This window comes from Taudactylus pleione, unplaced genomic scaffold (genome assembly GCF_031769625.1).
Source record: "Taudactylus pleione unplaced genomic scaffold, aTauple2 ptg000032l, whole genome shotgun sequence".
Taxonomy (NCBI): Eukaryota; Metazoa; Chordata; class Amphibia; order Anura; family Myobatrachidae; genus Taudactylus; species Taudactylus pleione.
Window position 1 is genome coordinate 17,059,743 of NW_028284434.1, and position 72,089 is coordinate 17,131,831.

Consider the following 72,089-nt stretch of genomic DNA (forward strand, 5'->3'; position numbering starts at 1 on the left):
CTGCTATGTCGGTAATATGTAATCAATGTGGAAATATATAATATGATTATTGTTCACATGGATTAAGTTTATAAGGTAGTGTCTATTTAGTCTCAGTGTGATCCACCTAATGCAAGCTGTAGGGTGGGTGTTCTTATAATGACAATTTTAGTGTTTGGTCAATAGTAATCAATTGCTGGTTTGCAATAACTTGGGGCAGGAAAGTTCATCTGTGTCTCAAAGAATAAGTAAGGATGATGCTCATTAGTGATGGCAAGTTGTTGAAAACTTCTCTCCTCTCCAGCTGGTAACTGTATCAGTATGTTGCCACTCCACCTAAGTGTTCACACAAAAAAAAAAAAACAAAGGTGTCAGGTACTTGTAGACACTATTGTACAGAAACGCTGGGTAAGATGTGCAACTTACCCAGGTTCTGATGTTTTCCTGCTGGTCCACCTGACGTATTCCTGTGGCTCAGTTGATGTGTGTGGGTGAGGGAGGGAGGAGGGGGAAAAAAGGCAGCAGACTCTGTGGTCCAATTGGTACACATAACACTATGTGCAAGGAGGAGATAAAAAGGTTTTGTTTGTTTCTCTGCCCTCGTGCCTGTCTCGGTTTGTGTGTTTGCAGGGAGTATAAAAACACTAATAGTCAACACTACTCCAATGCATGTGTCACAATGAATAGAACATACATATAGGTCAGGATTTGGGATGGTAAAAATATCACACACATCCACCGAGCCACAGGAATATGTCAGATGGACCAGCAGGAAAACATCAGAACCTGGGTAAGTCTGCACATCTTACCCACCATTTCTGTACAATAGTGTCCACAAGTACCTGACACCTTGGTTTGTTTGTTTGTTTTTTTGTGTGAACCCTTAGGTGGAGTGGCAACATACTGATACAGTTACCAGCTGGAGAGGAGAGAAGTTTTCCACAACACGCCATCACTAATGAGCATCATCCTTACTTATTCATTGAGACACAGACGAACTTACCTGCCCCAAGTTATTGCAAACCAGTGATTGATTACTATTGACAAAACACTAAAATTGTCTTTATAAGAACACCCACCCTACAGCTTGCATTAGGTGGATCAAACTGAGACTAAATAGACATTACCTTATAAACTTAATCCATGTGAAGAATAATAATTTTATATATTTCCACAATTATTACATATTGCCAACATAGCAGGAACTCTAAGCGCTGACACTGTACTCCATTCCATACCATTACACAGGAAGGTTGGGATACCCTTCAAGTGTCTAGCAGATAGAGGCTCTAATTCCTTAGCAAAACCTTTGAGTGCAGACTTTTACATTAATCCTCTAAGGGGTTCTGTAGCACTGCTGTACAAGGATATGTAAATAGCAAACAGGCAAAGATGTTCTATCACACTGCTGCACAAGGATATGGCACTTTGTAAATAATCACAGGAAAAGGCACTTAAATTAGCACACACAGGCAAGGGGTTATGTAGCACTGCTGTACAAGGATATGTAAAGAACAAACAGGCAAAGATGTTCTATCACACTGCTGCACAATGATATGGCACTTTGCAAATAATCACAGGAAAAGGCACTTGAGTTAGCACACACAGGCAAGGGGTTCTGTAGCACTGATGTACAAGGATATGTAAATAGCAAACAGACATAGATGTTCTATCACACTGCTCTACAAGGATAGGACACTTTGTAAATAATCACTAGGACTCAGTACATAGGAGATGTACTGAGAATATACTGGAAATACCATGGGGAAGAGTCTCTTGAAGATTGCATGTGAAGCCTGGATGAAGCAAACAGCAACCATCTGGGAATAACGAAGTTGATCAGGAAATTTCCTGTTCACCTGGAGTCCTGTTTATATCCCCAGGTAGCTGTCCATTGGAAGAGCAAGTCAGCTGAGAACTGACACAGATACCACTGGATAAAGATATATCAGGTGATTCAGCCAAGATGGCTGCACCTATGACCATCACCGCAGGAACTCCAATATGGAGAATTGCGTGATAGTCATCTGGGCCCCAGGAGAATACTCAGCAAGTCACCTACTGCTGCACCTGATGTCTCACTGCTCACGCTAGTGAGGGGAAGCCGGCACTGTGCCAATCCCAGGCAGAATCCTGACAGTACCCCCTCCTTTTAGGCTTGACTCTGGACACCAATAAAGGTTCGGCTGGAACTTCACAGAAAAACATGATCAGCTATCCACCAGAAAAAGTGAATATCTTCTAGATGTAATCCTCTTGAACTCAAAACTTCCAAAAACCTTGAAAGATCTTCACTAGGAGTAGAAGGAAAACACAAATCTTGAAAAAATTTATTACTTGAAAACACAAGAAAATCAAAGAATCTTGCTTGAAGACATAAAAAGAATTGGGTTCCACAAGACTTGAAAACTAATTTTCAGATATCTTCCCAACTCTCGTATCCCAAAAAATTATTCTCATCTTCATGATCTGTAGACCATTCATCTTCACTATAGATGGAACTTTCATCATCCACAAAGTATTTATTAATGCCTAAAAAAGGAGTATTTTTAATAACTAAAGCACACAAAGATTTAGCATGAGGAACTGTGGAGCTCCCAATTTTCAGATCGTGTTTAGTACGGAAAGAAGAACTTTTCTTTTGCAGTGTAGTAGCTCTTACTGGTAATTCTTGGGAAAACACATAACTAGGAAGAATAGGATCAAATATCAAATGGTCCTCAGGAAAAGGTGTATTGTCATGTACAGGATTGAATTTGGATTTGAAATCTATATCCAAAAGAAGAACAGAAGAGCTAATATGTTTTGTAGCCCCAAAGGGTTCTGGAGATGGGCTGAGGTAAGCCTAACCAATACTGATGGTATCAGGTTGTTGGCCCCTAATAGGTTTTTTAGTCTTTTTCCCTTCCATATAGAATAATGTGGATAGCATACCCTACCTTAGCACCTGTATGAAATACACACACAAAATGTACTTAACTTGGTGTGTCACACGAAGTCTTATTTTTCAAAGCTCACTTCCAAATGGTGTTGCAGAATAACACATACATGTTGAGACATGTAAGAGAGGAATATAGAAAAATCTAGTGCAGATTGTAATGTGATTTTTCGCACAATCTCTTACAACAAAATTCTTAAGTGTAAGGCAAAATAGATCATCTCCTATAAGTGTTTATATTAAAAAGACACATTTATTTGAACAAACAGCAAAACACATAGAAATAATGAAAATAAAGGAAGTTCTCAAAAGCGTTGTATCTTCCTTAAATGTACAACTGGTACATAATTTATCACAGGTGAAGTTGGTCTCCTATCAGAATCCAGAGTAACAGATGCGTATAACCACTGAAAAGATGTTGTTTAACCCGGGTCAATTCTCAGCTATCAATCCTCATCTGTCCCGCAATGATTCTGGATGGGTCCTGTGGTATCCCTCCTCTGCCGCTGTTACTCTGGATTCTGGTAAGCTGCCGTTTGGGCGCAAGGAGTATAATACTTCTTTTTCTATTATTTTTTCCCTTCCAGACAGATTGAATTTGCTCTGTATATGTCACGACCAGGGGAGACAAGCTGCCGAGATGACAGCGCTTACCGCTCCGGGTGCTGTGTCATGGCATTTCCAGCAGAGGTGCAGGTTCCTGGAGAACAGCGCTGGGTGCTGTGTGTCTCCACAGACCAAGGGCTTCCATCTGGAGGCAGGTGAGAGGGGCTGAGACCGGCAGCGCTTCCGCGCGGTGACCACTGGGCGTGGCCATCTTGGATTTGTGTCACATGTTGTTTCTGGCCAATCAGGTTCAGTCTCGGCTGGGGAGGCTAGCAGCCAATCCTGCATTACCTGAGGGTACTAAATGGCTGTCAAGAGGTATTAAAAGGGCTGTTAAGAGGCAAGTGCAACGTCTATCACAGCATATGCTGTGAGCTAGTTCTCTGTGCTCCCTTGCTCATTTAAAGTGCCATTACCAGTGTGTTTCTGCAGACTCACCTCTCAGCCTTGGTGTGGTTTGCTCCTGTTACTACTGGTCTCCTGACCCAGACTACCTGCTATTACCCAGCCTACCCCGGGTTTCTGAGTTCAGCCAGTGTCTCGCAGCCTAGTTCTCATCCCATCGTGTGCCACTCCTTTGTCAAAACCGGATAATTGGCAAAGACAGAATCTGTTTGCAATTGGAATCTGCGCAATGCTGTCTTGTAAAGGGCCAAGACTCCATCTTAGAAATAAAATCTCACAGCACTATTTTGTAAACAAAAGGTACATAGTCAGCCTTCCTCAAACACAGGCAGACTAGACAGGGAGGCTCCAAAAGCACAGCTGGAAGCCTCCTTCCTGTATGAGAATTAAATTCACTGTATAAACAGGTAAGTGAAAGTATCTTGATTGTCTTTCACCGGTTTAAATTTTTATTGAAAAGCGTAGGAGTTGTCTCAGAATGGGAGCCACGCAAACAGTAGAAATGTTAGGCAATGATGTGCTGCTAATGGAGGCGCCGATCAGATCGGCCCGTCGTATCATGCATAACTAAGTACGGTACTTATGCAATAAGGTATTGTGATATATGGTTTAATATGACGAGAATGAGTGTTAGTCCGTTCCCCAGACTTGGTAATTTTGATAAAAATGTGTTAGATAATGTCCAGGATCACATCAGTATGGTGCGATCCCGAGAGCAAAAAGATTAAGTATTTTGATTGTTTAGAAAAAATATGGCAGCATGAAGGGGATGCGTGGCTTAACAATGTGCAAACGACGCAAACTAGCGTCGTGAGCACATTACCATAGAATAAAACCCGCAGCGCTGAATTGCAATGCGTACGAGCTGCGAAATAGCGCGCACGTGCGGTACGGTAGCATTGTGGAAGGTAGTATAGATGGTTCACGCGCACCACCACCGTCATATGCGGATGGGGGTGTAGGTACAGTCAATGTGAAAACCCATAAAAATGTAAGAGATCCAGAGTAAGGTAGCTTAACTATTGTTTATTTTCTCCCTCCCATACCCCAATTACCAGTGCCCTCTTGCTTCCATATAAGGGAGAGGTACACTGCACATAGACACGAAAGCCTCAGGGTCCCAGGGACTAACCCAGTATTGTTTGTCAAAGCTTTATAGAACTGTTTAAAATCTTTTCAGCCCGTATGTTTAAATGATATTAAACTGTTTTGCTTTATCTCTCATATACCGGACGCAAGGCTGCCAAAGACATACGACAGCCACACCCGGCTAAGGTTAAATATTTGAAGTACTGCCCTACCCAGGGGACAAGGAAACAATAGAACCGTAGACATTTATAACAGAATTTTTTTATTGCAGGAATTTTTGTATCAATACAGTATCCTTAGAATTAGTGATAGAAGGGATACTCATTTCACAAGTAATATCTTTTACAACATGTGAAATGTGATAGGTACTAGTATCAGGATCATCCCAGACCACCTGTCTGTCTCCCGTTGAGATACTGTTTGCCAGGTAGCCTCATGTGAAAATATTATGAGGTTACTGTGCAGGTTCTCATGACAATGTGCAAGAACAACAGGAATTGAAGTGTTATTTACTAACATGCCTGAAGCAAACTGTAATGATTTTAAACCTGGAGAAAAATTCATTTGATCTAATAATTTCTTGTGTTCAGATTGCCTGATTGATCGGGGGATAGAACCATATCCGATGTGTTAACGAAATTCTACATCCTCAAAGGGTGGCCGACTAAGATGCCAGAGTCCATTCCACCAAATACAGGGATGATTAATCTACCGGAGGAGATACTAGGCAGAGACGAGGCCGATAGCATGGACCTGTCGATCGTGAGCTTGTGCCGGGAAGATTAAATGGTGACTGTGAGCTATCTGAGCTATAGAAATTGCAGATCAGTGTTGCAGCAATGGACCAGTCCGCTGTGTTCATTTTTGTATTCTTTTTCAGAGTTTTCACCATCCTGGGTTGCTCGGGGATTCCTGGTTTCGGTGATGGGGTACTGATACAGACAATGGGAGTTGATGTCGGCATTGATGCAGAGGAGTCGAAAGGAGGAGTGCTATACCAAACCAGGGGAGTGCCGGTCCAATATGTAGTGTATAATAATGTAGCCTGAGTTTGAGTGGTCATGCATGGATATAACGTTTATGTTGTTTTAAGACATCTTATGTAATGCAGTCCCAACCCCTTCCAATGCTCTCTTTATAGGATAGGTGCATCCCAACATCTTTCCCATGATCCCTTAAGGATCCGCGGTGTGCGTATAAGGACAGTTTCATGTCCCTCCCGGAGACGCATTATCTGAATGGTTCAAATGACCATACTGTGTCATACCATAATAACATTGAACGGTATATTCTCATGCATGGCTAAACAGATTCAGAACAGGTTGTGATAGCGCTTGATTGGCTATCAAAGGGTGGACTGTGAAAACCAGATAATTGGCGAAGACAGAATCTGTTTGCAATTGGAATCTGCGCAATGCTGTCTTGTAAAGGGCCAAGACTCCATCTTATAAATAAAATCTCACAGCACTATTTTGTAAACAAAAGGTACATAGTCAGCCTTCCTCAAACACAGGCAGACTAGACAGGGAGGCTCCGACAGCACAGCTGGAAGCCTCCTTCCTGTATGAGAATTAAATTCACTGTATAAACACATTTTGCAATTTGCAGTTTAAGAACATCAGAAAAATACATGTGTGCTTGTGTGTGTGTATATGTATATATATATATATATATATATATATATATGTGTGGGTGTGTACATGTGGCCCATCATGCGTGGACTTTATAATATCACACAGACTTATAGTGATCCTTCCCAAAATCATACTGGCATGGCCACACACACACATAGATGCCCTTCCAGCTTAGTGCTGCTCGCTGAGTGCCCCACCGACCCTCAGACGCACAATGCAATTCAGTGGTGTTTTCCCCGCATACATACATTTAAAAGCAATGGTCCCGTAACGCAAAAAGGATAATTAAGAAATGATTGTTTTCTGTAACTATGGCTTAGTAAATGACAATTGGACTGTGTGTGGAGCCGTACTGATCTACTCTGTTTCCGCAGCATTCCAGTGACATCAATATGAAGATCAGAACATGCGGCTACGAAATATGAATGTTAGAGAGAATATCTATTTGAAATGTTGTTTTCCATAGCAGCTTAGATTTGCATGTGAGGGATACAAAAGGAAGTTGGAGACCTTTTGTATCCATTTGGAATTGTCCATTAAATGCCCTGTAACAGATTTCTAACTTTTACCAAAAGACTATAACATGGTGTAGGCCTGTTTACATTTTTGTCCAAAGGACTGGTTATTCCAGTCAAATCAATAGAGCTAGCTAGCTGAGAGTAGAATCTAATTAACAGTAGTCTCAGGTAACCCAAAAGGATACTCCCTTTCTGATGACCTCACAGGTGAAAGGTGGTGGGAACCATAGCATGCACACACTTGGAGAAACAGACTGGGACACACTTGCAGATTTTAGAAGGAAGAGTGAGGTACACTCCCTGACCAGACAACGGAATAAAGGGTCTCAGTTCCTCTGGGTTATAGCTGAGTATAAAATGTGCAATATTTAGCCTATTTGGGTGTCTGTAGCTATGTTTGGTGTTAATCTGTTATTAGCTTAGCATGGTGTGTGGTTTGTAGTTTTCTAAGGATAATCATGGGTCTGTGTTGGCATGCAGTGGATGATGTGTTGTCTGGTCTGTGCTTTTCATCTGCACTGTAGGGTACAGTTTTCTGTTGTCAGCATGCAGGAAAGGGATTGATTGTGGAGTTGTCGTGATATTTGAGGATGATTGATGCTGGTTGATTGAGACCCTCTAGTGTGTTCTGTGTTGGGGCCTTGCCATGTGTTCTGTGTTGGGGCCTTGCCATGTGTTCTGTGTTGCGGCCTTGTCATGTGTTCTGTGTTGCAGCCTTGCCATGTGTTCTGTGTTGGGGCCTTGCCATGTGTTCTGTGTTGGGGCCTTGCCATGTGTTCTGTGTTGCAGCCTTGCCATGTGTTCTGTGTTGGGGCCTTGCCATGTGTTCTGTGTTGGGGCCTTGCCATGTGCTTGAACGGTATCTCTGCTTGGGAGAGATGGGCTTGGTGTGTGTTGTATACTCATGAATGTGATCATAGGGATGTGTCAGTGTTGTATCGTGGAGGTTGAATTGATGGCAGCTTTGAATGGTCGTGGGTGGTTGCCGTGTGGTGTTGTGTGAGTCAGATGGGTATGTTGTCTGCGGTTTGTTGGAAATGGCTTGCCTCCATGTGGGGTGAACAAGGGAAATTGTGATTCTGCCCAGTTGTGGTGTTGTGTGGGTCAGATAGGTATATTGTCTTTGTTGTGGTTGTGGTCATTGATGGATGATTTGCAGAGTTGCAGCTTGGTGCAGGATTGAGTTTGCCTAGGGTTCATGAGGCTTGCAAACAAAGGAAAAACATGTGCTTTGGCCCTTCCCCCTCCCCACGGTCTAGTGACTACTGGATGAGGTCTGTAGTAGGATGGTATTGTTGTATATTGGAATCAGCTTGTGTGGTACATGTTGGAATATTAAATGGTGCAGTGTTTGCCTGATGTGTTGGCATATGATATCCAGCGTGCATATTTAATTAACTATGGCATTATGGGAGATTTCAATGAGGTAGCTTCATATTGGAGTTTGTTTGTAGACCATGCGGTTTGAACAATAGGGCAGGAAGCATTCCCAACCCCCCCTCACACACAAACACACACACACTCCATCACAAGCCATCTTGAACATGTGCTCTCAGCAGACATTGATATAGCTCTCATTGTATTTTAATGTGTCTCTTTTTCTCTCTCTCTCTCTCTTTCTCTCTCTCTCTCTGTCTCTCTGTCTCATATTGTTCATTGTATTTTGATCTTTAATAACCGTTTCATGTATTTTAACTGTACCTTATGACCTAATGTTTGTACAATTTATTTGCGCTCATTATTAGATCATAGCGTTGTAACATCTGTACTTTTACCTGAATAATAATCTTTAGCGCTTCAAACTGCTATTCAACTGTCTTGGTATTTCATTAATGGTATAATCAAAATAGCGACATCTTGTGGTTTTAGAAGGTACAGGCAGGTTTTGTCTTAGAGGTTCTAGGCAGGTGAACCTTAGAGGTTTATAGGCAGGAATGTATTAAAAAGGTTTATTTACGAATTTAACACCTTCATGAGTCATACTCCCCTAAGGCCGGTTGCTTTCAAGTACCAGCAAACGAATCCTCATTCATCAACCGACTCCACTCCGTGTCCAAGTGGATGCCAAGCCAAGTTTGCACTGGCCAAATGGATTCGACCAGTGGACAGGATCTGAGGGCTGACTTGCTCCAGGGTATCGCCAGTTGCCTAGAGGGACTAGAGGCATCTCAGCATCAAATGGCACCGTTCCTGCAGGAAATGTCTCTTCGTCAGGATACGCTGCAAGCTTCCCTGGTTACTGTTAATAAGCCTGCTGCCACCAACCAGCCAGCAGCTCCAGCTGTCCCTGTTCCACCTGCACCATCTCAATTGCACCTTCCAACTTCCAATAAGTTTGACAGGATCCCCAAGTTGTGCCGTGGGTTTCTCGACCAGTGTGACGTCCACTTCACACTTCAGCCTGCGAACTTCCCTTCTCCAAAATCCAAAGTGGCTTATATAGTGTCTCTACTGACCGGTTCTTCCCTGGACTGGGTTTCACCTCTCTGGGAGAGGTCCGACCCATTACTAGACAACTACTCTGAATTCCTCACATCCTTCCGAAGGATTTTCGACGTGCCCGGCAGAACAACCTCTGCAGCAATGGAGATCCTGCGACTTCACCAAGGGAACCGACCAGTCAGTCAATATATCATTCAATTTCAAACGCTGGCTTCGGAACTAAAATGGAATGAAGAAGCCCTGACTTCCACCTTTTGGAATGGATTGACAGATCGCATAAAAGATGACCTCGCGCTCTCGAGATCCACCGGCTACCCTCAACGAGCTTATCTCTCTTTGCAATAAAGTGGATTTGCGGTACAGAGAACGGCAGAGTGAGAAAACTAGGGGAGATCGCTGTAGGTTCCGGCCGACCTTTACTCCAACCCTTCCTCCGTCTGAACCTGCTGGTGATGAACCCATGCAGATTATCCGGGCTTGCCTCACGGTAGAAGAGCAGCAAAGGCGCCAATGAGAAAGTCTATGCATGTACTGCGGGGAGACCGGTCATATGGTTGCAGCCTGCCAACATCGTCCAGGAAACTCCCAAGCCTAATTATGTGCCGGAGACACCAGGTTAGGAGTGATGTCCCTGTCTCCATCAAAAAATGAATCTACCCTCTCCATTACTTTTGAGATCTCCGTTGGTTCTAAAACTGTTCTTTCTCTCCTCGATTCAGGGGCTGCTGAAAATTTTATCACTGCTGAACTTGTCCAGAGGTTTCGGCTTCCTGTCTCCTCTCTTGACCACACCATCACTCTATCTGCAGTAGTGCCAGTGCCAGTTCATGTCGGAGCTCTCCACACTGAAACTATCTGATTCCTAGTAATTCCCAAAGACTCCCATGAAGTCATCCTTGGATACCCCTGGTTACGCAAGCAATCCCCCAATATTGATTGGGGCACCATGCAGATCTAGTCCTGGTGAAAAACTTGTCAAGTATCCTGCCTTCCTCAAATCAAACCCGCCAAAGGTAGTTACATTGCAACCACTACTCCAATTCCCTACCAGTATCGCTCCTTCTCTGATGTCTTCTGTAAAACCGGAGCGGATATTCTGCCTTCTCACCGGGAGTGGGACTGTCCCATTGAGTTGATTCCTGGCAAAACTCCTCCGCGAGGTCGTACTTACCCACTCTACCTACCCGAGACTAAGGCCATGTCAGCATACATCCAGGAGAACCTGCAAAAGGGGTTCATTCGACCATCCTCCTCACCGGCAGGGGCAGGATTCTTTTTTGTGTCTAAGAAGGATGGAGGCCTGCGTCCTTGCATCGATTACAGGGGCTTAAACGATATAACTATCAAAAATCGCTACCCGATAGCCCTCATTACCAAACTTTTTGATTGAGTAAAAGGCGCTACTATTTTTATCAAGCTGAATTTAAGAGGGGCCTACAATCTCATTAGGATATGAGCCGGAGACGAGTGAAAATCAGCATTCAATACTTAAGACGGGCATTTTGAATACCTGGTAATGCCTTTTGGTCTCTGTAACACTCCTGCTGTGTTCCAGAACTTTGTGAATGAGATCTTTTGGGACTAACTATATATCTCTGTGGTAGTATACTTCGATGATATTCTGATATTCTCCTCCAATATTGACAGACATCGATCCCAAGTCAAGGAAGTGTTAACTCGCCTACAAAAGAACCACCTGTACTGCAAAGCTGAAAAATGCGTATTTGAAGTTCCCTCAGTTCCCTTTCTAGGTTACATCATTTCAGGTGCCGGCCTTGAAATGGATCCCCAGAAAGTTCTGGCAATATTGGATGGGTCTTGTCCGAATTCTTTGAAGGCAGTACAAAGATTTTTGGGCTTCGCAAATTATTATCGATGGTTTATCAAAGGATTCTCCACTCTCATGGCACCCATTTCCGCCCTAACTTGCAAGGGGGCAAATCCCTCCCGATGGCCTCCAGAGGCTGAAACTGCCTTTCAACTCTTAAAGCAAGCCTTCATTTCCGCCCCTGTGCTGAGACAACCCAACATTAACTACCCATTCATTCTTGAGGTAGATGCCTCTTCTGAAGCAGTAGGGGCAGTACTATCCCAGAAACTCGAGGATAGCAAGTTTCATCCCTGTGGCTTCTTCTCAAAGAAATTTTCCCAAGCAGAAAAGAATTATCCCATCGGAGAGCAGGAATTATTGGCTGTGAAACTAGCTTTTGAAGAATGGCGTTATCTTCTAGAGGGCGCGATGTATCCCATCACCGTTTATACAGATCATTGGAATCTCCTATACCTAAAGAATATTCAGTGCCTCAGTTCCCGCCTGGCTCGATGGTCAATATTCTTTTCTCGTTTCAATTTTACTTTAACTTTTCGCCCAGGCTCACTAAATCAAAAAGCAGATGCTCTCTCTCGATCACTCTCCTCCGATGCATCTTCCGAAGGTCATAAGGAAACTCCAGTTCTAGACTCCAGAGTATTTGCTGCCACTCGCATTCAACCCCCTCCCGGGAAGACCTTTGTGGCCTCAGACATGCGCAAGCAGCTTTTGAAGTGGGCTCATACCTCTCGTTTTGCCGGACACCCGGGCATACGCAAGACCTTGGAATTCCTACAACGATCATACCGGTGGCCTGCTATGAAGTTGGAAATTGAAGCTTTTATCGCCTCCTGTCCACAGTGTGCTCAACATAAAACTTCCAGACAGGCTCCTGCCGGCACACTCCTACCTCTGTCAGTACCAACCCATCCTTGGACACACCTTTCCATGGACTTTGTAAGGGATCTACCTGTTTCTAATGGGTTTACCACCATCTGGGTTGTAGTGGATCATTTCTCCAAAATGGTTAATTTCGTTCCCCTCAAGAATTTGCCATCTGCTCCAGAGTTGGCTCAGTTATTCATCGACAACATATTCCATCTCCATGAACTTCCAACTGAGATTGTTTCTGATAGAGGGGTACAGTTCGTAGCAAGATTTTGGAGAGCTTTATGTTCTATCTTTCAAATCAAACTGAATTTTTCAACAGCTTACCATCCTCAGTCTAACATGTCTACAGAGAGGGTCAATCAAGACCTTGAGACTTTCCTACAAATTTACATGTCTTCATCACAAGACAACTGGGTGGATAGCTTACCCTGGGCCGAATTTGCCCATAACAGCTACTATCATTCATCCATTGGGCAAACCCCATTCTTTGTAGTTTTTGGACTGTATCCCAGAGTACCAGAGTTTCAGGAATTTCCAGTCTTCGATGTACCAGCAGTAACCTCCACTCTACAGAAATTCTCTCAGATTTGGACTCAGGTCCATTCCTCCTTATGAAAAGCCTCTCTTTGATATAAATTAACAGCGGCCAAAAAAGGAGAGCGGTGCCTGACCTAAAAACGGGTGACTTAGTATGGCTATCCATTCGTAATGTTTGCCTTAAAGTGCCGTCCATGAAATTTGCTCCTCGTTTCATCGGTCCATTTCCCATCATTCAAGTGATCAATCCAGTAGCCTATAAATTAAAACTTCCGTCCTACCTAAAAATACCAACTTCTTTTCATATTTCCCTGCTGAAACCTCTCATCCTGAATCGCTTTCGCAAGACTTTGCCATGCTCCTCCAAAGTCATGACTGAGAGAGGTGTAGAGTTTGAGATCAAACAAGTCCTGGACTCTCATTTTCGTTATGGGCAGCTTCTATATCTACTGGATTGGAAAGGTTACGGTCCCGAAGAACATTGTTGGGTGAAAGCTGAGGATGTCTACTCTCCTCACCTAGTGCTTAAGTTTCACTCTGAGAATCCTGGTAAACCCAAGAAGTGTCCAGAGGCCACCCCTAAAGGAGGGGGTACTGTCACGACCAGGGATGACAGGCTGCTGAGATATCAGCGCTTACCGCTCTGGGTGCTGAGGCATGGCGTTTCCAGCAGAGGTGTAGGTTCCTGGAGAACAGCACTGGGTGCTGTGAGTCTCCGCAGACCAAGGGCTTCCATCTGGAGGCAGGTGAGAGGGGGCTGAGACTGGCAGCGCTTCCGCGTGGTGACCACTGGGCGTGGACATCTTGGATTTGGGTCACATGTCATTTCTGGCCAATCAGGTTCAGTCTGGGCTGGGGAGGCTAGCAACCAATCATGCACTACCTGAGGGTACTAAAGGGCTGTCAAGAGGCTCTTTAGTTACCAGTGCAACATCTATCACAGCGTATGCTGTGAGCTAGTTCTCTGTGCTCCCTTGCTAATTTAAAGTGCCATTACCAGTGTGTTTCTGCAGACTCACCTCTCAGCCTTGGTGTGGTTTGCTCCTGTTACTACCTGTCTCCTGACCCCAACTACCTGCTATTACCCAGCCTACCCCGGGTCTCTGAGTTCCACCAGTGTCTCGCAGCCTAGTTCTGATCCCGTCATGTACCACTCCTTCATGAGTCATACTCCTCTAAGGCTGGCTGCTTTCAAGTACCAGCAAATGAATCCTCATTCATCATCCGACTCCACTCTGGGTCAAAGTGCACGCCAAGCCATGACTGTATAATTATGAGAAGGAATTAAAGCAGTGTACCTAAGTTTTATGTCTGTAGATGGTAAACTCGAACTAGAGGCTTTAACAGTGAAGGTGTCAGTAGGTGAAACCTGGTGGGCATTAGAATGGGTAGAACCCAATGACAAGGTCAAATCATTGTAAAACAATCCATTGTTTTCAAGGGAGATTGTCTCGGAAAATGATTTCTCCCTGGTCGAAGAGTAGATTAATTCAAACAACCCATCCACATCAATAATCTTGATCCCAAGACTTTCTGCCATCTTACATTAGGATTCATCATTGTCACCATTCATGATGAGGTAGTTGGTTTCCTTTCTAATGTTTTCCATAACTTTGCCCCCAATAGCCTCTATTAATGACTTGAGTTCCTTTTTTCCGAAGAGTCCTGAAACTTCTAAATTCACAAACATCAGACCCTCTCTGTAACTATTAACTCCTTGGGGAGTCTTCTCGACATCAAGAGCTTGTGAAGTACATTCGAGAATAGAAAAGGAAGAGTTCCCCACTGGGATGGCTTGGTCACTTAAAGCTTTCTCCTGAGACAATATTGGAAACTTCCTCTTGGGACATGAAACTCAAAACCCCCTACTGGGTTATGACACTTGAAAACCCCTCCTTGGGAAGGATACTTGAAATCCCCTCCTGGGGTATAACACTTGGAACCCCCTCCTGGGGCAGGACACTTGAAAACCCCTCCTGGGTTATGGCACTTGATTCTCCCTCTTTGAGAGAGGGACTTGAGACACCCTCCTGGGGCTTGAAACTTGTAACCCCCTTGTGGGGCATGAAACTCCCTCTTGGGGTGAGAAACTTGAGAACCCCTCCTAGGGTATAATACTTGGAAACCCCTCCTGGGGTATAACACTTGAAATGGAGACCCCCTCCTGGGGTACAAGTCTTGAAACCCCCTACTGGATTGCAAGACTTTAAACCCCACCTTGGGGTGAGAGACTTAAAACCCCTTCTTGGGGTGTGAAACTTGACACCCCCTCCAGGGGTGCAAGACTTGAAACCCCATCTTAAAAAGATAAACTTGAGATCCCTCCTCGGGTATTAGACTATAATCCCCTTCTTGGGGTAGAGAACTTGAGATGCCCTCCAGGGGTATGAAACTTGAAACCCACTCTTGGAGCAAAAAGTTTGAAATCCTCTCTAGGAGTGTGACAGTTGTAACTCCATTTTTGGGAGAGAGACTTGAAACTTCCTGTTGAGGTGAAAAACTTATGACCCCCTCCTGGGGTAAGAAACTTGAAGCTGAGACCCCTCCAGAGGTATGCGACTCTAATATTTCTCCTGCAACTGGTGAAACAAGTGTGTCACTTGAAGCTGGCAAGTCCAGTGTCTCACTGGCTGTAGATGGGTTAGACCTCATTCCTTGGTTCCCAGATCTGGAGTAAGAGTATCTTGTTATAGGACCCCAGTCAAAATGTTGAACCTTCTTTAGAATAGTAGATTTTGACCCTTTGCCCGAGACTGAGGGAACTGTGACTGCAGATGATGAATGAGAAAAACTAGAAACATGAACACTGAAATGCAGACCTTTGGTATCAGAATTAGGCTGGTGGATGGTACAGTCTTTTATAAAATGAACGGAGTTCCCACAATACAAACACAGAAAAAACACAGAAAAAATCCCTACGCTGCTGGCGTTCTGCCTCAGAAAGCTTAGGACATGGGAAACTCTGATGTTTTACTTTATTCTATGCAGAGGAGGATTTAGAAGATTCAGAGGTAACACCAAGAAACTCAGGAATGAACTGAAAACATTTTGTGAGGGAGTATTGTACTTGTTCCAGTAATCGCTGGAAGGTAGTCAGATGTCCGGAGTTATAGATATTAGAGTACTGGAGGGGTTTAATGGTAGCAAATTGGTTTCAACACCCAGAGAACCCTCAACTTCCATATTTGGCCTGATCAAACTGTCATGTTTAGCGTCCTGGAGTCCTCTACTGAGGGGCTGGAAGTTGTGGTCCCGGGTCAATGAAGGAGTCTGGAGTGGGGGTGTCCTAATCCACAAGCATCGGATGTTGGCGAGACCTGACCTAGGGTGCGGAGTCTAACCTGCCAGGAGGTGTTCACCAGTGACCCCTCCAAGCAGTATATGGGTTTCAGCTGCACCCAGCAAGCAGGTTGCGGTCCCCAGGTCAGGGATCTGATACAAGTGGGAATAGGGAAAGACACACCGCTTTGGCCCTCTGGAAATATAATCTCTGTACCACTAGTACAGAGAGGCACAATAGAGATGTTTCCTGAAGAGGTGCTGTGGCAGACCAGAGAAAGGAAATTCACTGAATAGTACATTCTGCAGATAACACTGGAGAATGAGGATATGCTGCTGACTCGAGGAGAGGAGGATCTGCACTTTGTACACCAGGCAAGGTGTTCTGTAGAACTGCTGTACAAGGATATGTTAATAGCAAACAGGCAAATATGTTCTATCACACTGCTGCACAAGGATATGGCACTTTGTAAATAATCACAGGAAAAGGCACTTAAATTAGCACACACTGGCAAGGTGTTTTGTAGCACTGCTGTACAATGATATATAAATAGCAAACATGCATAGATGTTCTATCACACTGCTGCACAAGGATATGGCACTTTGTAAATAATCACTAGGACTTAGTACATACAATAGGAGATGTACATAGAACATACTTCCCTACTTTTGAAAAAGCATTTCAGGGAGATTGTGAAAGCAGCACCTATGAGTGTGGTAAAGTGGGAGTTTCCTGCTACATCTGAGAGGCGTGTCATAAAATTGATTTACATCCACATGTAAATTATCCCAAAGCAGTTAGTAAGATCTACTTGTTGATGTAAACTCAGTGATATGTCTCAGAAAATACATGTAACCATAGGGATAATTGTGCCTTATAACCAATGTAGGGAAATTATACTAATGATCACATTTTAATGTATATATCTCTGTTTTTTCTTTTATATAACAGTGTCATAATGGGGGTAAGGTGAAATGAGGGAGATTGGTAGACTCTTCAGGGAGACAGGTAGATTGCTACTATTTCAGGGAGTCTCCCTTACAATGAGGGAGAGTTGGCAAGTATGACATAGAATATACTGGAAATACCATGGGGAAGAGTCTCTGGAAGATTGCATGTGAAGCCTGGACAAAGCAAACATCCACCATCTGGGAATAATGAAGTTAATTTCCTGTTCACCTGGAGTCCTGTTTATACTAGGGATGAGTGGGTTCAGATTTCCATAATTTGAACCCCCTCCGAGCCCCCTGATCCGAGCTGGGAACCGAGTCAGGCTTGGGGTTTCCCACCTGGCTCAGATCTGAAATCGAGGCAAAACATCATCATCCCGCTATCGGATTCTCATGGGTTTTGGATTCTATAAAGGTCCCGTGATCGCCGCCATTTTTCTTTCCAGCTGTGGAGTGTGCAGAGTTAGGAGGGAGCTGGGAGCTCAGTGTTGTGTGTTAGACTGTTAGTTATAAAAATAAAAAATAATAAAGTGCTGGCTGGCTACTGTGAAGAGGGAGGGAGGGAGCTGTTGCTGATGCTGACCATAGGGGCTGGCTGGCTACTGTTGTCCATATACAATACATAGGGGCGGGCTGGCTACTGTTGTTGTTGTCCATATAGGGGCTAGCTGTTGTCCTGTCTATAGGGGCTGGCTGGCTGTTGTGCTGTGTTGTCCAAGGGGTGCTCTCTTCACCCACCCCCAGTGTGAAAAGCTGGGCTGGCTGGCTACTGTTGTACACAATAATATATACATAGGGGCTGGCTAGCTACTTTTGTCCTTGTCCATATATTGGCTGGTTGTTGTCCTGTCCATAGGGGCTGGCTGTAGTGCTGTGTCGTCCACGGGGTGCACTGTCTGCTGTAGGGGTACGCTCAAACAAATAATTTTTACAGGGGCTGCCCTGTCTGCTGTAGGGGTATGCTAAATCAAATAATTTTTACAGGGGCTGCCCTGTCTGCAGTAGGCATAGTCTCTAACAAATAATTATTACAGGGGCTGCCCTGTCTGCTGTAGGGTTACGCTCATACAAATTATTTTTTACATGGGCTGCCCTGTTTGCTGTAGGGTTACGCTCATACAAACTATTTTTTACATGGGCTGCCCTGTTTGCTGTAGGGGTACACTCATACAAATTATTTTTTACATGGGCTGTCCTGTTTGTTGTAGGGATAAGCTCTTACAAATAATTTTTACAGGGGCTGCCCTGTCTGCTGTAGGGTATGCTCATACAATTACAGGAACTGCCCTGTCTGCTGTAGGAATATGCTCATACAAATAATTTTTACAGGGGCTGTCCTGTGTGTTGTACGCTGCCCTTCATCAAAATAATTTTTACAGGGGCTGTCCTATGTGGTATAGGGGTACACTCCCTTGTGCCTTGTGTGCCACCCACTTGTGTCACTTAGCATAGTCATCTAGCTATCTCAGTGCAACCTTTTGGCCTAAAAACAATATTGTGATGTGTTCAGAATAGACTGATAATGAATGTTATTGAGGTTAATAATAGTTTAGGAACAAAAAAAAAATTCTGTTATTTTAGCTGTTTTTATGCTTTTTTAAAAAAAAAATACAGATCCAAAACACAAAACACAGAAGGGTGGTTTTGGCAAAACCAATTTAGATCCAAAACATGAAGAAAGATCCAGATCCAAAACCAAAACACAAAACACAAAAAGTGGTCGGTGTACACCCCTGGTTTATACTCCCAGGTAGCTGTCCATTGGAAGAATGATTCACTGAATATGGCTGTGCCCAAGACCATCGCCACAGGAACTCCGATATGGAGGATTGTGTGACAGTCACCTGAGCCCCGGGGAGAATACTCAGCAAGTCAGCTACTGCTGCACCAGACATCTCACTGCTCACGCTAGTGAGAGGAAGCTGGTGCTGCATTAAGCAACAGCCGATCTCAGGCAGAATCCTGACACTAAGATTTTGTGACCATGTTTAAGCTCTCTATTTGATTTGAATATAGAAACAGTTATTTTTGTGTTCTTAATATTATTATTATTATTATTATTATTATTATTATTATTATTATTATTATTATTATTATTATTATTATTATTATTATCCTTACACAGTATATAAATGAGCACACAACAAAAAACAGTTAATAGTAATATAAAACAATACAGGACAAGGATATGGTTTATGCACATAGCTGCATAACACAAGCAGCAGGGCCTCAGCAACCAAGTGTTAGGTACCAATTGGGGAGCTGGGAGTAAATGATACTATAAGTAGGGGGAGGAGAAGCACATGAGGAATGAGGGCCCTACTCATGAGAGCTTCCATTCTAAAGGGGAGGGGCAGACAGATATGGGTAACACATATGGGGTAGATTGTGAGGAAGGAGCATGGAGCAGTGGGTGAGGATATGAGCTGCAGAATGTGCGTGTATAAGATGACCTGATGTTATGTCAAACTTAATTTCTTCATACATCTATCGTTATGACAGAAAATAGATTTTGTTTAGTAACTTGAGAGATGTAGCGCTTTAATTTTTGTGTGTTCCATTTTAGCATCTACATACATCTTGCTAAAAATGCAGCTATTATGGGACTGTCCCACCATCCTAATATAGTAGTGAATACTTTAGTCCCAGCTGCTGAATGCTATCCATGCTCCTGTGAGTGGGTGCATCTCACATGCCAGACCCACCCACAAATGAGTGCAGCCATGGCCAACATGCTGTGGTCCCACAGGATGTTGCTGTATCTGGGCCCAGAATTTATTTTCCCAGCCCTAAAGGTGACAGGCAGAACCATGAGGGAATGAGGCTTAGTGGTGGGGTAGCAAGGCCATGAAAGGAGGGAGGTGGTTGAGAGTGGAAGGAACAGGAAAGGCAGGGGAAAGGAGCAAAGGGTTGGAAATCAGACTGATAAAAGGAGAAAAAAGGGGGAACAGCAAGTGGGGAAACAAGAGGGGGAGGATAGGGATGGATAAAGTAGAGGATTATGTGGGCACTGAATAAGGTGCTATTTGAAGTAAGGGTGTTCATGCTGTGGAAGAGGTAATAAGTAAAATGAAAACTGGACTGGAGGCTGTGTTATGTAGAGACAGTGTGGATAAAAGTTGTTAAATGTTCAAAAATACGGGTAAAATAATAGTGCTGTTAATGTATGAGCGCAGCTCAAAAAGTGAAATATAAAAAGAGTATGTGAGTAGTGGGTGCAGGAATTAGTTATTAAAATAAAGAATGTTTAAAGTGGACAGATGAAATGCAATGGAAAAAGGCAATACAATACAAACAGGATTTTCTATGGTATGGAGGAAAAAATTACAATGTATAGAGCTGATCCAGTCAGAAGTGTTTTGAACAACAAAGATCCATCAACAAGAGCAGCACGCAGCTAGGGGAGCTATGCATACAGCAGCTAATGGTGAATTTGGTAATTCACATAAGAATGTTGATTGTTGTCATTCAAAAAGTGGTCTGGTTAGAGGATGTTTTCCCTCAGTTTTCCTCCAGTTTAACTCTGGCGTAACTCCATCATAGTTATCAATTTGTAATTACACTTTTCATCTAACACAGACTAATGCAGCCACAGGCTATGCAGCCTTATGGATCACAAATAACTAAAGTTACAAATATGTCTCTGTGTGCTCACTGTTTGGGACCCACCCCCTGTTCTCAACACACACTAAATTGGGATGCAATAAAGTCTAAGATAAACAATTTGTGAGAAGGGGGTAGAACACAGTAAATTCCAAACTTCCTTTATAGAAAATGCTACTAGTATAAAACTGGAGACAATTTACCTAAATAATTATTCAAAGCAGTGAATATGCATTCAATATAACAGCATCTGATGGGAGCAGTGGTGCAATTTACCTAAGTAATTTTTCAAAGCTGTGAATATGCATTCATTATAACAGCATCTGAAGGAAGCAGTTGTGCAATTAACCTGCAATGAAGAGACAGAAGTCACATCAGTCTTTGCATGGTGTGCATATGGCTAATAAGATTTCCGGCGTAACTCCATCATAGTTATTAAATTGTAATTACACTTCTAATCTAACACTTTTCATCTAACACAGACTAATGCAGCCAAAAGCTAAGCAGCCTTATGGATCACTAATGTGATCATATATGTGTGTCATATTTTTCCATTATAGATATGTAAACAGCTATGATTGAAAAATTACTTTTCAACAATTCATTTCATGTATGATATTATTCACTAATGTCTAATATTATTTTTAGAAACAACGTTACATTTTCTCACTGGATTTTAAATAAAATAGTTTTCTCTATACAGAAAAATACATGAGACGTGTTAATATTGAGAAATTGTTTTATTGTATATACCCTCCATTCACAAAATCTTTTTTTTTCTTACCACTAATAAAAGTTAAGTTTTAATTAATTAATTAATTAATCAATCTATCAATCAGTCAATCCCTTCTTCCAATGTTCAACTGTGCCCCTAACAAAGAGTCTTCTTTTCTTGTCATTTCTGGAATTTAATATTCTGACTATAGGGAACACCACCAACTACTTTATTTAGTATTTACTGGGCATTTCTTATAATTATACATTCAATAGTTGTTTAGACCAAGAGGATTTTGTAGACAGAGTGCATTGAATGGAGTTAGCATGCTGTAGACAAGTGGTGTAAAACTCTGGCCCTCCAGCTGCCATGAGACTACAAATCACAGCATGCCCTTTCCCAGTTTTAGCATGCCCTAATAGCAAAACTGTGGCAGTGAATGCTGGGATGTGTAGTTCCACTGCAGCTGGAGGGGCCCAAGTTTGACAGCACTGCTGTAGACTAATACCCTTTTTACACCAGAGCTAAAACCCAGCTTATTGCAGGGTTAACCCTGATAGCTTATTGGTGCAAAAGGGGACAGGGTTGTATTCCCAGGTTAATTGACACTGCAGGGTTTAACACGGGAATGACCCATGAAACCCTGCAGTGTTATCAGCGTGATCTGAGTCATGATGACCTGGAGTGCGCTGCAGGCCTGCCGATTAGCCAGCTCCAGGGCCTCTTGGAGGAGATGTAATTTCCAAGCATGCACTTCAGTCCCGTAAGAGCCAGGTCACTGCACACCAGCACTGATTTGTGAATATCCTGGTTAGGTGCCAGGGAAATTCTGGGTTTGAGCCAGATAGGGACTCTATTTCAACCTCCAGGTCAGACCCAGAATTTAGGTATAAAAGTGGTATAATTGAAACAGAGGCGAATATATGAAATGTCTGTTGTGAAAGGGATTTTTTGATCAGAGGTTCTATGTCAGCTGTGAGTGAGGTAAGTGATGCAGGTGATAACTCTATTGGACCAAAGTGCAGCACAATCCCAGCTTTTACCAAGGAAGAAACAAGGATTTGCAGATACAGTATGTGTGTAATAGGAGAGAAAGGAGTAGAGAGGTTGAATTTAGCTGCATGTGTGTCCTGCAAGTTTAGTGTATACTGCAAGTTTAGTGCAAACCTGGGAATGGGCAAAAAGGTGACATACAGTACTGTATGCACAATGTTCTGGAAGGCTCCACATTGAAATAAAGGAGAAGGTTACAGATATATGATGAGTTGGGATAAGTAGTACCAGCTATTCAGGAGCACTGGGATTTGCAATGCCAGTTATGCAAAAACAATGGCGGTATGTTGTCAGTTTGACAGCGGACGGGATGATGGCTGTTGATAAACCTGGTGTCGAATGCGCCAACCCGGGACTAAATATAGGTGTCAATCCCAATGCCAGTTTAGATCCCGATGCTGGAATCCTGACATCCGCCTTCCCAATTGTAAGTATAGTGGTGTGCCTTAGTTGTTAGCTGTGGGGGGAGGGTTATTTTTAGGCACCATAGGGGTATTAAGGTTAGGCTTTGGGGGGTTAGGTGTTAGGCACCACTGGGGGAGTAAGGCACCACTAAGGGGTGTTAGGGTTAGGCACTAAGTGGGGATGGTTAATTTTAGGCATCAAGGGGAAAGGATTAGGTTTAGGCACTAACTGGGAAGGTTAGGGTTAGGGTGCAAGAAGGGAGGGTTAGGGGGAGAAGGTTGGAAGAATAGTAAACTTATCCGACACCTGTAGGGATAACGAGAATGGGAGGGGTGAGTGAGCACCCAGCAGAGAAATGCAGCATGCACCCATTTTGTAACAGTCAACTGAGACAATTCCAGCTCACCAGGAGTAGGACTGCTCTATTGACTTGGGAAAATGCTCCTTTGTGGAAGAATGTCCCCCCTCTCGCTTCCTGAGATCCATTGGGGTCTGAACGCCATTACCATTAAGGACTGGTTCCCCTTTCTTCTGATTTTGGAGCTCTCTGATTGAATAAAAAGGGCAAAGATTTTTACCAAATTAGACCTTCGCAGGGACTATAATCTGTTCAGGATCTGATCTGGAGACAAGTGGAAGATGATCTTCAACACTGGCCCTTGTGAACTCTTAGTCATGCCATTTGGATTAAGCTATGGTCCTGCTGTTTTCCAAAAATATATGAATCATATCTTGCAAAGACCAGTTATATAAGTGCGTGGTGGTATATCTGGATGACATCCTGATATTTTGTGAAGAAGTAGTCAGCCATTGTCAACATGTATGTGAAGTACTGTAAAGTACTCTGGACTAATCAGCTCTTCTGAAAGCTACAGTAGAGAGAAATTCTCCTTCAAGTAAAAGTAGCTGACATTCCTGGGTTACTACATTTCAGGCTCTTGCCTTTGGATGGATCCAGAGAAAGTCACTGCCATTGTCAACTGGCCTTGTCCAATTGGGTTAAAAGTAATATGACACTTCCTGTGTTTCTGCATCTTCTATCAACAGTTCACCTGGAACTACTGAAAATACTCATCTATTGCAGCTCCTATCACTGCTCTTAGCAATAAGGTTCAAGACACTTGAGGAAGTTTTTTCGTGCTTCTAAAACAGTGTTTTTTTTCAGCACCATTTCTAAGACAACCTTATTGTGACCAACCTATTTTCTGGAGGTGGATGTTTCCATTGTTGGAGTTAGGGCTGTCCTTTTGCAGACATATGAAGAGGGCAAGTAGTAATCCTGTGGATTATGTTCCATAAATTCTCTGCTCCAGACAAGAATTATACCATTGTGGATAAAGAACTATTAGCCATCAAGTTGGCCCTTTAGGAATGGTAATACTTGTTGGAGGGTGCAACATTTTTGAGTCAGTTTATACAGATCACAATAACCTGATATCTCAAAACAGCTAACTGCCTAAATTACCGTCAGTCTAGATGGTCATTATTATTTGATCGGTTCAATCTGGTGAATACCTACCATACAGGTAACAAAAACACTAAAGCTAATGTTTTTTCCCGAGCACTCTGTTCGGCATATTATACCCAACCTGGACAATTTTTGCAATAAACATATTCAACTATTAATAAGGGAGAAACATTTCATGCACCCTTTATTTATGCATCAACAAAATGTGTTGCTGCCATAAATAATAATTGGAAATTTCTGATTTATACTCATTATATAATTGGTTGCATAAAACTGCTATAATTGTAAATGTATTATGAGCAACTGTTAACAAGGGAAAATTCCTGCACAATTTATTTTGCATCATTTGAAATGCTTCTCTGCCATGAGAAATGATTTGGAAGCTTGGCCCTCACTCATAAGTATTTTATTTCAGCATCGACGTCTGGCATCCCCTCTGGCAGCATTTAAACCGCATCCCTTGGGAACAAGTAGTGATTCATTCATTGGGAATCCTATACCAGTGGCTCCCAATCTTTTTTGAATCAATGTGCGCTAAATTTTCAGCATTTTTGTCATGGCTCCCCTAGGCCAAAAGTTTTCTTTGTTAAGAAATTCAGCAATAATTATTAAATTAAGTAAATTGTGCTTAACTGTCATCCTTAGGTTCAGTTACTGTATGTTGTGGTAGACAAGGTTGCACTTCTGTTTGGCCATGTATTTTATGATTGGCGGTCACCAACCCGTGGAACTCCTGCAAGTGCATCCAGTTTGGGATCCAGTGGTCTATATTCATTATAAAACTGGTTTTATAAAACTGCTGTAAATGTGAAAAATCCATGCACAATTTATTTAGCATCATTCAAAATGTATGTCTGTCATGATAATTGATTGGGAACCTTTTCCTTCACTCATAAATATAATATGTTGCAATAAACCATTAAATATATCTAAGTAGTTAATTACTTAATTAACTAACCTGAATATCGGCTCTCTGAAGTGGGACCCTCCTTTTTTGTTGCTCAATACAGTGGTATTACTTTCAAGGATCGTACTGTACATCTTTATATGCTCTGTAGATTTCAATATAGTACTGGCTATATTTCCAATAAATATTCTGGTCTGAAGTGGAACCCTCATTACGCATAGATATAGAAAGTGGAACGAAACTGACTTCTACTTGTGTATGATTGCTATGATTTTGTGACAATGTTTAAGCTCTCTATTTGATTTGAATGTAGAAACACTTATTTTTGTGTTCCATTTAAATGTGTCATATTTTTCTATTATAGATATTTATACAGCTATGATAGAAAAATTACTTTTCCACAATTCATTTGATGTATGAAATTTTTCACTAATTATTGTCTAAAAAATTTTTTGTAAACAGCGTTATATTTTTACACTGGATTTAAAATAATATAATTTTCTCTGTACAAAAAACTACATGAGACGTGTTAATATTGAGAAATTATACCCTCCATTCACAAAACCTTTTTTTTTCTAACCACTAATAAAAGTTAAGTTTTAATTGATTAATTAATTAATTAATTAATTAATCAGTCAATCCCTTCTTCCAATGTACAACTGTGCCTAAACAGTCTTCTTTTCTCACCATTTCTCGAATTTCATATTCTGACTCTAGGGAACACCACCAACTACTTTAATATTTACTGGGCTTTTCTTATAATTATACATTCAATAGTTGTTTAGACCATGAGGATTTTGAAGTCCTGGGAATGGGCAAAAAGGTGACATACTGTATGCACAAGGTTCTGCAAGGCTCTACATTGAAAAACAGGATAAAGATATAGATATATGATGAGTTGGGATAAGCAGTACCAGCTTTTCTTGAGCACTGGGATTTGCAGTACCAGTTATGCAGAAGCATTGGTGGGATGTAGTAAGCTCGCTGGCGGACGGGATGCTGGCTATTGAAATCCTGGAATTGAAAGCCCAACCCGATAAAAAATCCCGGCATCAATCCCGATGCCGGAATCCTGACATCTGCCATCCCTATCATAAGTACAGCAGTGCTGCTTAGTTGTTAGCCATGGGAAGAGGGTTATGTTTAGGCAACATGGGGGGGTAGTGTTGGGATTTGGGGGTGGTGGTTAGGCACCACTAAGGGGGTGTTAGGGTTAGATACTAAGGGAAGATGGTTAAGTTTGAGCATCAAAGGGGGAAGGGTTAGGTTTGGGGACTAATGGGGATGGTTAGGGTGCAAGAAGGGAGGGTTATGGGGAGAAGGAGTGAGGTTTGGTAGACTTACCCAGCCCCTGTCAGGATACTGAGCATCAGGATGCCTCTGTCAGCATTTTGACAGCAGGCATCCCGACTGACGGTATTTCATGCCCAACCCACACTGAGATTTTCCTTACCAGTTATGCAGCATTGCTGGGATCAGTAGTACCAGCTATTCAGGAGCACTTGGATTTGCAGTACCAGTTATGCAAGAACACTGGGATTTGCATTACCAGTTTTCCCGGATTACTGGTTTGAGCCAGCAATTGCTGGTGGTAACAATAGCACTGAAGTCTATAGGCAGACAATTTGCTGGATAGTTTCCTAGAGCATGATACAGCATGTCTGAAGACAACAAAGCACTGGCAATCAGGAAGTGCAGTTGGACTTACTTTATACCCCTGGGTTTCTAGTGATTGGCTGTCCCTTACTTCCTGCCTCTGGTCTCTCACTATACTGTGATCATATGAATCAGGACTAAGATGTCGGCACCCAGGTATGGCTCCGTGCGGGACTCCGATCACTGCGGCTGCTGAGAGAAGAAATGACCCGCAGACAGTGGGAGCCAGTGGAGATGTGCTGGGGTGCACTTACAGAATGGGAGAAGTGAGGGAGCGCCCTGCAGGGAAGTGCAGCACACACCAATTTTTGGGAGTGGGACTGCTCTATTGTTTTGTTGCCTCGGAAAATGCTCCCTTGTAGAAAGGCTCCTTCTCTCATTTAAAGAGGCCCAGGAAGTGTCCGAGTACATCAACGGGAATCTTGAGCCGGAGTTCATCAGAGGGTCCAAATCTCCAGCTAGAACTGGCCTATTCTTTATTAAGACAAAAGATGGAGGTCTGATTATCAGAGCCTGCTTGCCATTACCATTAAGGACTGGTTCCCCTTTCTTCTGATTTCGGAGCTATTCGATCGAATAAAAGGAGCAAAGATTTTTACCAAATTAAAGCTTTGCAGGGCCCATAGTGTAATCAGGATCCTTTCTAGAGATGAGTAGAAGATGGCCTTTAACACTCGCGATGGCCCTTATGAGTACTTAGTCATGCTGTTTGGATTAAGCAACTCCTGTTGTTTTCCAAATATACATGAATCATATCTTCCAAGACCTGTTGTATGTGGTGGTATATTTGGATGACATCCTAATATTTCTGAAGAAGTAGTCAGCCATTGTCAACACGTTTGTGAAGTACTTTAAAGTTCTCTGACTAACTATCTCTTCTGCAAGCTAGAGAAAACATTCCTGGGTTACTACATTTCAGGCTTATGCCTTTGGATGGATCCAAAGAAACTTTCTGCTATTGTTAACTGTAAACTATTGTTAACAGCCCTGTCTGATTGGGTTTAAAGTAATTCATTGCTTCCTGGGTTACTGCAACTTCAACTCATCTAATGCAACTCCCATCACTGCTCTTACCAAGAAGGTTCAATACACTCAAGCAGAGGAAGCTTTTTGTCCTTCTAAAACAGTGTTTTATTTCAGCACCCATTCTAAGACATCCTTATAGTAACCAACCTTTTTCCTGGAGGTGGACGTGACCATGGTTGGAGTTTGGGCATTCCTTTTGCAGACAGATGAAGAGGGCAAGTGGTATTCATGTGGGTTTTCCTTAAGTTCTCTGCTACAGAGAAAAATGATGTTGTTGTGGATAACAAACTTTTAGCCATCAAGTTGGCCCTTCAGGATTGGTGATACTTGTTGGAGGGTGCAAAATTTCCTGTGACAGTTTATACAGATTACAATAACCTGACGTATCTCAAAACAGATCACTGCCATAATTACCATCAGCCTAAATGGTCATTATTATTTGATCGGTTCAATCTGGCAAATACCTACCATCCAGGTAACAAAAACACTAAAGCCAATGGTTTGTCCCTGTTACAATTTCCTAGGAACACAGTGTAAACCTACTGGAACCTAACATGATGAGGTTTTCAGCCAATAACAGCCACACTATGTTTCCTTAGTACTGAATATGGTCACTGGTACTTAGATGACTGCCTGGACTTAAACTCAGAGTAGTAGTGGTTTTAAAAGATCTCCTAGGAAGACCAGAGGTGAACGTAATACTAAAGAGCAGGTGGAATAAATTTGGCACGGTACAACTGCGATGGGCCTGATTGGCCATAGAGCAAATAGTTCAGCTGGAGGAATTGATGCAGCTTGTTCATCCTGTGGAATTGATTCAGCTAGTTTAGCTGGAGGAATTGATTTGGCCTATACAGCATGTAGAATTGATGCAGCTGGTTTAGCTGGAGGAATTGAAGTGGCCTGTATGGCCTGTGGAATCAATGCAGCTAGTATAGCTGGAGGAATTGTGGTGGCTTGTACAGCTTGTAGAATTGATGCAGCTAGTTTAGCTGGAGGAATTGTTGTGGCCTACATGGCCTGTGGAATCAATGCAGCTAGTGTATCTGGAGAAATTGATGTGGCTTGAAGTGTGGCTAAATTTGCCATAGACCAGCAAATGCTGCCGGAGGACTAGATGCTGTCTTGGTACACTGTGTTGCAGCTTGGTTCACCATGATGTGGCTAATATAGCCAGGGAACTTGATGCAGTCTTGGTACACCATGGTGCGGCTTGTTTTGCCATGACATGGCTAATACAGCCAGAGGACTGGATGCGTTCTTGGTACACCATGGTGGAGCTTGGTTTGCCATGGCATGGCTAATATAGCCAGAGGACTTGATGTGGCCTGGAGCAATCGAGGTGTGGTTAGGATTGTCGAGATGCTGAAAAAGAATGATGCAGCAGGAACCAGAAGGGCACGTACATAGACGCTACAGCAGGCAAAGGCCATGAGGACGTTGCCAGGTATAAAAATGGTGAAGCAAAGGAAGATCATCCCGAACTCCCACTAATGCGAGATATCATCCGGCATCCAGATCGCCTAGCAACCGTGATGCAGTTCCTACAAGACCAGCGGAAGTAGTGGGAGCGGCCTCCGAAGAGTAGGAAAGTGAAAAGTTGTACTGGTGATTTATAACAGTCCTGAGCATTCAGCTCTGCTAAAGTTGGAAAGGAATGGGATGACAAGCCCATTCTGAACCCTGCAAACACCAGCAACGTCAAGATTCCGCTAGGGAAAACATTCATAGTAGCCGAACTTAGGCCTAAACTTCTTCAGTGGGAACATTCTTCACTGGTCAGGCAGGTGTGAGAAGAACTCTGGTACTAATTCTCAGGAACTATTGGTGGCCATCTGTGCATAATGATGTCAAAGACTTTGTGGCAGCCTGTACCACCTCATTCTCCCTCAGGATCTTTATGCCCACTTTTGGTGTCTGATCACCTGTGGTCCCATATATCTATGAACTTTATCACTGATCTACCATCCTGTCAAGACTTCAATACTATATGGGTGGTGGTGGACAGATTCCCCAAGGTTGCTCATTTTCTTCCATCAAAAGACTTACCCTTGGCTCCAAAATTAGCTGATGTGTTCATACAGGAAATCAGACAGTATCAGGGTAAGGAATAAAGCCAAGGTCACACGGGTTCCCCAAGGACATTGTTTCAGATTGTGGGGTACAATTTACCTCTAAATTCTTGAGGTCATTATATAAGTGCTTTGAGGTCAACTTAAGCATCTCACCATCTTAGTGCAATGGCCAGATGGAACAAGTAGACCAGGATGGATGTATGTGTATGCCAATCAGGGCGATTGGGTCTCCCTCTTGCCATGGGCTAAATTTGTCAACAATAATCTGTTTCATGAGACATCGGGTCATTCTCCATTTTTTATTCAGTACAGTGCATCTTGTTCTACCAGAGCTACCAGTGCTTGGGTCAGTGTCACTTCCAGCCATCCGTGGTATGGTGAACCAGTTCTTTAATATCTGGAAGGAGGTAAAATAGAATATATGCAAAGCTGTCTCAAGGTGTAAACTGTTTGCGGATAAGAAGATCAATCAAATGTTTCTACCATGAAGTTCGCTCCCGGCTGTTACTTTCCAGATCTGGCAGCTCTGGGGTCCCTGCCGGTGGCAGGCAGTAGGTGGGGAATCCCCAGCACCCTCTGCTGTTGTGTCCGCATTCCTGACTTCCACCTTCAGTGGCATCAAGGTGCAGGTGGCGATGGCAGTTCCCTTAGGGACGCACGTGCAGTTGTGTAGTAAATTTAAAGGGACAGTTGCACCAGTCAGAGGTCCAAGTTCTGTGGCTCCACCCTATATGAGGGCTGATTGAACAAGCGGTAAGAATCACATGATTAAGGAATGCTGGAGTAAGGTTAGGGGCCTATACTCTCGCACTCTTTAGTGTTCAGAGTCCCCTATATATGAGGGATGATTGAAAAGTAATGAGACTGCCTCTGTTTTTCTGACCCATAGGTAGAAGTGGTAACGCTATGCAGGTTATTGTGAAGCTCATACATATATGTGTCTGAAACTGTGGTTGGACTGCTATAGTCTTCTTTGTTTGATATGTTTCTTCATGGCGGATGAGGAAGATGTGTCTGTGAGATTACATCAAAGGTATGTGAATGAATTTTGTGTTAAACTTGGAAAAAGTGGAAATGAAACTCATGAAATGTTACGGCAAGCATAAGGTAGAGAAACAAATAGCCGTACTGCAATATTTTGGTGTTGGAAGCACTTCAAAGAGGATAATATGCCAGTGATTGATAAGGCGCATTCAGAGAGACCATCCACCATGGTTATAGATTTTTCAAAATGACAGAAGGTTAACTTTATGCGAATTTTCATCATACGTCACAATCTATGTCAGGAAATAGGGTATCCTCTACCACATTCGAACAATATTCTTGCACAATTCAACTCGTTGTGGCATCTGCTCTTCTGTGAGATTTATGGGTACCCACTTGGCACCCACACAATACATTTTCAGTTCCCTTATCAAAATATGATGAACCCGTGTGAATGAGATGTCAAGTGAAGCCGAAAGTTTGTGTAAAGTTAACCTTCTGTCATTTTGCTAAATCTCCACAGTTTTGGCAATGTTGACATCAGTAAAAGCGGTGGATTACCTCCCAGATCGTGTTTTGTCAGTCAATTGCGTATTACACTCTATAAAGTACTTCCACCAATGAAATACTGCAATATGGCTCATTGTTTCCCCATCGTATGCTTGCCATAACTTTTCATGAGTTTCGAATCTGCTTCTTCCAAGTTTAACACAAAATTCAATCACAGATCTCTGACGAAATCTCAAGGACACATCTTCCTCATCCGCCATGATGAAACATATAAAGATCTTCCACTCTCTGTGACCAAACAAAGAAGACTATGACACTCCAACTGCAGGTTCAGACACATCAATGTATGAGCTTTACAATAACCAGCAGTGTTGCCACGTCTACCTGGAACAGAAAAAATGAGGCACTCTCATTATTTTTCAATCAGCCCTCATATATAGGAGACTCTGGGCCTGATTCAGAGCCGCTCGTAAGTGGCCACTCATTCGCTCTGAGCGATGTTTGCACAACTGCGCATGCGTATGGGTCGTAATGTGCAAACCAGTCATTGTGGTCAGAAATCATGTGCTCGCAAAACAGCGAGGGGCTGCTAATTTGATTGACAGAATGTACCGTTTGTGGGTGGTAACAGGGGAAGGTGCTTGAAAACGGGGGAGTGGAGATCCGAACGCAGGCGTGCCTAATGGTCAAAAGGGTCTTTAATGGTAGTGCATAATTAATAAAGGAGTGTCATCGACCACGTCACTTTGTTGTCATTTAGCCTGAACTGCTTGCAGTGATTGCGGTAAGAAAAACCTACCACAAGCACTGCGAGCAGTTCAGATGCCTTTCGATGTACCCGATTAATCTAATAAATACCGGGGATGACATTTGATGCGAACAGCAAAGGGGTGTCTTACAATATAGCGAGCGCATTTTTCGTTCGCTTGCTCAGACATAGAGGCATCAACAAACCGCAAAGAGCGAGCACTCAATTTAAATAGCCGGCCCCTTTTTTGGAACGAGCGTCCGCAAAGAGCATCTGGCTCTGAATCAGGCCCACTGATCACTAAAGAGTGCTAGAGTATAGGCCCCCAACCTTACTCCAGCGTTCCTTAATCATGTGATTCTTACTGCTCATCCCTCACCTTTGGCTTGTCCATGACCTGATTCCATCTCCTCCCTGGTACTGCGATTGGCAGTCCACTTCTGACCTTGGCTTCTTTCCTGACCCTGATATTGTCTGATTCCTGGTACAGTCTTGTCTGTTTGGTTTTTATCCAGCTTGTTGACTATGTACATCTTCATCGTACACCAGCATCTGTACTAGGGAACCAGGTCTGAGGGCCACAACCTGTGTGTCGGAGGCAGGTAACTGCAAACATCATTGTGGGGATCCCTGTGACTATCACTTGGACATTAGACTCCATACCTCAGTACTGGGTCTTGCCAATTCTGAAGTATGGGCTAGCATCCACTACCTATTAGTGAGTTGTGAGGCACTAACAGGAGGGTTAGGGGTAGGAATTATGGATATAGGAGAAATACTCGCACAAACACTGGGGAATTGGTGGTCTGACACGGAAGTGACAGTCACATGACCACTAGGACCCAGGAGACACCTCTGGGGCAGCATGTATGTCAACACCTCTGGGGCAGTAAATGATATGTCAACATTCTAACATTTTGACATTTCACCACTGTCTACATGATGAATGTTGTCATGGACAATGCTGACATTATGACCAAGTTGACATTCTCCCATCAACATGATAAATGTCGGCATATTATACCTAGTCCGGACAATTATTGCAGTAAATATATTAAACTATTAATAAGGTAGAAACATTTCATGCACCATTTATTTTTGCTTAAACAAAATGTATCAACATGATAAATGTCAGCATATTATCATGGCCAGTGCTAGGCTTCTAGGCACCCTAGGCAAAACTCCTGCTTGTGCCCCCCCTCTCACACTCATTTAGCCCTTCAGGTGAAAATGACTTTGCATCAGTGGAGTGGCATATAAGTTTTGTGTATGCAGTCATGATTTTTTTACCTTGTAAAGATGGCAACTGCAGATCAGTATTGACAATAGGCCAATGTAACTTAGATATTTTGTTTATCTGAGAGCTGAACTGGTTATAAGAATTCACCCAGATGAATTTGTTAGGATTTTTATTTTTGATATGACCTTGTAGTAATTCTTGCCTAGATACACTAAGAACCTTGCGTTTAGCAGCTAACAGATGTTCCATTTCATATCCGTGTACTCTGTATTTTTGAATCATATTAAGCAAAGCATAATTAACCTTCAGACTTAACCTTCAGAGGGTCACTAGTAATCCTCCGTACTCTTAACATTTTTGAGTAGGAAAGTCCATGTTTGAGTGGAGTAGGGTGATGACTCGATGCTAATGCACTGTTATTTTATATCATCACAGCAGTTTTCTTCACTGTACCTATTGGTTATGCACATGCGTGATGTGGTTTCTCCATGCCCCCGGCTGTCGCATCCTAGTGACGTCATCTAACTGTCACACAGGTGAAGTGCAAATGAGCCTTGAATAATAAAGAGAGAGTGCATGTGCATACCTCCGAGAGACAGATAAAAGGAGAGTCTAAGGCATTATGAAATTACACTGATTGAGGAAGCCGCTGAAAGATTAGGTGGAGAAACACATTTTATATCTTCCAGAGATGCCAATGCCGGCAATACAGATTCACATTCATTCACATGCTGAATGTAGTCTGTAAGGGTACCCGCAGAGACCAATAGCCTTTACCGAGGGAAGCCACAGTAGGCATATTGCCCGGAGGATTCTTATGGAGCGCGGACATGGCCACTTTGATATTATACAGGTGCAAAAGCACAATTAACAGAGATGTGTAGCTGCAGTAAGCTATCTGCTTTGAAGATCCCCAGACGCGGCAGACGTACATCCCGGTAAAAGGAATATTCTTTTCTTCTAATTTTTATGCTATACTCCTTTATATTTTACATGGCCAAGTTGGACATAAGATTAAGATTTTTTTATTATTAATTTTTTGAGAGTAATCTCTTGGCTCTAAAACGTAGCTTAAGGCTCATGAAGGAGTGTGAACTAAGTGTACCTACAATAGCAGGGAATAATGCTTCTTAAAGGAACAAACATACTGTTCAAAATACATGTATCTCCTCTTAAACTAAAGAGTATTTTTGTGGAATCAAGACTATTAATAGTCTAAAATAATATACACAGTAAATATATTTTATTTTTCTCATCTAAGGATTATACCTGAATCAGGACTGCTGACAGTCTGAAACAACACACTGCCCAGAAACTGATCTAGACAGTGAAGTTATATGCTGTGTATCAATTTGGATTTGAATACATGATTGCTACAATTGTATCTGTATAACTATACAAATAGTGGAGGTTTCTCTACTGAATGAGTATCCATGGTCTATATCTAAGACAGATTTAAATGATATGTGCACATTGTTTTATAATACAGGTTAGATCAAGGTTTAAATTTATTTTTAATATTCTATATGTGCTGTGGGCCCATTATTTGTGATGTATGTTGAAATACTTAATATATAATTGTTGGCTTGTATCTGGTATATATGGTTGCAATACCATTATATTTTTATTTGAACCAATAGGGATATATTAAAATGTACTAAACTTTTAGCTGATTCAGCGCTTTCTTATATATATATATATATATATATATATATATATTCTTTTTGTCAAACATAATGATTAATGAAGCTTCAGATTTGAGTGGTAACCTCCACACACGAGTCCAATTAGAACATGGAGCCGCTTTTAGTTTTTCAGACTCTGACAGCGACAATCTCCTTTTTAAGGATAATCTTATTTCTGTTGCTGGGAAACCAGACAATTTGAATTTGTACCATGTTCTTCTGAAATTAAAACGCAGAGAGATTGACTACTACTATTATGGGGTTACATTATCGGATTATATCAGAGACAAAAAAATTCCCAGAGGATTTTGTATAAACAACGTCCCTACCATCAGATGATACAACATTCCTTTTTGTAAAAAATGGATATCCATTTTAAATAAGTGTAGCTTTGACCTCATGCTGGCAGTAATAGAGGAGGTGACACGCGAGTTAACAGATGTTAGATCTGAAGTCAGCTCGTTTGAAGCAGCACACAAACCGACTTTCATTGCCGACACTACTGATAATTGGCAAAAAAAATTAACACAGCAAATTGAAAAATATGAAAAGGAGCACATTGCCTAGAAGAAAAATAAAATGGACAAATGAAACAAAGATTATGACTGTCATCTAGTTTATCCCTGGCATACTGGAGGTGAATATCCACGCTCGATGTTTAAGAAGCGCCCAACATCTCGATTCCACCGGTTCAGATTAGAGACAGATCAGTCTAAGGAAGACACTTCCTCAGCCAGTGAAACAGAACCCATACATCATCCCCACGGTCAGGTCCCTTTAGGAGAATGTACCCATGCACAAACAACACACATCGGAGGAAATACACCCGACGTGGGGTCAGTGGAAAAGATCGAGGTGGCAGATGTCCTCCACTTCCCCAACGGAAGTAACTGAACAAATTTTCAATCTATCTTCCTGATCGTTATTCTACACCGAAAAACAAGTATTGGCTAAAGGGCTCAATTTTGTACACACTTCTAGACTGAACCCATTTACATGGAAGGTGGAACAATTTAAGTTTGCCAGACAGCTTTGCCTCAAAGATTTTTTTCAAACTAAAGAGAGCATGACTATTGTTTCTGCTAATGCTTTCCCTATCTCCTTGCCGAAAATATCTAAATTTGACCCGCCTTCTATGAACCCATCTATTAAAACTTTTGTAGATTGGTGGATTGTGAGACACAACAAGTCTTTAAATGAAATAAACACATGCATTCCAATTTTTCATGGGCAGAATGGGCTGCTTTGAGATCCCTCAGTCAAGATACAGAAATCATCATTAGACCCGCCGATAAAGGTGGTGGAATTGTCCTTGTTAATCGGTGTGACTACATCGCTGAAATAAACAAACTGATTGATGATGCAACATATCAGAGGTTAGATTCTGATCCAACCATACAAGTTAAGACCGAATTAGATACAATTCTACTTACTGTGGTCAACAATAAAGTAATTAGCTCAGAAACTAAGGAGGCTCTAACCACTGCACATCCCATCAAACCGTTACTATACACCATTGCCAAGATCCATAAAGATAATGTACATCCCCAGGGCAGGCCTATTATCTCAGCCCATGGTTCATTATATCAGTCCATAGCCATCTACATGGATAATTTCCTTCAACCTTGTGTACAGGCACAATCCAGTTACCTTAAAGACACCAATATGTTGCTTTATAAGCTAGATCAGATAGCAGAAACTCCAGCTGGGAGCTTATTATGTTCCATCAATGTTAAGGAATTATATATGTGCATTCCTCATGATCAAGGGCTAGTCGCAGTGCAGAAGTTGATTACTGACAATCCACTGTACATGGATCCAGAAATTTAATTTTTTCTTGTGTTATTGAATTTAACCCTTAAAAGAAATTATTTTACATTCGATGGCAACCATTATCTACAGCTCAGGGGCTGCACAATGGGATAATGCGTAGCCCCTTTGTTTGCTAATTGTTTTATGTTTTGCATTGAACAGGACTTATTTTTCAGTCTACTGTCTATCAGTACAAATATTTTGATGTATATGCGATACATCGATGACCTGCTTTTGCTCTGGACTGGGACATTGACATAATTTTCATCATTGATTGACAAACATAACGCTTCAGCATCTCCTGCCAAACTAACTTTTTTCTGCAGATACTCAGCGAGTGCATTATCTGGATGTCTGTATCCAGATTAATAATGGTAATTTTATTACTGACCTATACCCTAAACCCACCGACAGAAACAATCTATTATTAGCATCGAGTCATAACCCTACTCCACTCAAACATGGACTTTCGTACTCACAAATGTTAAGAGTACAGAGGATTACTAGTGACCCTCTGAAGGTTAATGATGCTTTGGATAATATGATTAAAAAATTCAGAGTACGCGGATATAAAATGGAACATGTGTTAGCTGTTAAACACAAGGTTCTTAGTGTATCTAGGCAAGAGTTACTACAAGGTCATATCAAAAATAAAAATCCTAACAAATTCATCTGGGTGAATTCTTATAACCAGTTCAGCTCTCAGATAAACAAAATATCTAAATCACATTGGCCTATTGTCAATACTGATCCGCAGTTGCCAACTTTACAAGGTAAAAAAATCATGACCGCATACCAAAGGGGCCATAATTTGATAGACTATTTAGTCAAAAATTATGTTTACTCTCACATCCCACAAAAGAAGAGTGGAACCTTTCTGGGACTACAAAAACCAGAATGTTATAAATGTGTCAGTTGTGCAACTTGCACATACTGTATATGGTCCCAGGAAACTCATTCTTTCATCCATTTTCTGGCAAAAAATTCAAGATACGACAACATGTGACTTGCACCACAAAATTTGTAGTGTACCTTATTAGTTGCCCTTGTGGCCGACATTATGCCGGCAAAACCAAGTGGGCATTCAAAGAACGCATGGCCACACATCGGTCATCAATCAAATTGGCTTTATCATCTCGAACAAGTGACCAGCCAGTGGCCCGTCACTTCTGTGAGGCGAAACACAGCCTCACCACATTAAGATAACATATCATAGAACATATTCCGGTTCAGAAGAGAGGGGGTGACAGGTCTCTCAAATTGTTGCAGGCTGTGTCTCGTTGGATTTTCAGATTGGACACTCTGTCCCCCAAGGTTTGAATGAAAACCTAGGGTTATCTTGTTTTCTATGATATAATAGATACCGTTTATGTCGTATAATGCATTCATTTTGTTCCTAGTATAGCTTCAACATTGTGGTATAGCCATCCATTTTCCTTTGCAGGTACTAACCCTTGTCAGATTGATTTATATACTTTCATAGCAAGGTCTAGTTATTTAGCTAAATTTTTTTATAGATATATATTTTGTGTGTGATGCAAATTCTTTGTGTATTTGTTTAGAAACACTTATGTTTGTGTCAGCATTTTGTTGGTTTGATTACTTCATTTATGTATGACATATAGTTTATTTAATATTGAGAAATTATGTATTTGTAACCAGCACTTGACATCACTTCATGCACTGTTATTTTATATCATCACAGTGATTTTCTTCACTGTACCTATTGGTTATGCACATGCGTGATGTGGTTTCTCCATGCCCCCGGCTGTTGCATCCTAGTGACGTCATCTAGCTGCACCCGGGATGATGGCAGACGGAGGCATGGATGGCCCTGACATTTATATAGGTAAGCATTTTTCTGTTTATTGTCACTTCACACCCTGACAAAAATGCAAGAAGAGAATTGAAATGTTGGCTTAAAACAAGCAGTGTTTGTCATTTTGTTCCTGAGTGCCGCCGCAACTTGTCTTTTATGGATGTGTGGTCAAGAGGATTCATGTTTACATTGGCAGGCACCGGCCATCCAAGTCATCATTCTATATGGGTCTATTAGAGGAGTGCCGATTTTGTGATTCTTGATAGATATATATACATATGTACACACATACACACTCATATACACAACATATATATATATATATAGATATATATATATATATATATATAGATATATATATATACACACAGTATATATATATGAATATTTATATACTGTATACACACATTGTATATTATATATATCTATACACAGTACATATATATATATATATATATATATATATATATATGCATAGGCTTCTAGTTACAAATGGCTTCCACATGTATATTTTCCCCAGTCTACTTACCTCTGCAACATGTGAGTCACGGATTGTGTGGAGAGCCCCCCGGTGTAGAGGCCATCAGGCTGTAGAGCCTGTGTTGGCTCATGGCTTCTGCATCAGCAAAGGAGGGGCAGGGCACATAGGGAACCTGTTACTGCAGGTGGAGGGTCAGAGTTGGTTTGACTATGACACAGTGACGGGCACCCACCGCTGGGGTAGACAGGTGTCACCGGATCTCTCAGGTTGCAGGAGTTGCTTACGGGAGAGGGTAGACCATTCCCCCTCTCCATGTAAGCCTCAGTGGCCGCCCATCAGGTCCCGGCGCACATAGGCAGCTGCCCAAAGCTGCCTTAAGGAAGCACCGGCCCTTCATATTATACCCATCCTGAAATTATTGCAGTAAATATATTCAACTATTAATAAGGGAGAAATATTTCATGCACCGATTATTTTTGCATCAACAAAATGTGTTGCTGCCAGAAATAATAATTGGGATATCTGCTTTTATACTCATTATATAATTGGTTGTATAAAACTACTATAAGTGTAACACTATTATAAGCAACTGTTAGCAAGGGAAAATTCATGCATAATTTATTTTGCCTAATTTGAAATCCTTCTCTGCCATTCTGCCATGAGAAATGGTTGGGAAGCTTGGCCCTAACTCAAAAGTATATTATTTTGGCATTGGTGTACCGACGTCTAGCATCCCCTTTGCCAGTATCTTAACCGCATCCTTTGAGAACAAGTAGTGATTCATTCATTGGGAATCCTATGCAAGTGGTTCACAAACTTTTTTGAATCACTGCACCCTAAAGTACAGGTTGAGTCTCCCATATACAAAATGCTTGGGACCAGGGGTATTTTTGGATATCAGAATATTCCATATTTTGGAATAATTGCATACCATATTAAAATGTCTTAGGTATAGGGCCCAAATCTAAACACAGAATGCATTTATGATTTATATACACCTTATACACACAGCCTGAAGGTAATTTTATACAATATTTTCAATAATTTTGTGGCTCAAACAAAGTTTGCATACATGAAATTTATTTGCGTCATATACAGCTTATACACACATCCTATAGGTCAATTTATACTTTATTTTTAATAATTTTGTGCCTTAAACAAAGTTTGAGTGCATTGAACCACCAAAAATCAAAGTTTTCACTATCTCAGTCATGCTAAAAATATTCCGTATTTCGGAATATTCCATATTTCGGAATGTTTGGATATGGGATACTCAACCTGTATAAGAATTTTTGTTATGGCTTCCCTAGGCCAATAGTTTTTTTTATTAAGAAATTCAGCAATAATTATTAAATTAAGTAAATTGTGCTTAGCTGTCATCTTTAGGTTCAGTTACTGTATGTTGTGGTAGACAAGGTTGCACTTTTGTTTGGCCATGTATTTTAAGATTGGCGGTCACCAACCCGTGTCACTCCTGCAAGTACATCCAGTTTGGGATCCACTGGTCTATACTCATTATTGGTTTTATAAAACTGCTGTAAATGTGAAAAATGCATGCACAATTTATTTAGCATCATTAAAATGTATCTCTGCAGGGGCGGATTGGGCCGCTGGGACACCGGGCCGGTTCCCGCTGGGCCGGCCCTTGTGTTCCCTTTAGTGGCCGCTGCCCTTCCTTTACTCACCCCTGCTGACCTGCCAGTGGCCGGGCTGGTGCGATCGGAGCTTGGCTCCGATGGGCAGCTCACTAAAGTAAATAAACAAAATGGCCGCCGGGGGAGCTGCTGCGCATGCCCAGCAGCCGCAGCTCCCCCCATAAGCCCTTGCGGAGCCCATCAGTCACCACTGAGGGCTCCGCCTACATGCCGTCTGCGGCCCTCCCCCTCTTCAGCGTCTGGCTTCTCTGAGTCTGCAGCAATCTGCCTTGCCCAACACACACACAGCAGAAAGCACAGGAGTACACAGGAGCTTGCACTGACCTGCCAAGCATTCTTGTACTGGAGCTGCCTGCCGCCGCCCACAGCTAAGCCCCGCCCTCCCAACATTTGGCCCCCTTTTAAAAACCGCGAATCAGGCCAGTGACCCGGACCTCCACCAGAGTCACCTCTTTTCTCTTCCCCCTCACCACCTGACCTGGCTCTTTTCTCCTAGCCACCTGACCTGGCTGTCTCCCCTCCCCACCTGACCTGGCCCTCCCCCCCTCCCCACTTGACCTGGTTCTCCCCCCCTGACCTGGCTCTCCCCCCCTCCCCTCCTGACCTGGCTTTCCTCTCCTCCTCATTTTGCTCCCCCATCTGACCTGGCTCCCCCCCCCTCCCCACCAGACCTGGCTTTCCTCTCCTCCTCATTTTGCTCCCCCATCTGACCTGGCTCTCCCCCCTTCCCCACCTGACCTGGCTTTCCTCTCCACCTCACCTGGCCTGGCTTCCCCCCCCCACTGACCTTGTTCCCCAACCTGGCCTGGCTCTCCTCCGCACCTGGCCTGGCTCTCCTCCGCACCTAGCCTGGCTCTCCTCCCCTCCCCACCTGACCTGGCTCTTCTCCCCACCTGACCTGGCTCTCCTCCCCACCTGACCTGGCTCTCCTCCGCACCTGGCCTGGCTCTCCTCCGCACCTGGCCTGGCTCTCCTCCCCTCCCCACCTGACCTGGCTCTCCTCCCCACCTGACCTGGCTCTCCTCCCCACCTGACCTGGCTCTCCTCCCCTCCCCACCTGACCTGGCTATCCGAACAAAGGCAGTCTCCAGTGCCGATGGCGTCCAGCTGAAGAGGAGAAATTGAGCGGAGAAAACAGAAGAAGCAAATAGTTGCAGAAAAAAATGTAAGTGTTTTATTTTAAATGTTTATAATATATCTATTTAATAAGGTAATATGTGTATGTGTATTCATTTAATAAATAATATATTTTAATATTTTAAATTAAATATATACAGTGTATATTTAATTCAAAATATTAAATATATTATTATTATTATTTATTATTGATGTGGTCATATTCCCGACTGTTGGGATTATGGCAGTCAGAATGCCATCGCTGGAATCACGACACTTATCAGAATACTGGAGGTAAGTACTAGGGTTGGGGGAGAGTTAGGGGTAGGCACTAAGGGGAGGGTTAGGTTTAGGCTGCGAGGGGGGGTTCATAGATTAGGTTTAGGCACTAATGGAGTTAGTTGTAGACTGCGGTTTGGGAGGGTTAGGACCATGGCCGACACAATGTAACCATCCGGCCCTGCGCTGCAGGGAAGCGGCGGCATGGGGAGTTGCCGCCGCTGCCTACTCCATTTCCCGGTATTTTGTTACCAGCAGGCGCCCAGCAGCTCCTTCCCAGAAGCGGCAGCTGGAGCCCACTCCTGAACTCCGCCTTCCGCAGTGGGTGAAGGGAGAGATGTCATGACATCTCTCCCATATTGCCCAGCCCATGGGCGCAGTAGTTAGACAGTGGCGGACGCAGGAGCGGGGCTTCAGGTAAGTATAGTAATGTGGTGTGTGTGTCTGTGACTTTATGTGTAAGGGGCACTACTACTGGGGGTACTGCGTAAGGGGCACTACTACTGGGGGCACTGTGTAAGGGGCACTACTACTGGGGGTACTGTGTAAGGGGCACTACTACTGGGGGTACTGTGTAAGGGGCACTACTACTGGGGGTACTGCATAAGGGGCACTACTACTGGGGGCACTGTGTAAGGGGCACTACTACTGGGGGTACTGCGTAAGGGGCACTACTACTGGGGGCACTGTGTAAGGGGCACTACTACTGGGGGTACTGCATAAGGGGCACTACTACTGCCTTGCCTTTATGTGACTACCAAAAAGTAGGAGGGACGGCCCTGATTCAGAGCGAGTGCTCTGTCAGAGCGTCCGACTCTGAATCAGGGCCTCTGTGCTGTCTCTCCCTCTTGGAAGGGGCACTACTACTACTGTGTAAGGGGCACTGCTACTACTGTGTAAGGGGCACTACTACTGGTGGCACTGTGTAAGGGGCACTACTACTGGGGGCACTGCGTAAGGGGCACTACTATTGTTGACATTGTATAAGGGACACTACTATGGGCATTGTGTATAAGGGGCACTACTGTCGTAACGGGAATAGGGGACACTACTATGTGGTGTAATGTGAATCATGGGCACTATGTGGTGTAATGTGACTAAGGTTGTGCTACTGTGTGGTTTAATTTGAATTGGGGAAACTATTGTGTGACCACGCCCCCTGTGGGACCACGCCCCTTTGTGTACCGTGCGCACTGTCCCTTTGTAGAAAACTGGAAGGAAGGGCGCAAATGTAATAGTTTGCAGGAGGATGCCAAACACCCTAGCCCCGCCCCTGGATGGAATTATTCTCCTCCATTCACAGACCGGAATTGGTATGAAATTCTGCCGGCAGTTCGATTCTCAGCAGTGACAGCCCGAGAAATGCAGAGATCCCAGCAGCGGAAGCCCGACAGTGCTGGAAATCCCGATCGTCCCTAAGGTATGTATATACTAACCTAACCCCCTAAGCCTCATTAGGGGTGCCTAACCCTAACCTCCCCCCGCCTAGTGCCTAACCCTAACCCCCCCTTCCCCGCTGCCTAAACCTAAGTCCCCCCGTGGGTGCCTAACCCTAACCCTCCATCCCCCTAGCCTAACCCTAACCCTCCGTCCCCCCCGTGTGCCCTAAACCTAACCCTCCCCCCCGCGGCTGTGCACCGGTCTCCTGGCATTGGGAAAATGACAGGCGTCTAGATATAGACGCCGGTCATTTATCCCACGCCGGGATACAGCAGTTGGGAAGCCGGCTGTAGGGATTATGTCAGCCGGCTTCCTGACTGCATACCCACAGACCCCACCCCCACAACTGACCCGCCCCCATTAGGGCTGCTACCGCAGATTTCCCGGGCTGGTTTTCCATCCCTATCCGCCCCTGTATCTCTGTCATGATAAATGATAAGGAACCTTTTCCCTCACTCATAAATGCAATATGTTGAAATAAACTGGTAAATACAGTATATGTAAGTAGTGAATTACTTAATTACCTAACCTAAATATCTGCTCTCTGAAGTGGGACCCTCCCTTTTTGTTGCTCAATACAGTGCTAATACTTTCAAGGAACGAACTGTACATCTTTACATATTGTTATTTTCAATTTATTACTGTCTATTTTTCCAATAAATATTATGGTCTGAAGTGGAACCCTAATTATGCATAGCTTTAGAAAGTGGAATGAAACTGACTTCTGCTTGTATATGATTGCTATGATTTTGTGACCATGTTTAAGCTTTCTATTGATTTGAATATAGAAACACTTATTTTTGTGTTCCTTTTATATGTTCTCATATTTTTCCATTATCGATATTTAAACAGCTATGATAGAAAAATTACTTTTCAACAATTCATTTGATGTATGATATTTTTCACTAATGTCTAAACATTTTTTTGTAAACCGTTATATTTTTGCGTTGGATTTAAAATAATATAATTTTCTCTATACCTAACAAATACATGAGACGTGTTAATATGGAGAAATTATTTTATTGTATATACCCTCAATTCACAAAACCATTTTTTTTCCTTACCACTAATAAAAGTTATATTTGAATTTAATTATTTCATTAATTAATTAAATAATGAATCAGTCAATCCCTTCTTCCAATGTACAACCGTGCCCCTAACAAAGCATCTTCTTTTCTCGCCATTTCTGGAATTTTATAATCTGACTCTAGGGAACACCACTAACTACTTTATCTAATATTTACTGGGCATGTCTTATAATTCTACATTCAATAGTTGTTTAGACCAAGAGGATTTTGTAGACAGAGTGCATTGAAAGGAGTTAGAATGCTGCAGACTTATACCCCTTTTACACCAGAGCTGAAACCAGGGTTATTGCAGGGTTAACCCGATTGGCCGGCTTCATTGGCGCTTGGAGATGACATCATCTCCTAGCTTCCACTTCAATGCCGGAAAAGCAGGGTCTCTGCAGATCTGGCTCCGGTGTGAACGCGTTGACTCTGGAATATCCTGGGTCGGCACCGAGGAAATTCCGGGTTTCGATGGTCGCGATGGTCAAACTGCACGCTCGTATAGGCTGTGGGTGGTGACCCACAGCTATACGAGTGTCCAGGAGGACGCTCCATTTTTATGGAGGGCGTCCCTCATTCAGAGCGTGCGCTCTGCTCAGAGCGTACGGCTCTGAATGAGGGCCTTAGTGGTATATGATCCTCAGTTAAGTCGGTATATGCACAAAGGTTGCCGATCTTTATAAATATCGAGAGATTGTTGAAAATAATGAAAGGCAGTTCAAGTTCCCTAATTACAGCTGTATTATAACAGTACACCTAGCAAGTGTACCATTCAATGGCATGCTGATAAAGGCTGACTGCATATGACAAATCTCCTCCATACATTATTATTTCTCTCTATTAGTACACATAATAATTAAAATACAGTACAGGTTGAGTCTCCCATATCCAAAATGCTTGGGACCAGGGGTATTTTGGTAATGGAATATTACATATTTTGGAATAATTGCATTCCATAATGAGATATTTTGGGAATAGGACCCAAATATACACACAGAATGCATTTATGTGTTATATACACCTTATACACACAGCCTGCAGGTCATTTTATACAATATTTTCAATAATTTTGTGGCTCAAACAAAGTTTGTGTACATACATGAAATTCATTTATGTTTCACATACACCGTATACAAACAGCCTGAAGGTAATTTTATACAATATTTTTAATAATTTGTGCCTTAGACAAAGTTTGTGTACATTGAACCATCAACAATCAAAGGGTTCATTATCTGAGTCATGCCAAAAAAATCCGTATTTCGGAATATCTGGATATGGCAGACTCAACCTGTATTCCTTATAGACAAAAAAAGGGGAGTGAAAAATAAAAGAGATGGGGTGGGGGGGGGTTAATACGGGGGGGTGGGAGGGGGGTTGAAAAGGAAAAAGAAAAGGAAAAGAAAAGAGAAACAAATCTAATTAATGTTGTTTTAAATTTTAGAAACACCATACCATGCTATCCCGAAGAAGTCAGTTATGTTATAAGAGGACATTATAAGTTCAATATTGTGCTTACTTGTATTAAGATATAAATTATGCAATGTTTATTCAGATATCATATAGTTAGATAGTTAGCTACATTATGATAATTAGTCTGTATATGAAAAGGGAGTGTGAAATAAGGGCAATAATTTAAAGTGAAAATAAGATAGGTGCAGGGGTGTAAGAGTAGATTAACACAATTGTGAAAGTTAAAAACTGATCACTGTGAATTACAAAATATAACAAAAAATCTAAGTGTAAAAAGATGTTTATTGTATCATAAGAATAGATGAAAGGATTTTACAAACCCCCAAATGTGAGTAAGAGAAAGAGAGGGGGCAGGGAGGGAGGGGAGAGGGGGACAGAGGGAGGGGGAGGGGAGAGGGGGAGGGAGGGGGGGAGGGGAATAGGCCCAAGAAGAAAAACCCGCAGATGTAGTGTGAGGAATATATATATATTTTCAGTAAGGTCAAATAGGAAAAATAAAGAAGATATACATATAGTATAATAGAGTGCTTGCATATGTATATATACACATGCTTACAAACATAAATACTTACACATGTTGCAATATGAATATGATAAAGGCCCTAATAAAGAACAATACTGTGATAATATACTGTGATCAGAGAAAAGATTGTTTGTCAAAGGTATAAATAAAAGTGAAAAAGATGAGGAAAGAACATGATGTAGATCTGATGCTGGAGTCTTACATATATAGATTGAAAACTAATTTGTATGATCATATAGTAAAATTAAATATCAAGGAAGGGACTATAGTTAATTATTTCATTCATCCCTTGGGGATTAACAGAACCCATATGGAAGGTCCATTCACATTCCTTCTTTAACAATTATTTTGTTAAGTCTCCTTTTCTGATGTTCATTGATATTTTTTCAAGACCAAAAGCTTTCAGGTCCTTATATGATCCATGATGTTGTAGGTGAAATGTTTAGCAACCGTTTACATTTTTTTTAATTTCTGTTGATCGGATTAAGCATGTTTGATGTTCCCTATGTGTTCCAGGGGCCTATTCATCATAACTAAACTTTCTCTGGAGGTAATTAGGTTTAGAACTCGCATTGAGTTCTACCTAATTACCGGACGAATTCATCATTCCTCCTCCTCATAACTATCTATTCAGAAAAGCTGTCATTTTTGCGATGACAGCTTTTCAGGAAATAGATAGTTATCCCTCTCTACACTAACTTATCACAGCTGGAAGCAGTGCTGCGCATGCACTGTTACATCTGTAAAACCAATGCATGTGCTGCACTGCCTACAGATGCGGTAAGTTTGTGTCTCCTCCCTCCGCTCACCTGCCCCCACTCCCCCCCGCTCACCTCACCTCCGTCCAGCACTTATCTGCCCGTACAACAGCCTCTGGCTCCATCTGCTATGCTGTCATGTGGTCTCCCAACAGCACACAGCACTGTTTAGAAAAAAAATAAAATGTTTTTTTTTTTTTTCTTAACTTTATTGTGTTCTGCTGGGAGAACATATGAAAGCATAGCAGACGGAGCCAGAGGAGAGACCAGAGCAGCGGAGGGAGACGCCGGGGACCTGCCCACACTGACACAGGTAAGTGTAACCCGCTATACGCCACCTCACAGTGGCGAATAGTAACTCCATCAAATTCCAAAAATACATGATTTTAGGAATTTGATGAATACCATAATTTCCATATCCCCATACTAATGTATGGGGAGTGTGGAAATTAACACAGGTGGACTTAGCAAGGAGATATCAGTGATATCTCCTGTGTTAAGTTTCTTCAGGAATACTAAAATAATGTTATTTAAGGAAAATGTCCTTAAAAACATTATTTTAGTATTGATGAATAGGCCCCCCAGTATCCTTTATTTCAGTGGCCTGGTTGTCATTCGTATGTAACGTTTGACACAGGTACATTCAAGACAGAATATCACTGCATTTGTATTGCAGTTGATAAATTGTCGAATCTGATGTCTTTTTCCAAATCGATCAAAAACCTCTTTCATCTTGACAATGTTGGGACAGGCTTTACACTGGCCACACGGAAAAGAGCCTTGGGTTATTGGTTTCTTCTTACTTTCTGTAGTGAAGTGGCTATGAACAAAGATGTCTTTTAAGTTTTGTGCCCTACGTCAGCTGATTTGAACTTTTGAGTCAAGATGTTTATTGAGATCTGGATCAATCATCAGAATATCCCAATGGTTTTGAAGGATGGTTCTCAGAAAATTATACCTTGTACTATTCAGAGAAAAATATCAAGATATGGAGGAGAGCAACTATATGTTTAACACTAATTTGTGATATCCATATATTCTTGCTGGATGTGCTGCTATAATCTGACAGCCATTAGGAAGCAGGAAATGTACTTCACTGTGCTAATTAACACTCATGTGCTTCTCTTTATATTTTCTTCTGCTCCTTACTCCCCGTAAGGGCACCTAACACTTGACTGCCAACTCCCTGCTACTTATTGTGAGTGTTTTAATCACTATTGCAGCAATGTATATAAATCATGTCCTTGTCCAGAACTGTAATGTACTGTAAGTTACTTGTTTCTTGTTCAGTTATTAGTTCTATGTACTATGTAAGGTGCTGCGGAACACTTGTGGCACCATATAAATAAAGGATAATAATAATAATAATAATAATAGGCAGTGACAATTATATGACAATAACAAAGATCATATACCATCTAAATTCACAGTGAGGAGTAATATATATGATTTTGAATACAGATAATCTACTCACTATATTTTATCCTTGAATTTTCTCTCACTGCAGTGTAGCCATAAGTATTAACATATAACTACTGAGTTGCAAACTCAGCTGTCATTCTGAAAAGATGTGGGTATCTCACTGATTGGATGAACATGATGTCATCAGAACAGTCCCACTCCTCTAACTGATACTATGCGTGGATTGGCAGATTTATCTGAAAATCTGACATGGCAACCTATCATCTAACAGCCGGCGCTATTTAATCCCGGTCTGAATACAAAAGCCTTGTGCTTCCTTGAAAAAGCCCCAATGAAATGTGCGTCGGTCAGCCTGCTGGGGGTTCTACAGTGCACACTCTGGACCACTGCACCACGAATAACACAATTGAAGGGAGACTAAGTGTCTGGTACTTACTTCCACTTTTTTACTGCTCTCTCATTACTGCCAGCCACCGGGACTCTCTGCACTGCTATTTTGCAACAGGGATAATGGTGTGATTAGGCTTTAAAAGCAGAAACAGCTTATCTGTTTTCATTGTGCCAGTACTTGGGACTCTCATTTCCTGTCCTCTATTTATAAGACAGGAAACAGCAGATCCCAGTTATATAAGTACACAACTCTTATTATCTATACCTATCACATGTTAGGATCCATTTTGTGCTATATGTACTCTCCCAGGTAGAATTTCAGGGATGCCTCAACTACCAATATTAACTGCATTAAGGTGGTTATCCGTGGTGTTCAACATTTTAACACTGTGTATTTTTTTCATTTCAACACTATTTATATTCTGTTATTATTTCACTTTCTTCTGCACCTTAGAGTGCTATTTTTTGTGAATATATGTTTTTTTATGTTACTTGTTGCTTATTGTTACTGATAATAGGATGACTCACTGCTTATTCCTTTATTGAGATATTTGTAGGCAATGAGTCTGCTTATAGGCATTTTGGAACATCTGTGCCATTAAGCTTTATATACAGTATATTAATATGATTGTTTACTATATCAAATGTATATTCTTATATTTTTTTCCTTTTCTCTTGGGTGTTGATAGATAAATTCAATCACTTGATTATAGGAATTGCATGATTATTTCCCACGAGTAACGATAATATGTACAAAGGTAATTGCAAGAATGTCTCAGTGAATCTCCTATGATTGGAGAATTGTCCTTTTGATTTGTATATAAATCTAACCTGATAGGTGATCCTAGCCATTTTTTCTTTATTAATTTTAATTAACATCAATAACATTTAGAGTTTTAAGGTTACTAATTTTCATTATAATAGGAGTGTGCCTCTCATATGGAGTCTTTCGCTTTTCTCTTCCTCTTTTTTTGACATACTGTATGAGCAATGTTCTGGAAGGCTCTACATTAAAAAAGGGAAGGTTATAGATATATGATGATTTGGGATAAGCAGTACCAGCTATACAGGAGCACTGGGATTTGCAGTACCAGTTATGCATGAACACTGGGGGGAAGTAGTTTGCTGACGGATGGGATGCCAGCTGTTGAAATCCTAGTGTCTGAAGTCCGACCTGGGACTAAACGTAGGTAATGAAATCCCGATGCCAGTTTAGATTCTGACACAGGAATCCAAACAGCCACCATTCAGATTGTAAGTATAGCGTTGTGCCTTAAATGTTAGCTGCTGGAGGGGGGTGGGGGAGAGATATGCTGGGCATACACTATGGACAAACATCATAATTCCTGGACAAAATGATGATGTTTGTCCATGCAAGATGACGTTTTACCTCTTTCTGAGTCCCATTTTTTGGAGGGAAAAATCCGAACTTGGTGTGCAAACTCGAACCTATCCAAGCCTGCACATCTCAAACAAAAAACCTGACATATCTCAAAACAGCTCACTGCCTGAATTACCATCAGTCTAGATGAGCGACTTTCAACCACTGTGCCACTGCACACTAATATGAATAAAAATAAAAATTTGTTTTTTTTTATGTGGAGGTGATGTGTATTGTGTTGCTGTCTGTGGGGGCCAGTGTAAATATGTTTTTTTATGTGGAGGCAATGTGTATTATGTTGCTGTCTGTTGGTGCCAGTGCAAATATGTTTTTTATGTGGAGGCAATGTGTATTATGTTGCTGTCTGTCAGGGGTGGATTGGGCCACCGGGACAGCGGGATAGTTCCCGCTGGGTTGGTCCCCTCTCTCCTCTGCTGGGCTGCTTTACACTGACCACCGGCTGACTGTGCTGATGGCTGCTACAGTGATCGGGCAGCAATCATGAATGAGCTTCTGCACATGTGCAGAAGCTCATTCAGCAGTAAAATGTGAAATGGCCGCGGGAGGGCTGCTGCAGCAGCTCCTCCCATGGGCCATTGCGGAGCACGAGAGTAAAACCTCGTGGCTCAGTCTCCGGTTCAAGCAGCCACTACGCCCACCAGTTCAGGAGCCAGGAATGGGGCAAAGGGCAGAGCAGCCGCAGGACTGGCACCAGGATTCAGGGGAGCAGCCGCGAATGCCACCGGTTACTAGAACTCTGGAAATCCCCATTGAGGTCAGTCACTAGCAGGTCCGTTTCTGGGGTGGGCAAGCTGTGCGATTGCACAGAGCATCCCCCCATGATGGTAAAAATACTTAACACAGTTAAATCCTAACTAGCCAACTGCCCCTCCACCATTGCACAATGACAAGCAGCCGGATCAGACGCCCGCTTGTCATTGCAGTTGACCTACAGTCATGGTCCATGAAACCGCCGGAGTGGAGTAGAGTCTAATTTTCCACCCAGTCAAGGTATACATATCGACTGGGAGGACTATTGCAATGCTGTCAATATCCAGCTCCACCTCCTCTGGCTGCGCAAAGTGGCATGATGATGTCACACCGCCACCGCACATCTGCCCGCCCTCCTGCAGCATGTGCTTCAGCACTGTCACTGTGCCAATCTGCCAATGAAGAGGAGCTGCTCCTCTGGCTAGGGCTGATGTTAACCCACCTGTCAGGCTGGCTGTCACTGCTTTGATGGGGGAGGGAGGGGGGCTGCATTATATAAAGTATATAAGTTAAATTATTTATTAATTGTAATGTTTAATTAAATTATATATAGATAATTTTAAGCCAGCAAGGTTTATTTCACAAAGCAATCATCACTGTATATAGACCTGTTGACGTTTCAGTCCATTGAGATGAGACCTTTGTCAAGACATATTATCATCAAATCCAATCAATCAATCAATCACCACAGAGATCAATCATGTACTGCATGAGAAGCCAGTTTAAACAACACTCTCCATTGATTAGACAACCTCACCTCCCCAGCTGTGGGGAATCAATCCCATATAAATCGGAAGTGGCCTCAAACCCAACTATCTTTACATCCTAAATTATTGCTTAATTGCAAGTGTGGGTGCCCGCCCGCTGACCTGCTCTCTCATTCCCTAAGCTCCTCCTCTTCCTTTCAGAGAGGCGAGGAGCAGGACTGAGAAGAGTCAGACTGAGACTTCACTTGTTAAGGTGCGCATCCACTACATTGTAATCGTACCGTCGTTCCCCATCCCCTGCAGTGCCTACACTGAACGATTGTTCGTTCAGTGTAGGCACCCTCCATCATCCCTAAACATGGCCAATCTGATGATTGACCGCCATGTTCAGCTGATAATTGATGTCGGAAATGACTAGCGGGAGCGCGCATCGCTGGTTGTTTCCAACATTACAGTGCACAATTTGTGCATGATTAATGAGCGATTGCACTTGCTCATTAATATCACGGAGTGGATACGCAGCATAAGTCTAGTATTGTACATCAATATTTGTTTGAAAGGATGACAGGAGCATAATGTTACTTGCACAGAGGGGGACAGATGCATAATGTTATGTGTACAGAGAGGGACAGATGCATCATAATGTTATGTGTACAGAGAGGGACAGATGCATAAAGTTATGTGTACAGTGGTGGACATATGCATAATGTTATGTGTACATAGGAGTACAGGTGCATACTGTTATGTATACAGAGGGTGATGGGATGCTGGAGTGTTTTTTTAAATGTATTTAATATGGACCATTTTATCTGGCTTTAAAAAAATTTAAAATGCTCACACTGGGAGCCAGATGGGATAGAAACTGCCCTGGTCACTAGCCAAACACTAGAGAAGAGGGATCAGGGGGAGGCAACACCACAGCAGAGAGGAGGCCACAGAGCTTATATACAGGATTTGCTTAAATAGAGACTGCACTACAAGATTCTTGTAAATAATCATTAATGTATTGGCATAAATGTTTCAGAGTCCCTGTGGCTATGTTTACTTGATTACCTTGAAAAAACAGCCACAGGGGCTCTGAAACCAGGTGGTGTATGCCAACACATGTATGATTATTTACAAGAATCTTGGAGTGCCACAGTCTTTATTTAAGCCTGTCCATATTACTACTGAGGCCACCCAAGGAGTTGTATTTATCAGAGAGTACCAGTCCTGTCATATATATATTATGTGTGTATATTTGTGTGTGTATGTGTATATATATATAATATATATATATATATATATACATACATACACACATACATACACATGCACACACACAGTCTATAGGAAGGCACTCCTAAAAAACAATCTACCACCGTGATGCACAGCGCACCCGGTGCAAAAAATATCTGAGATTGGTTTCAATACTTAATATTAATTGAATATATGCAAGGGCGGATTGGGCCACCAAAAAAGCAGGAAAGTTCCTGCTGGGTCAGTCCCATGCCCACATGTCTGCTGGGTGGTGTCTAAAGTGATCGGAGAGCAGCTGCAATTGGGCAGTGGCTACAAGCTCCCACGCATTCGGGTTAATAGCCAGCAGTGGCGTAACTAGGGCAGGGCGAGCAGGGTGCTTGCCCTGGGCACCGTTGGACCAGCGGCACGGGGGGGCTCCGCTGGCCAAGGTACCGGCCCACCCGCCCTAGTTAGCCAGTGTAGCGACGACCGCAATGAGTGCAGTCAGCGCTACACATTTACACAGGACCCACGCTAGGCTTCCAGCGTCAGTCCTGTGCTGCATGCCTGAGCCCATTCCCTCCCCCTGAGCACTTGCCCAATAGCGCCAGGAGGCAGGCTCAGGCTGTGCATAACACACGCATCACCGCCAGCACTGGCGGCGATGCATTTGTTAAACAATAGCCAATGAGAGTCAGATAGACTCTCATTGACTGCTGCAGCACCCACTGCAAGAGCCGGACTTCCACCTGGCTCCTGTAGTGGGTAGTGGGACTGACGTCATGATGTCATGACATCAGTCCCATAATGCTGAGCGTGCCAGCCTGGGTGGGAGTGGCGTCACGACCAGGAGCAGGAGCAGATATTCAGGTAAGTATATTTATATATATATATTTTTTTTTTTTGTTTAAACCTATCTGCACAACGGGGCAGGGGGGTGGCTAATACTGGGGGGGACCTCTACTGGGGGAGGGGAGGCTACTACTGGGGGGACCTCTACTGGGGGAGGGGTGGCTACTACTGTGGGGACCTCTACTGGAGGAGGGGTGGCTACTACTGGGGGGACCTCTACTGGGGGAGGGGTGGCTACTACTGGGGGCTCCATTGGGAGGACCTACTCTACTGGGGACTACTACTTGGGGGGGAACTACCACTTGGGTTATTATAAAAGGGGCCTACTACAAGAGGCACTACACTTGGGGGACAACTACTTGGGGCAATAATAGGAAGGGCCACTACAGGGGGCACTGGATAAGGGGGATCACTACAGGGTGCCTGCATAAGGGGACCACTACTGGGAAAACTGCATGGGGGGACTACTGCTGGGGGCACTATATAAAGGGCACTGCATAGGGGGGGACAACTACTGGGGGCACCATATAAAGGGCACTGCATAAGGGGATACCGCTACTGGGCAAACTGCATTGTGGGGACTGCTACTGGGTGCACTGCATTGTGGGGACTGCTACTGGGGGCACTGCATAATGGGGAACACTATGTGGGGCACTGCATTTTGGGGGGCCACTACTGGGGGTACTGAGTAAGGGGAACTAATTGGGGGCTGTAAAAGGGGGACAACTACTGGGGATACTGTATAAGGGGCACTATTATGGGCCTGCATAAGAGGGACCACAACTGCATACTGGGGGTACTGTATAAGGGGTATGCCCCATTTTTAATTGACCACACCCATTTTTTTCCACGAACGCCTACGGCACGCGCACATCTATGTGATGTTGGGGGGGCTCCCTTTTCAAATTTGCCCTGGGCTCCAAATACCCTAGTTACGCCACTGATAGCCAGTGCCTGTGTGCTTTGCTCTGTGTGGCCTGGTGTAGGAGTCTGACATAAAGTGAATTAGAGGGTGATGGGCATTCTTGGGCCATTACAGGTTTTTGGCTTATTAGATGCAGACGTAGCGCAGTATGGCTATGTTACTCGAGAGTCGTAGGTGTGTCGCTGAAAGTCGTTGTGTACAGAGACTCTGAATTGCTCACATTGGAGGCCACGCTCAAACGGATGATCTGCACCTAGCATAGGGCTAGTGAAAGTTTCAATGGTGAGATCTAAAGACACACAAAGCATGACTGCATCCTCTGTAGACACTAATAGTGGGCATCACAGTCCTTTCACATTCGGACACATGGATGTGCACCAGGGAGGGGAACTGTACCGACATTAGCATAAAGTCACAGACGAATTTGCAGCAAAAGACTCAAGGAAAGGAGCAACTGCGGCCAACTCAGAATCAGGCCCTATGAGGAGGGATTCCGCCCCCCATGATAGACCCCACCCCCTCAACAGACCATGCCCCAATTAGGGCTGCTTCCATATATTTCCCGGGCTGGTTTTCTATCTCAATCCACCCTTGCTGTCTGTGGGGGCCAGTGTAAATATGTTTTTTTATGTGGAGACAATGTGTATTATGTTGCTGTCTGTGGGGGCCAGTGTAAATATGTTTTTTATGTGGGGGCAATGTGTATTATGTTGCTGTCTGTGGGGGCCAGTGTAATTGTGTTTTGTATGCGGAGGCAATGTATATTATTTTGCTTTCTGAGGGGGATAGTGTGATTTTTTTTTTAATTTGTGGGCCAGTGTGTTTTATTTTGCTTTCTGGAGGTACCAGTGTAATTGTGTTTTTATGTGGGGACCATGTGTATTATTTTGCCTTCTGTGGGGGCCAGTGATTGTTTTTTTAAATGGGGCCAATGTGTTTTATTTTTGTTTTATGTCGAAGCCAATGTGCTTTTTTGGTTTCCGTGAGGCCAATATATGTGCTTTTTTTTTACCACCGTGGGGACCATTGTGTGTGTTTTTCTTCATGGGGGACAGATGGTGTGCCTTGGTACTTTTTTTTTTTCATTCTTTTTATTGAATCAGAGACATAAAGACAAACAATTCAATTCGACAGTAGGTCAAAAATATTTTGTGGATACATAATAGCAAACAGCATCAATTTGGATTAAAAAAATACCAGGGTATATATGATACAAAATATAAATATCAAAATGATGAAAATATAAAAATAGTATAAGTAATATATGTGAAGGACACACCATGTGGAATCCCACTATTGAGCCACTGGGGGATCATTATCCAACAAACGTAGGAGGTACCATGAGGAAGAAGAAAAACATTTGATAAGAAGTTGTTGTGTAGCTACTAGAAGTGTAAAAATATAGCTTTCCCATATTTCAAAAAATGGATTCTTTGTCCAAAGAAGGCTCCACCCAATCCATTTGGAACAAATAAAATAACTTTTCTTTAAATAATGAAAAGGGGGGAGTGTCTGGTTGAATCCAAACATGTAAAATAGTTTTCTTAGCAGCTGTGATAATTGCCAACAATATTTTGCGACAACCCTTTGTGATACATTGGTCTTGGGGGTAAATATCAAATATTGCCCATATAGGATCAAATGGCACAAAATTAATTAAATTATCCAGAGCGAATTTATGAACCCTTAGCCAAAAAACTCTAATCAGGGGCATGGATCACAGACAGTGAAAAATATCTGCGTTGTCTTCCACACAGTGGGGGCATGCATGTGAGGTCGAGGATCCCATCAGGAAACTACAGTGTGAGCTAATATATGTTCTGTGATAAACATTTAAAAATAGTTCCTAATAAGAACTAGCAGAGATAAGTTGACAGGAGTCATATAAATTCTTGAGCAGTATATCAGGCGTGAGTTGAGGGAATTGGTGAGACCATAAGGGCAGACCTGTTTGAAGAGTTTCGTAGTCCAAATCATCTCGCAAAAATAAGTAGTGGTGGGATATGGCCTTGCATGAAGGGTGGGGAACCGATAGTAATGCATCTAAATTGTTAACGGAGTCTTTATCAGAGAAATATTTGGTGACTTGCCTTATACAATGTTGTACTTGGTAGTAAGCAAAACGAAAACAGGATAAAAACTCAAATTTCTCAACTGCCTGATGGAACGTGAGAGGGCTCCTAAGATTATAATCTACCAGAAATCTCACAGAGGGAATATCCCAGGCTGCCCACATTGATAAAGGGATTGTAGCATACCCATGTTGAAATTCTGGGTTTCAGATCAGAGATACAAATAGAGTTTTATGGATATTCAATCCCTGTTTGTGCCGTTATATGTACCACATCCGATGCGTGGTCCACAAAAGAGGGTGATTTCACAGTCATGAAGGTGTAAAAATGAGATTAGGTTGTAGTCCGTTAGGAAATTTTCTTCAAGGACTAAGTCAGTGTAGACAGATGTCTGGTAAGTGTCATAATAAAGCGGCATGATTATAATGGACAATATTATGGAAATTAATTCCTCCATTGAATTTGCATTGCTGGATCCGAATCAGACCAATTCTACTACGTTTATTGTTCCAAATGAACTTGACAAATGATGTGTTAAGTTTTTTTATATCTTCTTGAGAAAGTAATAACAGTAGAAATTGGAAGACATAGATTAATCATGGAATTGCTACCATTTTGAGCAAGCTTGCCCTACCCGGATAAGAGAACTGGATGATGTCCCCAGCCACTCAGAACCCCAAGTAAGGTTTTAATAGCCCAGGATATATTAGTATGATAGAGAGATGAGGGATTTTTAGTTATCTGAATGCCTAGATATGTAAAACTCCCCTTTGCCCAGGTAAAGGGTACATTGGCGTGCCAACGTGGATGAGTAAATCCAGACCATAGATATAAAGCTATAGATTTTTCCGAATTTACCTGGAGTTCAGAAATATTTCCAAAGTCATTAAGCAAAGACAATAGATATGGTTCAGAAGTAGTGGGCTGGGACAAATACAGGAGTACATCATCCACAAACGCTGTTACCTTAAGTTCACTAGCACCTATCTTAATGCCTCCAATATTAGAGTCTTCCTGAATTAGACGAAGTAGGGGGACCAGTGACAAATTAAAAAGAAGAGGGGACAATGGCATTCCTGCCTAGTGCCTCTATGTAGTTTCATCATGCCTCCTAGCAGTCCATTTATTAGAAAATTAGACTGCGGGGAGTTATAGAAATAACGTATTAAACTAATAAAGTTAAATTCGCAAGTAATTTTCCCGGCTTGTAACCCCAGCTAAAATATTTATTTTTAACATAATCTAATTTAGATTTGGACTGAGATAAAAGGGAAGACTCTAAGAGATGACGAGCTTGTTTATTTAACAAAAAAGTTTCATCATTGGGACCATCCACATACAGTCAGGTCCATAAATATTGGGACATTGACAGAATTTTCAGATTTTGGCCTCTATTCAACACCACAATGGCTTTAAACTGAAACAAACAAGATGTGCTTTAACTGCAGACTTTCAGATTTAATTTGAGGGTAATTACAAAACTGTAATCTGGTCTTCCTGTTTTTGTGGCTCACCAATGGTTTGCCTCTTGTGGTAAACCCTCTATATTCACTCTTGTGAAGTCTTCTCTTGATTGTTGACTTTGACACATGTACATCTACCTCCTGGAGAGTGTTCTTGATTTGACCAACTGTTGTGAAGGGGTTTTTCTTCACCAGGGAAATACTTCTTTTGTCATCCACCACAGTTGTTTTCCGTGGTCTTCCGGGTCTTTTGGTGTTGCTGAGCTCTCTGATGCAGTCTTTCTTTTTAAGAATGTTCCAAACAGTTGATTTGGCCACACCTAATGTTTTTGCTATCTCTCTGATGGGTTTGTTGTGATTTTTCAGCCTAATGATGGCTTGCTTCACTGATAGTGACAGCTCTTTGGATCTCATATTGAGAGTTGACAGCAACTGATTCCAAATGCAAATGTCACACCTAGAATCAACTCCAGACCTTTTACCTGCTTAATTGATAATGAAATAACGAGGGAATAGCCCACACCTGTCCATGAAATAGCTTTTGAGTTGATAGTCCCATTACTTTTGGCCCCTTAAAAAGTGGGAGGCACATATAGAAACCATTGTAATTCCTACACCGTTCACCTGATTTGGATGTAATTACCCTCAAATTAAATCTGAAAGTCTGCAGTTAATGCACATCTTGTTTGTTTCATTTCAAAGCCATTGTGGTGGTGAATAGAGGACAAAATATGACAATTCTGTCAATGTCCCAATATTTATGGACCTGACTGTATGCCTGAAAAGCTAAGGCTATAGTTTTCTGCAAAGAAGCATAGCGAGACCCCTCCTCTCATCATTTTTTAGCAAGATAACTAATAATATTGCCCTGCATTATGGCTTTGGACGTCTCCCAAAACAAAATCAGAGTATCCCAGTGGCCAACATTGTCATCTAAATAGTTGTTCCAATTGCTGGCTAAATAATTTTTAAAATCTTCAGAGTTTGACAAATAAGAAGGGACTTTCCAAAGGCGTGAGGATAACATAGGAGAGGGGTAATGAAGAGACACGCTTATTGGGGCATGATCTGACATTACGATATCTTCCATGGTCGCATTTTGTACGTAAGAAAAACAAGGATTCTCCTATTAATATACAATCAATCTGTGATAAGGAACAGTGGACAGCAGAGAGGTGTGTATAAGAAAGATCGGTGGGATTAAGTATGCGCCAAGAATCGACTAGGTCACACGATGTCTTAAATCTAGTGAGGTGTTGCCAAGAAGAGCTTCGCAGTGAGGCAGGGGGGAGACTTATCAATATGTGGATCAGCCACTGTATTAAAGTCACCGCTCACCACTAGGCCTGGGGTGTCTCATTGAGCTAAAAATTGGGACAATTCTAGTAAAAATTCTGCCGGGTTATTTGGAGCATAGATGTTCAATAGAGTATATTTGACTTCATGAATATGTAAATCTAAAAGAATAAACCCACCCCCTGGATCTTAAAATTGATCTAATATCTGATAATTGCAATGAACAGTTCAGTAATATTGCAACTCCCCAATTTTAGTATAAAAAGGAGCAGAGATGCACTCCTGGATCCAACCACCCCTTAAAGTGGAGTTATCTCCAGCCCTCCAGTGAGTCTCCTGCAAAAATACTATTTGTGCCTTAAGGCATTTTACATGTGTGCTAACTCTCTTTCTTTTGTTAGGTGAGTTAATACCTTCCATGTTCCATGAAACTATATCAAGACCTGAGCTCTGAGGCAAAGATAACGGATCTTGCATCAAAGGACAGTAGGTCATCCTATACCCTTAGAAGGGAAACAACCATTAAAGATAATTAATGTAAAGTAATACATCACCCTGACCCAGCTCTCGGGGAGATCCAGCCATGGTAAGGGGCCCACACAGCACATCACCCCAACAACAATAAAATTCCATAGAGAAAAATTAAACAACAATACTATACAATGAATCCACAAAAAAATAATGCATGACCAGTAAAAAAATAAACATGTCTCTGAAAACACCAATTTTCTAGTTTTCCAACCAAAAAAATTTAAATGCCTCCCTCAAACAGGGAGAGTAAAATGATAGGTAACAGTATTACTAACAAAAAAACATAAAATATTCCATGTAATAAAGTACTGGCTGAGACCAGCCTGTAAAACATGAGATAGGAGCACTCCAGACTCCAAATATTAAAAAATCTAATACAGATACAATTATGAATACAATATATAGAACCATACAGAGTAGTAATAATTAAGATTAAGCTTCAGGGTGATGAGCAGGCGACCGCAATGTGGGAGGATTATGTAAAAAATTAGCTTTGGCCCTATCTGGGTCAGTGAAAAACTTTGTTTGGCCATCTATGTCAACTCGAAGTCTTGCAGGGAAGAGAAGAGCGAATCTAAGGTTGCTCTCTACTAAGTGGCAACAGACCGGAGAGAAGGCCTTCCTTTTCTGTGCCTCCGTGGCAGAGAAATCCTGAAAGATTAATATACGGTGATCTTCAACTATTATTTGAGGGCATTTTCTAGCAGCAGCTAAAATTTTCTCTTTGACCCTAAAGTCTAAAAATCTGGCAATAACAGGATGTGGGCGGTCGTTGATTCCATTCCTCTCCGGGCCTAAGCGGTGAGCCCTTTCAATTTGAGGTGGGGTGGCATCCGTAGAAAGGTTCAAAGCACGAGGTAATTTAGTACTTAAATATTCCATTAGTTGCAGACTTTTTACTGATTCGGGGATCCCAATAAAACGCAAGTTGTTTCTTTGATTCCTATTTTCTAAGTTGTCTAGTTTGTCAGACATCGAGTTCTGGGATTGAGTTTGGGTTTCAATGGTGGCTTGTAGAGAGTGTATAGTGTCTACTGCATCACTCAAATGTTGTTCGAGGCCCGAAATGCTGGAGGTATTAGAGTCAACTTTAGTCATGGCCACATCTAAGAAGGCTTGCATAGCATCAAACTTCTTGTTTATTTGAGGAAGAAAGGTCTTGGTCATTGCCTCCACCATCTCTGCAATTGACGCAGAAGCCGCAACAACCCCCTGTTCTGAGTGAGTAGAATCTGAAGTGTTAGAGGAACCTGAAGCCCCTTGTGAGGATGAGGCTTTGTTATTAGCTGTTTTATTTCTGCCCATTTTTTATGGAGTTTCCTGCGACAGATCACCGGGTTACGTTAGTTTATTAAAATATTTATCGATTCCACACTGACTGACCAAAAAGAGAAAAAAATATATATATTGTGGTCACCTGCTATCATTTTTTTTTTTTGAAAAGCTAAGAATTTATGGCATGACAAATATTAAATGAGACCTGGAGTATGAGCTCCCACCTAAATCTGTTAAATCACTTCATAGGTCTCGCTGTCAAAATACAAGACCACCTCATTTGGGTGCAGCAAAAGGGGTCTCCAGAGTAAAAGGTCAGGACATGAGGGGACCATCAGTATCAGCACAGTTCCGAGGGCTGCAGCAGACCTCCAGGTATGTATTACTCCTCAGCAGCTAACCACCGGTGAGAGGCAGCCAGATCCCCGGCTGTAATGGCAGCCAAGGTGGAGGTCTTTTATAGAAGCAGCAATGAAGGTGCCAAGATGTGTGTTCTGTAGCAGAGGCGCCATGAAGGAGGATCTCCCCGGTGAACAGCAATGCAGGGGATTCCCGGGTGTGCACCGGACAAGTGCGGCAGTCACCCCCACTGTCGATGCACCACGTGGACACCAGTCAGAGACTCCGGGCTTTCAGTCTTTGATGCACAGGTAAGTATACGGAGAGTATACGGAGCAGGTGTCTGGCTATGGAGACTCCCACAAGCCACAGTATAATTCCGGAGAAAGCAGGGTAGTAGTCCAAAGCCGTCAGCTCCCAGGCAGAGTTGATTTATAAGCTCTCCACTCCAGGCAGTATATTAAGAGACTCTGGACACAAACTTCTATTAGGAGGAGTGAGGTCCGCCATTCACACTAAGGGGAGCAAGGACGCATGTCCAGCATAATAAGAGGGGCACTCCGAAGGCATCCACTCGGGGGTAGGAGCCCCTTACAAGCTTTTCAGAGCAGGTATTGTATACATCACAGCGAACAGATCCTTGGTGTGTTATATCCTGCCAAAACGTGGGCAGTTCAGCTGCCTCACAGACCTTTTGCGCCAAAAACTTGGCCAGACTCCGGGGATTGAAAAAGCAGGCTCTGATCTGCAGAATGATTAGATCATCTGAATCCAGCAGATGTCTGCCACTAAATTCTGAGTTTCACAGGCAGCTATGCAAATTTTAAATCAGGAATAATAGCCTAAACCAGCAGTGAAAGACAGAGCCTGAATAAATAGTGGCCATCTTGGATGCCCCGTCCCAGGAAGTCGCCTTGGTACTTTTAAAAATTTGTTCGGTGTGCCACAAGTTCAAAAAGGTTTAAAATCACTGGTCAAGATGGTCATTATTATTTGATCGGTTCAATCTGGCAAATACCTACCATCCAGGTAACAAAAACACTAAAGCCAATGGTTTGTCCCGAGCATTCAGTTCTGCTAAGGTTGAAAAGGAATGGGATTACAAGCCCATTTAGAACCCTGCAAACACCAGCAAGGTCAAGATTCCACCAGGGAAAACATTCATAGCAGTCAAACTTAGGCCTAAACCACTTCAGTGGGCGCATTCATCACTCTTCACTGGTCATGCATGTGTGAGAAGAACTCTGGAACTAATTCTCAGGAACTATTGGTGGCCATCTGTGCATGGTGATGTCAAAGACTTTGTGCCAGCCTGTACTACCTGCACTCAACACAAGTTTACACCTCTTTCTTCCTCAGGATCTTTATGCCCACTATCAGTGCCTGATCACCTGTGGTCCCATATATCTATGGGCTTTGTCATTGATCTACCATCCTATCAAGGCTTCAGTACCATATGGGTGGTGGTGGATAGATTCCCTAAGGTTGCTCATTTTGTTCCATTAAAAGTCTAACCCTCAGCTCCAAAACTAGCTGATGTGTTCATACAGGAAATCAGACAATATCAGGGTAAGGAATGAAGCCATGGTCACACGGGTTCACCAAGGACATTGCTTTGGACTGTGGAAATTGACCTGTAAATTCTGGAGTTCATTATGTAAGTGCTTTGAGGTCAACCTAAACATCTCACCACTCCTAGTGCAATGGTCATATGGAACAAGTAAATCAGAACCTGAAGAAGTTTATTCAGATGTATGTGTATACCAATCAGGGTAATTGGGTCTCCCTGTTGCTATGGGTTGAATTTGTCCACAATAATCTGTTTCATGAGATATCAGGTCATTCTCCATTTTTTATTCGGTACAGCCTGTATCCTGTTCTACCAGAGTTACTAGTCCTTATGTGATTGCATTTTGTATTAAACTTGGAAAATGTGGAAATGAAATTCGTGTAAAGTTAACCTTCTGTCATTTTGCTAAATCTCCACAGCTTTGGCAATGTTATCAGCGGTGGATGGTCTATTAGAATACACTTCATCAGTCGCTCGCATATTATCCTCTTCAAAGTACTTCCACCAACGAAATACTGCAACACGGCTCATTGTTTTTCCAATGTATGCTTGCCGTAACATTTCATGAGTTTCATTTCTGCTTTTTCCAAGTTTAATACAAAATTCAGTCACACATCTCAACGCATTTCTCCGCTGTGAATATTGGCGGTTTCATCAGACACCCTCTGACAAAACTGCCAATATTCACAGCAGAGAAACACGTAAGGGTTTCCCTTACATACCTACCAGCTGGTTTCTTCCACACTTTGCCAACAACGTATGTTCCAGCAATCTCCAGGGATACACGAGTGAGACCTGTCACATCAGCCCAACTGAGGTTAATGCGGCTTTGCGAGTGATGACTGGAGAATCCCGTCTGTTTTCTGCAGACGGCAGGACTTTTTGCGTAATGGCCGGCCGGCGGTAAGACACATTATTACAACTGATTTATGGGAACCAGTCTTTAACACAAGTGTATGGACAATACTTTATCTTACTGTGACTAAGGTTCATACCAATGAAGATATGCTGAAGAACCTCAGAATCACTTGCTACAGATGACAAACATTAATTGGTGCTTTGTTATTAAGTACCAACTTCAAAACAAACGTATTTATACCTTCAAGGGTGAGATTTAAATTATAGTGACTCTGATGTCTGAAACACATTACCTACCTGGATAATCAAAACCATATGGTGGAACTGTTTTTTCTTAGGGCAATTTTTGAGATACACCTACTGCAGAGGTGTACCCAATTTGCTTAGTTAGACTATTCTCATATTTATCACCAGCTTTGTGTAAGTTTATGTGTGTGTTATTGATGTGTTATTTTTATGTTATTTTTATCTAATTATTAGGGGTGTGCACCGGCCACTTTTCATGTTTTGTGTTTTGGTTTTGGATCTGGATCTTTCTTTGTGTTTTGGATCTGGATTGGTTTTGCCAAAACCACCCTTCCGTGTTTTGGGTTCTGGGTTTTGTGTTTTGGATCTGTATTTTTTTTTTAAAAAGCATAAAAACAGCTAAAATCACAGAATTTGTAGGTTTTTCTGCTCCTATGCTATTATTAACCTCAATAACCTTAATTTCCACTCATTTCAAGTCTATTCTGAACACCTCACACCTCATAATAGTGTTTTTATGTCCAAAAGGTTGCACCGAGGTAGCTGGATGACTATGCTAAGCGACACGAGTGGGCGGCACAAACACGTGACCCATCTAGGCGTGAAACTGCAGTGGCAGACAGGATGGCAGTTTGAAAAACTAGTCCCCAAACTGTACATAATGCAAAGAAAAAAAAGAGGTGCAAGATGGAATTGTCCTTGGGCCCTCCCACCCACCCTTATGTTGTATAAACAGGACATGCACACTTTAACAAACCAATCATTTCAGTGCCAGGGTCTGCCACACAACAGTGGCTGAAATGATTGGTTCGTTTGGGCCCCCACAAAACAAGCTGGCAATTAATCTGTCCCTGCACAAACTGGCTCTACGGAGGCAAGATGTCATCCTCATCCTCCTCATCCACCGATTCCTCACCCTCTTCAGAGTGTACATCCTCATCCTCACAGAGTATTAATTCGTCCCCGCTGGAACCACAGGTCCCTCTGTACGTTCTGGAGGCTGGTCTTCCTGGAAGAGTTGATAATTCATTTTGTGAACATCATCTTCTCCACATTTTGTGGAAGCAACCTCCTACGCCTTTCGCTGACAAGGTTCCCGGCTGCACTAAACACTCTTTCGGAGTACACACTGGAGGGGGGGGCAACTCAGGTAAAATAGAGCCAGTTTGTACAGGGACCTCCAAATTGCTTCTTTTTCCTGCAAGTACAGGTATGGACTGTCTGACATGCCTACTTGGATGCTGTCACCGATGAAATCCTTTAACAGACAGACGCACGCTTGTTGCTGCTGCTTTGAGGTTGCAAGTGCGGCTACAGCCCACACAATTCACAAAGACAGAAAAAAAAAAAAGAATATTTTTATTGTTTGTGGAGCACACTTTGAGGGTTACACCACCCTTTAACAGACAGACGCACGCTTGTCGCTGCTGCTTTGAGGATGCAAGTGCGGCTACAGCCAACATAATTCACAAAGACAGAAAAAAGAAGAATATTTTTATTGTTTGTGTAGCACACTTTGAGGGTGTCACCACCCTTTAACAGACAGATGCACGCTTGTCGCTGCTACTTTAAGGATGCAGGTGCGGCTACAGCCCACACATTTCACAAAGACCGAAAAAAAAGAACAATATTTTAATTGTTTGTGTAGCACACTTTGAGGGTGTCACCACCCTTTAACAGACAGATGCACGCTTGTCGCGGCTGCTTTAAGGATGCAGGTGCGGCTACAGCCCACATATTTCACAAAGACTGAAAAAAAAAGAACAATATTTTTATTGTTTGTGTAGCACACTTTGAGGGTGTCACCACCCTTTAACAGACAGATGCACGCTTGTTGCTGCTGCTTTGAGGATGCAAGTGCGGCTACAGCCCACACAATTCACAAAGACAGAAAAAAGAAGAATATTTTTATTGTTTGTGTAGCACACTTTGAGGGTGTCACCACCCTTTAACAGACAGACGCATGCTAGTCGCTGCTGCTTTGAGGTTGCAAGTGCGGCTACAGCCCACACAATTCACAAAGACAGAAAAAAGAAGAAGAATATTTTTATTGTTTGTGTAGCACACTTTGAGGGTGTCACCACCCTTTAACAGACAGACGCATGCTTGTTGCTGTTGCTTTGAGGATGCAAGTGCGGCTACATCGCAAACAAGTCACAAACACATTACAAAAATAGTTTTTTATTTTTTGGAGCACTTTGAGAGTTACACCACCCTTTAACAGACAGATGCATGCTTGTCACTGCTGCTTTGAGGATGCAAGTGCGGCTACAGCCCACACAATTCACAAAGACAGAAAAAAAAGAACAATATTTTTATTGTTTGTGTAGCACACTTTGATGGTGTCAACACCCTTTAACAGACAGATGCACGCTTGTCGCTGCTGCTTTGAGGACAGTATCATATGCAGTGACAGTAGTCTTGTCAGAAATTGTTGGCACGTCCTTCAGTCCAGACCAGATGTCCAAACCAGCCCTTGACTTATGACACAGGTGCACGCTTGGCGCTGCTACTATGTTGATGCACGTGCGGCTACATCGCACACAAGTCACAAACAAATTAAAAAATAGTTGTTTTTTTTGGAGCACTTTGAGGGTTACACCACCCTTTAACAGACAGACGCATGCTTGTCGCTGCTCCTTGAAGATGCAAGTGCGGCTACAGCCCACACAATTCACAAAGACAGAAAAAAAAGAACAATATTTTTATTGTTTGTGTAGCACACTTTGAGGGTGTCACCACTTTTTAACAGACAGACGCACGCTTGTCGCTGCTGCTTTAAGGATGCAGGTGCGGCTACAGCCCACACATTTCACAAAGACCGAAAAAAAAAGAACAATATTTTTATTGTTTGTGTAGCACACTTTCAGGGTGTCACCACCCTTTAACAGACAGACGCACGCTTGTCGCTGCTGCTTTGAGGATGCAGGTGGAATCTAGACGGGATTTGGAACCGGGGACACACTACCTCCATCAATTGTCTAAATCCCACTGCACTAATGGCGGATACCAGACGCATGTCTAACACCAACATAGCAGTCAAGGCCTCAGTTATACGTTTTGCTTCAGGATGACTGCTGTCGCACTTCATCCTCATCGCTAGGGACTGTTGGAGGGTCAATTGTTTAGTAAAAGTAGTGATGTTCCTACTTCCTCTCTGGGATGATGAACAACTCCCAGCAGCAGCAATAGCACTAGGAGGAAGTGGTTCTTGATCTTTCCCTATTTTATTTTTATCGGAGAAAGTTTGGTCCTCCATTTATGTTATATTGATATATACGTGCGGCTAAAGCGCACACAAACACAGAAAATATTTTTTTATTTTTGCTGGAGAGTAGTGCACTTTGTGGGTTACACGACCCTTAAGAAATGAGCCAGCCGGCTCTTTACTTATGGGACACAGGCGCACGCTTGGCACTGCTCCTTTGTTGATGCACGTGCAGCCACAGTGCACACAAGTCACAAACACAGAAAATATATATTTTTTTGGTTTGGAGTGTACTTTGGGGGTTACAGCACCCTTTAACGGTCAAGCCAGCCGGCCCTTTACTTATGACACAGGCGCACGCTTGGCACTACTTTGTTGATGCACGTGCTGCTACTGCGCACACAATTCACACATACAGAAAATAATTTTTTTTTTGGTTTGGACTGGAGTGTACTTTGGGGGTTACAGCACCCTTTAACGGTCAAGCCAGCTGGCCCTTTACTTATGACACAGGCGCACGCTTGGCACTACTTTGTTGATGCATGTGCGGCTACTGCGCACACAATTCACAAACACACAAAAAATATTATTTTTTTATCACTTGGGGGGAGCACCGCTGATGGACAGAGCACCCCCTGGACAACACTACAGCACCCCTTTAGGACTGGGACACTGCACAGGACTTTGGAGTGGACACAGCCCCTATGGATAACTGACTGCACAACACAGTCCAGCCAGCCCCTATGGACTTTGAAGTAGTGGACACAGCCCCTATTAACAACAGCAGCACAGCACAACACAGCCAGCCCCTATGGACTTTGAAGTAGTGGACAACAGCTGCACAGCGCAGCACAGCACAGCACAACACTACTCTGCACTACGCTACACTACACTACACAGCCCAGCCAGCACTAACTCCCACCCTCCCTCTTCACTGTCCACAGCCGAGTGAGAAAATGGCGCAGACACGGGTACCTTATATAGGATCCAAAACCCGCGAGACTCGGAAGGCGGGATGATGACGTTTTGCCTCGATTTCAGATCCGAGTCAGGCGGGAAAAGTCGAGCCTGACTCGGATCGGGGGGGCTCGGGGGGTTCTGATTTCAGAAATCCGAACGCGCTCACCCCTAATAATTAGAAGGGGTGAGCGGTTTCGGATTTCTGAAATCCGAACCCCCCCGAGCCACCCCGATCCGAGGCCGATCAGAGTCAGGCTCGACTTTTCCCGCCTGACTCAGATCTGAAATCGAGGCAAAACGTCATCATCCCGCCTTCCGAGTCTCGCGGGTTTTGGATCCTATATAAGGTACCCACGTCGGCGCCATTTTCTCACTTGGCTGTGGACAGTGAAGAGGGAGGGTGGGAGTTAGGGCTGGCTGGGCTGTGTAGTGTAGTGTAGTGCAGAGTAGTGTTGTGCTGTGCTGCGCTGTGCTGCTGTTGTCTGCTACTTCAAAGTCCATAGGGGCTGGCTGTGTTGTGCTGTGCTGCTGTTGTTAATAGGGTCTGTGTACACTACTTCAAAGTCCATAGGGGCTGGCTGGACTGTGTTGTGCAGTCAGTTCTCCATAGGGGCTGTGTCCACTCCAAAGTCCTGTGCAGTGTCCCAGTCCTAAAGGGGTGCTGTAGTGTTGACAAGGGGGTGCTCTGTCCATCAGCGGTGCTCCCCCCAAGTGATAAAAAATTAATATTTTTTGTGTGTTTGTGAATTGTGTGCGCAGTAGCCGCACGTGCATCAACAAAGTAGTGCCAAGCTTGCACCTGTGTCATAAGTAAAGGGCCAGCTGGCTTGACCGTTAAAGGGTGCTGTAACCCCCAAAGTACACTCCAGTCCAAACCAAAAAAAAAATTATTTTCTGTATTTGTGAATTGTGTGCGCAGTAGCAGCACGTGCATCAACAAAGAAGTGCCAAGCGTGCGCCTGCGTCATAAGTAAAGGGCCGGCTGGCTTGACTGTTAAAGGGTGCTGTAACCCCCAAAGTACACAACAAACCAAAAAAATATATATTTTCTGTGTTTGTGACTTGTGAGCACTGTGGCTGCACGTGCATCAACAAAGGAGCAGTGCCAAGCATGCGCCTGTGTCCCATAAGTAAAGAGCCGGCTGGCTCATTACTTAAAGGGTCGTGTAACCCACAAAGTGCACTACTCTCCAGCAAAAATAAAAAAATATTTTCTGTGTTTGTGTGCGCTTTAGCCGCACGTATATATCAATATAACATAAATGGAGGACCAAACTTTCTCCGATAAAAATAAAATAGGGAAAGATCAAGAACCACTTCCTCCTAGGTGCTATTGCTGCTGCTGGCAGTTGTTCATCATCCCAGAGAGGAAGTAGGAACATCACTACTTTTACTAAACAATTGACCCTCCAACAGTCCCTAGCGATGAGGATGAAGTACGACAGCAGTCATCCTGAAGCAAAATGTATAACTGAGGCCTTGACTGCTATGTTGGTGTTAGACGTGCGTCCGGTATCCGCCATTAGTGCAGTGGGATTTAGACAATTGATGGAGGTAGTGTGTCCCCGGTTCCAAATCCCATCTAAATTCCACCTACATCCTCAAAGCAGCAGCGACAAGCGTGCGTCTGTCTGTTAAAGGGTGGTGACACCCTCAAAGTGTGCTACACAAACAATAAAAATATTGTTATTTTTTTTCTGTCTTTGTGAATTGTGTGGGCTGTAGCCGCACTTGCATCCTCAAAGCAGCAGCGACAAGCGTGCGTCTGTCTGTTAAAGGGTGGTGTAACCCTCAAAGTGCTCCAAAATATAAAAAACTTTTTTTTGAATGTGTTTGTGACTTGTGTGCGATGTAGCCGCACGTGCATCAACATAGTAGCAGCGCCAAGCATGCGCCTGTGTCATAAGTCAAGGGCGGGTTTGGACATCTGGTCCGGACTGAAGGACGTGCCAACAATTTCTGACAAGTCTACTGTCACTGCATATGATACTGTCCTCAAAGCAGCAGCGACAAGCGTGCGTCTGTCTGTTAAAGGGTGGTGACACCCTTAAAGTGTGCTACACAAACAATAAAAATATTGTTCTTTTTTTCTGTCTTTGTGAATTGTGTGGGCTGTAGCCGCACTTGCATCCTCAAAGCAGCAGCGACAAGCGTGCATCTGTCTGTTAAAGGGTGGTGACACCCTCAAAGTGTGCTACACAAACAATAAAAATATTCTTCTTCTTTTTTCTGTCTTTGTGAATTGTGTTGGCTGTAGCCGCACTTGCATCCTCAAAGCAGCAGCGACAAGCGTGCGTCTGTCTGTTAAAGGATTACATCGGTGACAGCATCCAAGTAGGCATGTCAGACAGTCCGTACCTGTACTGGCAGGATAAAGAAGCAATTTGGAGGTCCCTGTACAAACTGGCTCTATTTTACCTGAGTTGCCCCCCCTCCAGTGTGTACTCCGAAAGAGTGTTTAGTGCAGCCGGGAACCTTGTCAGCGAAAGGCGTAGGAGGTTGCTTCCACAAAATGTGGAGAAGATGATGTTCATAAAATGAATTATCAACTCTTCCAGGGAGACCAGCCTCCAGAACGTACAGAGGGACCTGTGGTTCCAGCGGGGACGAATTAATACTCTGTGAGGATGAGGATGTACACACTGAAGAGGGTGAGGAATCGGTGGATGAGGAGGATGAGGATGACATCTTGCCTCCGTAGAGCCAGTTTGTGCAGGGACTGATTAATTGCCAGCTTGTTTTGTGGGGGCCCAAACGAACCAATCATTTCAGCCACTGTTGGGTGGCTGACCCTGGCGCTGAAATGATTGTTTTGTTAAAGTGTGCATGTCCTGTTTATACAACATAAGGGTGGGTGGGAGGGCCCAAGGACAATTCCATCTTGCACCTCTTTTTTTTCTTTGCATTATGTACAGTTTGGGGCCTAGTTTTTCAAACTGCCATCCTGTCTGCCACTGCAGTTTCACGCCTAGATGGGTCACGTGTTTGTGCCGCCCACTCGTGTCGCTTAGCATAGTCATCCAGC